Raw genomic sequence first — 70,497 nt, forward strand, 5'->3', positions numbered from 1 at the left:
GCGTGCAATGCTCTGACGTTTTGTAAATAAAATGTATTCTTTGAATTATTTTTAAAAGTATCGACAAAATTGATACTAAAATGTATTCCTGTAGTTTTTTTGCTCACTCTATGCAATCGTGTTTCTGGTATTTTATGTAAACCATATCATATGTTGTGTTAAATTACCAAGATAGTGCAATTTCAGCAGTTTCGAGTACTTATACCAGTGTGCTCTCATATCATTTTATTTGGTTTAAATTTTCAGTACATGTCAGTTGAATATTGTTTATGTTTTATGTTTTTGTCGTATACTATTATCTCATCACTTTTAAATGATTGTAAGCTTCACCACTAGAACTGTTACAATTTGCACTTGTGTTTTCTCGATATATTGTGACCACAACCTTAGGAAAATTTGTTTAGGTCAACAAACGTCTCCAATGTTCTGCATTTTACAGTGGTTGTTATGGAAGATTATAATTTGTAACTTTTCGCTAATTTTGCAACCTTACTTCACTAAAGAGTATCCACGCACACACTAGAAAGCTAATTGCGTCTAGTTTGACATCACGTATGATGCAGTAAATGAATGTTTTGGTATCAAGTTTAACTTATAATTCACTGACCTGATTCTGTATATTGAGATCAATGCCACCATCGATCAGCAACTTGGCGATTTCTGTGTATCTGTGATTTACAGCAAAGTGAAGTGCAGTGTTACCAAACTGGAAAGAAAAACAAAATACAGAAAGCTAACTTTGTCTAGCTTAACATCACATATGATGCAAGTTTATTTATTGTAGATAATTCAATATGATTGTAAGTTTAACTTATAATCCATTGACCTCTCCCTGTATATTGACATTAATACCACCATCATTCAACAACTTGATGATATCTGTGTTTGTGTACATTACAGCAAACATGAGTGCAGTGTCACCACTCTGGATAAAAAAACATAATTATAATTTTAACATGATATGAAATAAAACAGTAAACAACTTATAACATCAAAGGAAGTAAAGCAACATAGACTCGCACTTAGCGTAAAGTCAAACTGGTACCTGATATATTACATTATTGTCGTTATCTTGAAGTGCAGTATTAAAAAAGAGATTTGGTTAGATTGTTATTTGTAATCAATCGTACGACCTTCAGCGTCACTGATGAGTCTTTTGTAGACGAAACGCACGTCTGGCGTACTAAATTATAATCCTGGTACCTTTGATAACTATTTACACCACTAGGTCAATGCCAGGTCGACGTTTCATTCCAGAGGGTATCACCAGTCCAGTAGTCTTGTTTACAAAACTTTTTCGAAAAAGTAAGGATTTTCTTATCCCAGGCATAGATTACCTTAGTCGTATTTGGCACAACTTTTTGGAATTTTTTATCCTCAATACTGTTCAACTTTGTACTTTTTCGGCTTTATAAATATTTTGATAAGAGCGTCACTGATGAGTCTTATGTAGACGAAATGCGCGTCTGGCGTACTCAGTTCTAGTACCCTGGATAACTACTTTAACAATGAGAACAAACCATAAAGAATGTGGTTGGGCTAATCATTTTAGTAAGCGCTCAACCAGGGTCAGTGGATTGTAACTTCAATTGTTACTACTTCACTTATGAGTATCCAAACATACAGCAGCAAGCGTAATTTGTTTACTTTGACATGCACATACGATGCAGTATATTTGGTTTTTGTTATTGCAGATGAAGCACTGGAAACATTTATAAGCAACCGTACGGTTACAAAAAAGAGAACAAAGAATAAAAAATGTGGCATGGTTAAATATGTTTAAACTGCGCTCAACCCTCCCTTAACCTGGGACAGTGGTGTAATCCTATAATCGTAATTACACTACATAGGGTTATCCATTGTTTTTTTTTTTTTTCAAAACCATTAGGTTGGTTTATATATTGAAAAGCATTCTTTATTTGTTTGATGCATATGCTTTAATGAGTATAAAGATACTGTCATACATATAAGACGATGTGGTATGAGTGCCAATAAGACAACTCTACATCCAACCCTTGGACAAAAACATCATTATTATCAAGAATAATAATCAGATTTGCAAACAATAAATTTCATAAAATGACTATACAATAGATATACATGATTAAACTGAAATGATGACTAGATTTAGATAAACTCATCATATATTGCTCTGTGTTGAAGGCCGTACATTGACCTATAATGGTTTACTTAAAAAAAAAAGATGTTATTTGGATGGAGATTTGTCTCATTGGCACTCATATCACATCTTCCTCGACGACAAATATAACTATTTCTTATAGAACAACATCGCTTGACAACGGCAACAGCCCCGCTGAAATTATGATAAGGCGAACACTTAACACATAGGTCCCAATCTGACAACGATAAAGTTAGTAAGAAGTTGTGACACTTTTCAATTCTCAATGAAAAGCCTGATACAAAATTGTTAAACATAAATTTAAAACAATTCCTAATGAATTACAATAGTAAACTGAAAGATAACACAGCAGATAAATCTGATAAATCTAAGTGAGGGAGAACATCAAAACCTCCAGACAGCATGGTTAAATGTATAAACACAGATAAACTGCCCGATTCATGGTAACATTTATCAGTTCTTATATCAGTAATTTCACACAACCTGAAGACGATATTATAAGTCAATGAACTACATCTAACTCTAAAGTCTTAGAAAATACCAGGGTGCATATGTTGACTATCAAGTTGCAATTCGTATTAGATGCTTACGTTACTATATAGTTCTTCTTTATTTGAAAACTGCAAAAAGCTTATTATCATTTAAACGAAGTTAACGATTAACGTGCAGTGAAAATTAACGATGTTAAGGCTGGTGCTATTGTCGCCGTCAACTTGTTCACATTGGCTATGAAAAGATATTCAGTCAACGTTGACTATCGAAACATAACCAACGGCAAGATCAACTACAGGATATATAGTGACCTCAACATTTGGAACATTTAAAGTCAACATTTTCCATGGTTCTCCATTCTGCAGTGCTTGTTATGGAAGATATCAATTTGCAACTTATCACTTATGTTGCAACCTTAAATTATACTTTACTAAAGAGTAACAAACACACTGCATCACGTGTTGTCTAGGTAATCATATATGATGCAGTACATTTAGTTTTTGTCATTGCAGATAATTCAATACGTTTGCAAGTTTAACTTATAATCCACTGACCTCATTCTTTATATTGAGATCAATGCCACCATCAATCAGCAACTTGACAATGGTTCTGTGTTTGTTCGATACTGCAGTGTGAAGTGCAGTGTCACCACTCTGAATAGAAAAACATAATTATAAATAACATTAAAGGAAGTAAAACAACATAGACTCGCACTTAGCGTAAAGTCAAACTAGTACCCTATATATTACATTGTTATCGTTATCTTGAAGTGCAGTATTAAAAAGGAGATTTGGTTAGATTGTTAATTAAAACCAATCGTACGACCTTCAGCGTCACTGATGAGTCTAATGTAGACGAAACGCGCGTCTGGCTTCTAAATTATAATCCTGGTACCTTTGATAGATTTATAAATTTCCTGTTTACAAGACTTTGGATTTTTCGAAAAACTAAGAATTTTCTTATCCCAGGCATAGATTACCGTAGTCGTATTTGGCACAACTTTTTTGAATTTTTGATCTTCAACTTTGTACTTTTTCGGCTTTATAAATATTTTGATATGAGCGTCACTGATGAGTCTTATGTAGACGAAATGCGCGTACTAAGTTCTGGTACCCTGGATAACTACTTTAACAATGAGAACAAACCATAAAGAATGTGGTAGGGCTAATCATTTTAGAAAACGCCAAACCATGGTCAGTGGTTTGTAACTTCAATTGTTACTACTTTACTAATGAGTGTCCATACACACAATAGCAAGCGTAATTGGTTTACTTTGACATGCAAATATGATACAGTATATTTGGTTTTTGTTATTGCAGATGAAGCAATATGATTATAAGTTTTTCTTATAACCCATTGACCTGTCCCTATGTATTAAGAACGAAAACAGCATGGAACTATTGTATGGTGCACGGATGCGTTTTGACTTAATGAAGGTACATAAACAAAATATTGTTTAGGGAACAACTGAAACCTGACTCAAGTGCGGTATCTTTTCGCTGTGTTAAAAACTGATTGGTGACATTGATGTTGTTAGTTTGTAGAACAGTTTTAAAAGGAGATTTGGTTTGATAACAAACGAGACAACTATCAACCTACGTTCATATGAAGTAATTGTTACGAGTTATTTTAGTTGTTATGAATAATCTAAATACATTTTTTTTAAATCGGCAAATATTAATTAATTTGAATTCTAACAAAAAAAAAAAATCAAAACTTAAAACATTCGTGTATTGATTGGCACAATTCGTAAAAATTGTTTATAAAAACCTGATTTACGTGTCAGCCAATTTGTTAATTCCTTGATATGTAAATTTATAAATTTTACACAATTTCTAAAATAATACTGGAAAATCATATAAAAGTTTGTTTATTTTTTTATAAATACTAGGATCTGAAACATGTACACAGCTTTAAGATATTGTAATAAAAAAATAATTGTTTAAAAGTAAGCACGCGTGATCTGGCTGAACAAAATGTTTAACTTGCGAGTGATGATTGACAGGTATGAACATTGTGGAGGCTCCGGAGGGAAATGTCATGTCGAATGGAAAATGAAATTTTAATTAAATTGTTTGTTTATAATCTTAAGAATAGCACAATCAGCTATTGAATATTTTTTTTTTATAAATACTAGGATCCGAAACATGTTCACGGCTTTATAAATATTGTAATAAAAAAAAAGTAATTAATTTAAAAATTGACGGGAAATATGTTTAAATAGTAAGCACGCGTGATCTGACTGACCAAAATGTTTAACTTGCAAGTAATGATTGACAGGTATGAAGATTGATGAATAGATGTGGAGGCTCCGGCGGGTACCGTAATGTCGAATGGAAAATGATAGTTCAATTAATGTGTTTACAAACTTTAGACATACTACATTAAACAATTAAAAAATACGGGATCAAGTTTTATTTGTGATTGATGGCTCAACATTTTTATGAAAACTTCAACTGAAAATCGTCCTTGTTGTTATTATGTTGATTAATATGAAATATTTACGATTAGCAATTACATTGTTAAAAATCGTCTTTTTTCGTTTTTATAACAACTTCACATACATGTAAAAAGTAATCTCTTATTCATTTTCATGAGTTTATTATTTATTCAATCTTTAACATGTATCTATCCTCTATAAATAATAAAATATATGTACAGGTAAAATTTTATTCTTACCAAGCTGGGACATATTAACGACCTTCCACTGATATTGCACAGGTAATATCACAGCAGGTGTTAATTACACAGGGACAACTGTCCGACCAGTCTGACATCTAGACGGATCAACCATCCATAAAAATAAGTCGCTACCCGTACTGTATGTACCATGTCAGGAGTATGTCGGTTGTTTCCATTTGTTTGCTGTGTTTCAGCTTTTGATTTTGCCATTTAGTACTTTTCGTTTTGATTATTTATCGGAAGTCGGTATTTTTGTTATTTTACCTTTTTATATTCCAACAAAAGAAAACTATAATTCTACTGTATTCATATAACTTACCCTTTCTTTGAAGTTTATATTTGCTCCTCTTTTTAGACAATTATGTAACTTGTCTGTATGTCCGTATCGGGCGGCTTCTATTAAACCCTACATAAAATTCAAGAAATTAAAACTGTGAATTGAAATGGGGAATGTGTCAAAGCGACAACAACCCGACCATAGAGCAGACAACAGCCGAATGCCACCAATGGGTATTCAATGTAGCAAGAGACTGTCACACCCGGAGGCGTCCTTCAAGTGAACTTGAAATTAAAGATACTACCGACACAGAAAAATCTGCTCCATATTAAGACCTTTTTCTCGAAATGACTACTGATGGTAGGTTGAACACCAACATTTATGACAAACTCGATGATTTAAATGTTCATATAGTCAACTTTCCATTTCTGTGTAGCAACATCCCAGCAGCACCAGCATATGGAATATATGTGTCTCAATTTATATGTTACTCTAGATCTAGCTCAAAGTACGTTGATTTTGTTGAACGAGGAATTCTGCTTTCTCAAAAGTTGCTAAGACAGGGCTATGAATTAATCAAATTAAGATTATCACCCAAAAAATTTTACGGTCGCCCTCATGAGCTGATTGGCCATTATAACAAAAGTGTGTAAGAAATCATATTTGATATTCTTCCTCAGACATAATAACCTTCCATTATTACCGAACTTAACAAAGAAATAACACGACGGTTTTGATTGTTATTGTCTTCAGCTAGCCCCTCAACAAATATGCATACTAGTTCAGTGATAATGGACGTCATACTAAACTCCGAATTATACACATGAAACTAAAATTAAAAATCATAGCAGACTAACAAAGGTCAGAGGCTCCTGACTTGGGACAGGTGCAAAATTGGGGCGAGATTTTTTAACAGCGGTATACTACTGTTGCCTTTATTTATTAAACATGTTTTTGAGATCTACCCCTTCCCCCTATACATGTACTTTTAGCCAATGTAGACGAACAAACGCACAACGCACAACGCACAGTAAAGTGTGAATCCAGATAATACATTTTCTATGTCGTATGCGAGTATGTCTATTGTAGAATAAAGGATTATGGGATACTGTAATTGTTTACGTTTCTAAAATATAAAAAAAATATTTGAAACTACGTTTTGACATATTTTTATTGTGATATGTCTTTTTAATGTACAATAACAGTAAAATAAAAGCAACATAATAGAAAATAATCAATTACTAATATTCATATCTATGTATGACTTTACATATGTCTATAAAAACTAGCTAGCCACATATATACGTCTTCCAACAGTATTGATACGTTTCTTTCTTTGTGATTTGCTAGACCTTTTGAAGTTGCAAACTCCTGTTTACATAAATCCCACTGATAGTTGTTGTGGTTTTTATTTTTGGCAGATTGGTGCCTCGTGTTTCAAATTATGTTTGTGCAAAAATGACTTTTCGCATTTTCAATATTAATATGGGTTTTTGACATGGCCATCAAAGTTCTGGTTATGTAGAAATGATTTACTACAAAACGGGCAGTTGTGATTAAAAGCTCCCGTTACATTCTTAATATGGTAAGCTATAAAAAAGAAGATGTGGTATGATTGCCAATGAGACAACTATCCACAAGAGACCAAAATGACACAGACATTAACAACTATGAGTCACCGTACGGCCTTCAACAATGAGCAAATCCTATACCGCATAGTCAGCTATAAAAGGCCCAGATAAAACAATGTAAAACAATTCAAACGGCCTTATTTATGTAAAAAAAAATGAACGAAAAACAAATATGTAACACATAAACAAACGACAACCACTGAATATACAGGCTCCTGACTTTGGACAGGCACATACATAATGTGGCGGGATTAAACATGTTAGCGGGACCCCCCCCCCCCCCCCCTAACCTGGGACAGTGGTATAACAGTACAACATGAGAACGAACTATAAAAATCAGTTGAAAAAGGCTTAACTCATCAGATGGAAAAAAATATAAGTGGACGTGGCCGGGTACTTATACATCCCGACACAAAAAGACACAATGAACAGATCTAGGCAAGTTCTGCCTTTAAACTGAATGGAACAATGAGTACAGGTCAGGACCTCTACAATGCTTGCAGCTTTTATGATCATTAAGATGCGCGTTGTTTTGAAATGTTGATTCACAATGGTCGCATTTGTGTAATACACTATACCGACGTCTCACATCAGCGTATAGACCCGATGTACGCCGGCGTGATATAAAATCATGTACGCTGCCAATACACTAGAAACTGTTGATGCATTTAATCTTTTAAGCATATCTGTATCATTTGCACGAGCTTTAAGCGTGAATTGGGCGTACCAAAAGCGTACCTAAGCGTTTATCGGGCGTGGAAGTAACGTATGTTGGCCCTGTTTCTGGCGTTTGTCTAACGTAGATGGAATGCACGCTACGAAGGAAAAACAAATTTGCACGTATTTGATACGCGTCCAGGTCGTATCTGGGACGATAAACCGTGCTTTAGGCCTGTCTGGGACGTCTAATTATTGGGTGTTTGTAACAAACACTCCCGCATACGTTTTAGTTAAAGTCGAACGATCTTAAAGCGTATACAACGTGCCCTAAACGTGTCTGAAATTTATCTGTAGCGTTTTCAACGCGTGTGTAGCGTATGTGTTGCGTGCGTGTAGCGTAATACAGGGTTGACACACGCTTGAGCTCGATGAAAATTTTGAAGATGCATAAAAATGTCCTTGAGTTTTCACGGTCAGATAAAGCATATTAAGCCCCATTTAAATTGCACCAGAAGAAATTTATAAAAAAACATATCACAAAAGTAGCTTTTATCCTTTTTTTGTTTCATCCCTTTCGATCTGAGTCATAGATGTACGTATTTAGTAATGAAGTAACAATTAATTCGATTGATATAACCACACTTAAAGATGTCGACGAAATATAAGAATTTAATGGAATACATTTGAAATAAATCTTATTTCTATTAAATTCATTGGAGTGATAACTCAAACTTTCGTTCACAAAGAAAGCATCATCAAATCCTGATCTTACTTGAACTATCATTTGAGCAAGTCGGCTAAATTAAAACTTTAATAGATGAAAATTTATAAAACTCATACAGTGAAAATGAACTGCATATACAATGCTAATGAATCGCCCTACAGCCAAAAATGAAAGTAAAGTATCATCGTTCGACAGTAAGCATGACTCGTATAAAGAAAGCATCATATGAACTAAAAATTGAAAACAGCACGTTTAATAATTTCTTGCATTCGAGGCGCATTTTTGGATTTACCTTCATCAGGAACTAAAATATATCAAAGCCAAACATTTTGAATCCGAAGATGTATAAGTACCGAAACCGTTGAAGAGCTATATGTCAACAATACCTTAAATAAATATCTAAATTCATCTAAAGCCAACTTTGCCTGAGGGAGTTGAAACCTGAATGATAAAACCTATTCTACGTTATACAACATTTATAATTGTGTTGAAATGAATATTTTTCTGCATCTTCATTGTACCTGCTAGTGTTAAATCACCTGCACGATCTGTTCGTGCAAAGTAGTAAATATTCACCAATGTCGGTATTATAGTTCACACCTGAAGGGCTCTAGGCGCGATAAAAACCCTTCCGCATCTCTAACATGGTCTTGTATTATTTATTTTTTAACATATACATTTGAACAATTTTCTTCATTTTCTTAAAAAATCATTTTCGTCTGTTTATTTATCATTCTACATCAGAAATGTATGGCATACACAGTGAAAATGGAATTCGCACTTTACATACACTGTGTCGAGGAGTTGAAGTTTTTTAGATGGTTCATACGTTTTTCTCCTTTCTCTTTTATTTTTAAATAGATTATACTGTTGGTTTCCCTGTATAAATGTGTTTACACTTGTCATTTTGGGGCCCTTTATAACTGGCTGTTCGGTGTTCAGTGTTGAAGACCGTACTTTTGACCTTTGATGGTTTACTTTTACAAATTGTGACTTCGATGGAGAGTTGTCTCATCAATTATATCACATCTTCTTTTATCTACTAATTCTAAAAACACATCAATATGATGCTTCTTAACACACATGTGTAGCATTTGTCGAAAACCGAAACATGATCTGTTTTGTAACTCATAATCATCACCATAATTCGTATTTCGAACATGTAACAACCATGCCCAACAATATTTGATAAAAATACTTTTTATATCATACGATACTCACGAGATTAGACATAACTAAGACAGTAACATGAGTAAGATACAAAATTAATCTTTCAGTGTTTATCTTAGGATGATATTTTAAGGTATAATTTAGTTATTTGATAACTTCGCAAGCAACTCGTTATATATCCATGCTTTGTCAATGTTAGTGTTAAAGTGTTTCTGAATAAAATAAATACAGACCATTACGTTGAAAACACTAATTGTTAATACTTACAAATAACTTTGATTCAACTTTTTTTTAAGAAAAATAACATGCCCCCACTGTGTCTACTAAACTAATTGCATTTTATAGGTAGTAACATTATATTTATTCAACTATCAATTACATTCTATTACAACAAAACATATATTTATCTTACTTCGTCATGCTCTCTTTGTTTGGTATAGAAGTTCATTGTAAAATCTGTAAAGAAAGATGAAATCAATTTGCATGAACTAATAACTCATCAACAAGTGAACGAGGATGGTCTAACGCATGGAAACATGATGCGTACCTGTATAATCAACGGGTTGTCTATTACATGTATAGCATTTTGCATTATAACTAACAAACGCGGTCGATAAAATAGCAGGACACCTATCATAACACGTTTCAGCGACTGATATAGGTTTTCATTCTCTCTGAATCATTGGTGAGTGTTCTATATTTTACTTGTTGGAGCGCTTGTCACTTAACTTTTGGTTAGCTGCTTGCAACACGTCACAACAGGAAAATTAAGAAGCAAACAAAACATTTTGACGTCATAATCAAATTTCGACTAATCATTTGCCGAGAACAGATATTTCAATAGTGAGGAGAAAGTTTTTCTCAAATTGCTCAGGAAATGTAAAAAAAGCATAGTACTTCTTCATGTTATAATTTCTTGAAAAGTCTTAAAATTTTCAACCCAAATAGCTAAATCAAAAGTAGAGATTTTTTTTTTATTAAAATTGACGAATTCGTCTTATTTCAAAAAAAAAAATTAGTCCACAGAAACATAGAGCGCTGGCTTTGACAAACTAAATTTTCAAATCAGATATCCCAATGTGAGCTCAACAAAGGCACGTAGCTAAGAGAATCACCAAATGTGAAATCAAAAATGGCACGTCGTTTTAATAGAAATGCTAAAAAGCAAAAATTCCGATTCTACAATAAAAAATAACGGAATAAACACAATATGCAACAAAGAACTGCACATGCAAAAAAGCATGTAATTAATCTATCAAAACGCAGATTATCAAATCAAGAATATATCCTATTGGCGAAAGGCTTGAAATTTATACCAACGCCATCAAGCAAAAATGCAAAAAATGTCTATACTAAAAGACTACAATGAATTTGCTATAAAATTACGATGTCGGTATATGAAGAAAAAAACTCGGAGTTCGGTATTTTTGTGTTTTTACTTTTTTCGTAGCAATACGGGATATAAACCTTTCTCTACTTTGGAAAATTATATAGATTTAACCAAGCTTGAGTTGTCTTTTCTACCAATAGATAAAAATGTAAAAAAACAATCTTACTAAGGGCGAAAGAATAGCGCTACGCAATTTGAAAAGAGATGAAACAATAGTAATAAAAATTCAAATTGTGTTATTTTAGACAGGCTAGACTACATAACAGAAGTCACAAGACAACTAAATACTCAACATTACTGCCAATTAGATTCATTTAACATGACAGAACTGAAAATCCAGGTCATTGAGTATATTTCAATCATTATACGACAAAGGCATAATCGACAAAATATCATTTAAATTTTTAACAAATGGTCAAAAATTAAGAGATGCACGATAATGGAGAATTTATATTCTCCCAAAAATTCACCGTCTTGAAACAAAGACGTTTAAACTAGTACAACATGATGGATTAAATGAATTAAATATAATTCCACCTGGCAGACCAATTATATCACAGTGTGGTTTTGTAACTCAACTTATAGGTCATTACGATTATACCAATAGTTCAAACTCAGTCTACATATATAAAAGATACTACATCGTTCATTAATGTCATTGAGAAATTAAAACCTATGGCAAACAGCCTTTTGGTTTCATATGATATAACACATATTGAGTGCGGTTGAACGAGCCTATGACAGTTTTGACAAATCACACTTCAAAGTCAATGCTCCGCCTGTCAATGTATTAATACATTTGTTCAGAATTATTTTAGAAAACATTGTATTTGAATTTGATGGCAAAATTTACAAGCAAGTAATAGGTACGGCAATTGGTGCAGTTCCTTCACCGAACATCTGTGACATACTTATGTTTGAAATAATGAATCAAATTATTTCTGCATTTCAATATAAAGACAACATAATCTATCATGGCAGATATAGAGACGATGGATTCATAATATATGATGGAACATCAGATGAAATTATAGATTGTTTTCGTATAGCAAATGATCATAACCCCTTATTAAAGTTCACCTATGAAATCAAAAACGATAAAATGTCGTTCTTGGATGTTGATGTAATTAAAGGTCAACGATTTACAACATATGGCATCCTTGACCTCGAAATACATTTTAAAGAAACAAATTCTTATCTGTTTCTGCACAGACATAGCTGTCACTCACAGCATGTATTCAGAGGATTTATTAAAGGTGAAGAAATACGGCAAATTAGAAATACAATTGACCATATCAAATTAATAAACAACTTACTAATTTCAAAGTGAAATTATTAGATAGGGGTTATGATAACGTTGAAATAGATGATAGTATTACTGATGCTTTATCAATTGACCGTACTGATTTATTACAAAAACACAAATCTAAAGAGAAGCAAAGTATTCCGTTAGTTTTAATAACTAAATATCATCCATATATACGTAAAATAAACAAACGTATAATGAAACACTGGCATTTATTACAGTTCGACGAAGACTGTGTACAAATACTCAATACAGCACCAATAGTTGCGTATACCAAACATAAAAGTATTGGAGATATGCTTAGCAAATCAAAATTAAAGACATTAAAATAAAATTGACAGTTGGATCACTGATGATGGCAGATCTGTCATAATAACTAGATCAATTGTAGAAGAATTAAAATATAAATATATCAATATAAACATGAATAATTTTCATATTTGATTATATTCAAATAATGCATCCTAAAATGACCATCCCAAGCTTAACTGACGAAACACGAAATTAATTATTTGTGTCGGGTCCTATCTGCAATATGGGATGCGTGGTTGCATGGGTGTTTTATTATAACAAAATGTTACTTTTGAAAATTGGTTAAAATTTGTTTTCTTGTCAACGCATGCACTCTATGTTTCAAGTCAATACAAATGGAGAATTACATGAGTTCTTGAATTATTGTCGAAATATCAATACATGTCCTATTTCTGACGTAATTAAAAAAACGTTTATGCATATGTTTTCAACATTAAATTGTCTATATAGTCTATTAGTACAGTGACAAAGTAAGGAAAATTCACATTTTACCGAGTTAAATTGTCATTCGGACTAAATGGCTATAAATCGAAATACTGGTAGTTAAGGTAGCAGAATACAAATAATGTATACCTCCTATTCCCAGGTTTCAAAATGCTGGAATTTTCTTTATAAGGCTTGGAAATTTATAAAAGTGGTATTTATGGATATCTATTTATCAAAGGTACCAGGATTATAATTTAGTACGCCGGACGCCCGTTTCGTCTACATAAGACTCTTCAGTGACGCTCATATCAAAATATTTAGAAAGCCAAACAAGTACAAAGTTGAAGAGCATTGAGGATCTAAAATTCCAAAAAGTTGTGCCAAATACAGCTAAGGTAATCTATGACTGGGATAAGAAAATCCTTAGTTCTTCGTAAAATTCAAAGTTTTGTAAACAGGAAATTTATAAAAATGACCATATTATTGATATTCATGTCAACACCTAAATGTTGACTACTGGGCTGGTGATACCATCGGAGACGAAACGTCCAACAGCAGTGGCATCGACTTAGTGGTGTAAAAATTTATCAGAGGTACCAGGATTATAATTTAGTACGCCAGACGCGCGTTTCGTCTACATAAGACTCTTCAGTGACGCTCATATCAAAATATTTATAAAGCCAAACAAGTACAAAGTTGAAGAGCATTGAGGATCTAAAATTTCAAAAAGTTGTGCCAAATACGGCTAAGGTAATCTATGCCTCTTTCAAATTAATGCAATGTTAGTATCATACAACAATTATGTAATCAATTAAAATTTTTGCTGTGTCTACAAAATTTTACAAAAAATTCCCCTTTCAATTGAAATTAGCTTCTGCATGGTTACCCCGAGAGGGTTGATTTTATACACACATTCAAGACCTAAGATCAAACAAATAAGTTCAAACAAAGCCATGGCAAGACACCACTGCGAAATATTTAACCCTTCAAAAATATTCACTTTAGAAAAAAACGGTTTTAAAAATACAGGTAAATCTTGAAGTTTATACAAATGTAGTAAGAAGAAGTGAAAATTAGAAGATATTCCAAATAATCAAAGCTGGTATACAGACAAGATCCATATAAATATAAAATAACAAACAAAGCATTATAAACAGTATCAACAGGTCGAATTAACAAGAAAATACGATTTTAGAGTACTCGCAGTTACTGACAGCTAGTTAAAAGCCAAACACAATTAATAATAAAAAAATCATGCATCAGAGACTAAAATCAACTAAAACACATCCCAGGGATTTAGTATTTTAACCTCATGAACAGTCAGAGAAGACATGACTTGTGCAATGCCAAAAATAAATATATCGAGGTAGTAGGATAGTGAGGAGCGACTTCTATAGAGATAAAAATTAACATGTCTGTGTCTCTATACATCCCGCCTCAAAAGAAGATACAATTTAGTTATGTTTTAATTTGCTAATGACAAAATCGATAATAATGCCAATGTAAACTATATTCAGAGATCTAATTACAATATTGGTACCATAACCCTTACTTATAAGTTTGTTTAAAGGTTCGATGAGTTTACACGGATCACATAGTGATTTCCTCGCTTTAAGTACAATATTACAATAAAATTTAGGATGTGAAATACCATTTTTAATAAGTTTTCTACAGGTATAACTAAATTAACTGATCAAATCTTTGTATCTATGAAAGAATTTAGTAAAAGTTTTAAGTAATTTATGGTATCGAAATCCCTGACACAACAATTTCCCAGTGATGCATTGATTACGTTCGTTAAAATCTATGACATCAGAACACACACGGGCAAACCGAACGAGTTGGGATATATAAACACCGTATGATGGAGCCAAAGGCACATCGCCGTCTAAAAAAAAGGAAAATTAACAATAGGAAATGAAAAAACGTCTCTTTTGTCGTAAATTTTAGTATGAAGTTTCCCGTTTGAAATTGAAATGTCTAAATCTAGAAAAGGACAACTGCTGCTGTTTATGTAAGATTTGGTTAAAATAAGTTCTTTTGGGTAAATGTCTGAAGTATATTTAGAAAAATATCATCCAGATAACGGTAGGTATTTTTGAATGTATCAACCAAATATAACAATGATGGGTCTTTACTGAGTTTGGTCATAAACTGAGATTCATAGCAATATAGAAATAAATCTGCTATTAAAGGGGCACAGTTGGTGCCCATAGGAACACCTACTACCTGACGATACACTTTATCGCCGAAACGTATATAAATGTTATCTAGCAGACAATTTAAAGCTTCAATCATATCCTCACATTTCTAGTAAGTGTATCAAGCATACTTTCCTTTTTCGTTACAGAAAAAGGCTTTAAACGAGTTACAGCAAATAAAATCATAATGAGATTTTTCGAAAGACCATTTTATCAAATACAAAAACTTTTTCTTTATAATATTGTGTGAAAGTGTAGTGTACAGAGTAGAAAAATCATAACTGTCAACATAATTGTAAGGACCATTGAAAGCATGTATTGTATCTAAAACCTCTAAAGAATATTTAACACTTCAAAAATAATTAATACCATTATTTTCATAAGCTTTATTACAAAAGTTAATAACCAGTTTTTTGATAGTAGTAAAGGAGGTAGTTAGAAGCACTACTACATAGATTAGTAGTAGAACACTTACTCGAAGCGGAGATGAAACGGAATTTTAATGTTTGTTGTGTAATTTCGGTAACCAGTACATGGGAGGGACTTTCAATTGTTCGGAAAATGCTTTAAGCTGGGTAGTGGCAGTGGTATGCTTGTAAACGATTTGACTCTCTGTGGTGCGCACTGACCTGAATGTAGAGGAATTGATAATTTCGTTTGGAAGAACTTCTGTGTAGTATATGCGTCACAACACCACTACATTATTGGCTGCCTTGTCTGCCGGTACGAACTCAAACCGCTCTGTGAGTACCTTTTGTTTGTTTTTATTTTATTCTAGAAATGGGAATATCATGGTTCCTATTATTATTATTTTCTAAATGAGATATTCAAATATTAATAGTATTTATAATTTTATTCAAAAAACTGTCTAAAGATTTTTTATTAGATTTTTCACGTTTGCACAAATTTTTACAGTAGGCAGACAGAGCGTCTTTAATGACGACACTGTTTCCAACCTTTTGTAGATGGAGGACGGTATTTCGGTCCTTTCTTTAGAAAAGTTATGACCTTACGGTCATCGACGATATTGAGGTCTCCTGTAATAACATGACCATAGGGAACATATTTATAACTAGATGTTTCGCAATCTCAAGTGGAAGGAACATTATTTTCTATATTGACGTCTGTTGTAATTGACGTATAATTAAAATTCAAATTTCTACTCGTTTTTTTATAAGAATACGAAATAATTGGTTGTTCTATATTATCAAAATTTGGAGGTATTAAGCTATAGACACAAGAGTCAAGAAATATGCTAGACAAATTAATAAAATCAATACTTCTTTTTATATTTGAATTTAAAAAAATGTCGTTTATGATTTACAGGTTTATCAATCCTAGGAAATAGCGTGTGATGACAAAAGGCTGTAATAATACGGGTGTATTCATAAAACGGGCTAAAAAAGAAATTTTATCACACCCCAAAAAAATAGCATATAATTTACTTATAGGTATCTGACCCAGTTTGCATAATACTTGATGTCTGCCATTATTTTTTATTATAGATAACAGCTGATCAGCAATGTTTGACATATATTTTTTTTTCTTTACATTTGTTATATTTTAACGGTCAAAGGTACCAGCATTATAACATGTATAATTTAAAATGCCAGACGCTCGTATCGTATACATACATTTGTAAAACTCATCAGTGACGATTAGAAAAGAAAAAGTTACAAACCCAAACAAATACAAATGAGAAGAGAAATGAGGACTCAATTCCAAAAAGGTTGTGCCAAACACGGCTGAGGTAATCAATCCCTAGAATAAGAGAATCCTCAGTTTTTCGCAACATTAAAAGTTTTGTCAACAGGAAGTTTATAGAATTGACATTATAATTGATTTTCATGTCTTCACCATATACTGGATACTGGTCTGGTAATACACTCGGTAGCGAAGTGTCCACCAGCAGTTGCATTTCTATACTATTTACGTTACCGTTAAAAAAAGAACTTGTACTCAAATAGCGATATTTAGAAAAATGGTCAATTCGAGGAAAATTTTGGAGAAATGGTCAATACTTTGTTAGACCGAAAATTAAACGGGAATAGGTTAAATGCAATTTTTTTTAACTCACTTTGGTTTCTCGTATATGGAATAACAGGGTTGTTGCTCTAGTATAACCACGTCGGTAGGGAACCGATGGATATATTCATTTTAGCTTTGAAGGTGGGACGTCAAAAACTTAATTGAGTGATTGAGTGATGTAAGTTTTTGTTAGGAACGACTAGTGTGAAATTCTCAATACTTTAAGTAAACATACACCTCTAGTATATTATTGTTATGTTTAATTATATAGCGCTTAGGCCAAAACATGTCCTTGTCTTGATTTAATAATTGTTTGTATTTTTCACTGCAGATGCATTGTTTAAAAGCGGAGGTTCGACAATGTATTGAAATTCTAAAAAAATTAAGGATAACTTTCATTAGGAGATACCGCAATATTTGTACAGTTATTGTCTTTGTCTATTAAACATGAACTGTTTTTCAATTTTTGTTAATTTTTTTGCTACATGAGCAAATACATTGCTTGGCAAGATCGTTATTTCTGGTCATATCTAGGTTTCTTATACCAGCCATTTATTGAATGTGTTGTGTCCTTGTATTGTCAGGATGTTTTCCGAAGTCCTGGAACGAAATTGTTTACCTATAATTATGAATTTTTTATATTTTCATATTTAGACCCCAGTTAATAGTTATCAAAGGTACCAGGATTATAATTTAATACGCCAGACGCGCGTTTCGTCTACAAAAGACTCATCAGTGACGCTCAGATCAAAATAGTTATAAAGCCAAACAAGAACAAAGTTGAAGAGCATTGAGGACCAAAATTCCAAAAAGTTGTGACAAATACGGCTAAGGAAATCCATTCCTGGGATAAGAATATCCTTAGTTTTTCGAAATAAATTCAAAGTTTGGTAACAGGAAATCTATAAAATTGACCATAATTGATATTCATGTCAACACCGAAGTGCCGACTACTGGGCTGGTTATACCCTCGGGGACGAAACGTCCACCAGCAGTGGCATCGACCAAGTTGTGTTAATAGTTATCAGAGGTACCAAAGGTAACCTTAACGAAGAATAGAAGGTATTTCTCATTTTTAGATGCTGCTTTTCTTGTCAGTGATCGACTCTTGCCCTGTAATTTGCTGAAAATTGTTAGTAACAGTGAATCTTTTTTGGAAGCGTTCAAGGAGAAGCAATGAAATTTGGCAGTGTATTGTATAACCGTTTTTACGATATTGTGTCCTACTTAATTAATTATTTGTTGTAAGGGTTATAGTACATATATCCGTATGTTCATAGTATACAGAAACGCAAAAATAATAGAATTTCACAGAAAAAGAATAACGGACTTTGGAAAAAAAGTGAGAGGGCTTCAAATAAATGTCCTGTCTCCATGTACCTATGAAATTTGATACCTTTTCTGAAATTTTCCAGACATAAAATATTTTACAAAGTTTCCTATCATCAGTCTACTTACTTTCAACCGAGCTGTAAATGCCCGCGATATCGCGGGTGTGTTCTAGTATTGTTTAATTAAGAATAAAAAGAAATATTATAAAATTTTAAACACATCATGGTGTTTGACTTATGTTCTTATTAAATCTGCAATACATAAAGGCAACAGTAGTATACCACTGTTCAAAACCCATAAACCCATGACAAAAAATAAATCGGGTTAACAAACTAAAACTGAGAGAAACGCATTAAATATAAGAGGAGAACAACGACACAACAAACTAAAACTGAGGGTAATGCATTAAATATAAGAGGAGAACAACGACACAACATTAACTGTTTTCCTCTTAGTTTTGGGTTTATAAGGACGTTAATGTCTCGCTCATCTGCACGTTTTGAGTTTAACACCCTCTTTGTGCCATGTGAATATTGACTTTCCGATTTGGTTTTCCTCTGAATTCAGAATTTTTTTATTTTATTTTTGATTGATATGTTGAAGTGAAACAACCTATTAATAGTCATTTGTATAACACCTTTTCAAAGGCTTATCATTCATGCAATGCAATTAATATATTCAAGGTTCAATTCAATCTTGTAACAAATTTAACAAATTGGTAGTTACTGCTGCTGCTAGACATATGGTTTACGATGGTAGCATTAGCTCAGTAGTTAATCATTCGGCACTGCCTACCTACGGGTGACGAAAACGGAGCAGGAAATGCTTACCCTTTCGGAGCACCTGATTTCACTCCCGGTTTTTAGTGGAGTTCGTGTTTTTTTCTTATTTATTATTTATAACTGTTGATATAAATGTCTTTTGGATTGATGAGTCTTTGTTTACTCCTTGGGTTTGATTGTTTTTATCTTCATGACTAACCTTTCTAAAATGTCCGTTTATACATTGATAAATCATAAGCAAAGAGATTGATCAAACCCTTCGGACGCATGGACTTTGTAAGATTTGTTATATTTTTTTACAGTACTCTGTCGATACCGTTGCTTATGAACTTTCCGTACTCGTGGTACCATCTGCTATATTAAACAAGAAAAAGTGACGTATAACAACTACCGTTTAACAGTCTACGTTTCTGTTGGATCTCATGAACATTGGATTTTTGGAATTGATTTGGTAAAATTTCGGAGTTGTCCATATGTTTTCCTACCGAAGGCTGTTTTGTTTTTTCTGGTTTTATCTAGTTTTCTGCACCAATTGAAACTGAACGCCTTGAAATAGTAGTATTGTGTTGAAAGTGGCGTTAAACACCAATCAGTCCATAAATTTATTATGTATTGGCATTTCATTTCAAAAGTCAGGTATATATATGATTAAAACATTCATAACGTTAACCATTTCGTGCTATAAAACAAAAGGTGTATATTGCCATGATTGCATGAATATTTAACAGGTAAACCTCTTGTTAAAGGTACATGCAAGGTCAACCAAAAAGATTTAAATATGATTATTGAGAAACTGATATTTATCAGTATTCAATAACGTTTAAATTCTGCGGACGTAGTTAAATATAGTGAACATTACACAAAATAACTAAATATATATTAAAGGTTTCAGCATCGAATATTTGGGATTTTGTTTTTATTGAATATAATTTTTCAATAGTCTAGACTTGAAAAAAAAATAAAATAAAATGCACAACCTTTTATTTTCCATTATTATTAACCTATTCCGTTATTGGACGCATTTGTGATGAAAACTGCTTATGCGATACAAAAACTCGGACAAAAACAGAAAAACTCGGTCAATATTTTTTTCCCGTATTTTCCGAATAAAAAAGATTTCTGAATGTTTCTAATTTTTAGATTGAAAGTCATGATAAACACGAACTTAATGTTAACTGTCGTTTCGGAATATCCTAAAATGATTTACCTATCATAAACATGCCGACACGTTCAATTCGGCAAAATATTTCAGGCTGGAGACGAGTGTGTTCAGTTTTGTAGGCAGACAGTTAAATTGTGTTAGGCTTGGTTAACAAATCTGTTTTACAGTTTACTTTTTGTTTACTTCGTAATACATTTAATCAATTTGATGATTTGATTTTAATTTACTGTTTACTTCTAATTAAACGAAAGTACTTACCTCAGTCAGAAATCATACCAAGAGTAATGAAATACATGTCTTCTGCTTTGTTTGTCACATAGGATCAGTCACCTTATTCGTTTATTCATTTAAGACATAGTCATGTCCATGTACGTCAACTACATCTGTAAAGATGTTTCAAAATAAGTTGATACAACAATATTAAAGGAATATGCATTGTGTTATTACATGTCAAAAACGTACAAAGGAGATAAGTTATTGGTTAGCGTGTCGGAACATTTGTCAACTATTCAATTTGAACAAATTAAATCTATCCATGATTAATCTGATAAATTTTTCAACAAATGTTAATTAAATCACTATAAAACAAATCTTTAATAAAATAAACGTATATGACTAATTGAATCAGGATAACAATGTTTGACATGAACCATGATAATTAGAATTGGAACACAAATACGCGGGTTGTCCGTAAAGTTTGAGAACAATCTCATGATCAATAACATATTATTTACCCGTTCGAAATAAATAAAACAAATTTCATGGTTTACTGATTAAGTATACAAATTTGTATGTCAGTACCTGCTAGAATAATCTTATTTTCGTATGTTGTTGTTAAGAAGCGAATTATAGTCTTAACTTTTAAATAACAACTATAAGTTTAGTGTTCAATGATTGTGTCATCGACTGGTTTGTTATGACATTAATTTCTATTTTCCACCATTTTTTAAAAGTTATGATAAGTATGGCTAATTAATCTTTGACCAAAATCATAAATAGAAGTTGGACGTAACCTTAGTCAACTTAATCAACTAACATTACAATAAGGGAAAGAAATACGCAAATCGGGTAATACCGATAAAGCATTGGCAGCTCAGTAGTTAGTACGTACAAACATACAGTGAAATAACGAACTTTGTTTTTTAAATTGTCCGTTGATCAATTTAGAAATACTGACGAACCTATTGTTTACTCCCTCAAGCAAAGTTTACCTTATATTTAATTTGCCTTTATTTTGACGTCGATTATGGTCATGAAGTTATGATTCCTATACATCCCTGGTTTCCAATAACGGCTATGAGCTTGCCTGATGAAAGTTCATCCATAAAGTCGCTTTGGACGTTTTAAATTTATTAAGTATCGCTTCATTTTTAGAGCACCGAATCGATACCGCTGCTGTAGGACTATCAGTGCTTTCATCAACAATTACAAAAAAAAAGCCACTGGTTTTATTTCTTAGTTTTAGTTTGCTTTTGCGAACTTAGAATGTATTGTCACGTACGTTTTGTCAATAAACGGCAATTGTTTTACTATGTGTGTAATGTTTTTATTAGCAGCACATCATAAGGTCAGAGATATATGTTATTAAAATATTCATATAGTTAAACATATCGTTCTATCAATACAAAACATGGATGCTATATGGGTATTTAAATGGGTGACCTCTTGTAAAACGTCCATAAAATGTCAACCTCAAAGATTAAAATAAAGTTATTGGGAAACTGATAATAATAACGTTGAAATTCGTCCGACGTAGTTAAATACCATTTAAAATTACACAAAATGAATAAGAAGACACTATTTGGTGTTTTTGTATAACTGCACATTGTTTGCAGTTAAAGAAGAATATTGGACTTAAAATGGTGAAAACTGCCTACGCAATAAAAAAGATGTAAACTCGGCAAATTCAGAATAAATCAGCCAATATTGTGGGTTTTTTTTTGTATTGACCGAGTTCATATACTGGCCAATAAATTTTTTTAAATCGTCTCTAAATTTTGTCTGATTGGCAATTTTATTTGATTCTCGTTTTTTTATATAGATTAGACCGTTGGTTTTCCCGTTTGAATGGTTTTACACTAGTAAATTCGGGGCCCTTCATACTTTGAACCACACCATTATTTTATTTATTATTTTTACTGTAAGTCTGTTTTTTGTTATATCTACTTTACGTGAGTCTGCATTTATGTATGCCGTCATACGACAAAATTATTTTTATGTCTACCTGTTCGAATTTCAAACGCGCAATTTTACACCAGTAATGAAAACCTTCTTTCATTTATGGGAAGACTTTACATAGATAAATTCAGCCGTATAAGAAAAGCAAAATGAGAATGTTAAATTTGATGTATGCCTTTTTGTGCTACTTTGTTACATTTGTTGTTTATGTAGTGATATTAAGATAATAACACAATATTGACTGTTGTACCCCTATTTTTGACATTTTTACTCTTTGAGTATGTTTGTTTTGTTCATGCATCGTTGACAATGTAATGGAATTTGATGCGACTGTCATACAAGTGAGAGGTTTAGCTAGCTATAAAACCAGGTTCAATCCACCATTTTCTACATTAGAAAATGCCTGTACCAAGTCAGGAATATGACAGTTGTTATCCATTCGTTTGATGTGTTTGGACTTTTGATTTTGCCTTTTGATTTTTGCTTTTCCTTTTTGAATTTTCCTCGGAGTTCAGTATTTTTGTGTTTTTACTTTTTATAGCTTATTGTTCGGTTTGAGCCAAGGCTCCGTGTTGAAGGCCGTACATTGACCTATAATGGTTTTACTTTTTTAAATTGTTATTTGAATGGAGAGTTGTCTCATTGGCACTCACACCACATCTTCCTGTATCTACCATCATATAGTAGATGTAATTGAATTAAAAAGAATCAGATAAAGACCGATTCACATGATTCATATGCAAATCTGTTCGGTTTTCTTTAAGCCTCTACCCCTTGAGATGCAAAATCTGACACCCCGAGCGACACTTTATATTTTGATGAAAAACGAGTTTTAAAACTAATTAATTTTAAGTAAAAACTTGGTATTTGGTTATATTCCATGATAGGAATCCAATTCTATAGAATGATGCGGAAGGAAGTCGACTAAAGTAGTTTTTTATCCAGAAATTTGCATATGAAGCTTCAAAAGCTGCAAAACTAGGAAGAGGTGTTTGAGAAAACAGTGCACTGTACACGACTGATTTTACTTGCAGGAAATAGAGTGTGCTTCCTTTCCTTCCATGCAGTACATTATATGATACTAAGAATTCTAAAAAAAGAAATGTTGATACTTGAACCTACTTTCATATTTTTTTTTCGCTTCGAAATTGCCATCCCGTGTCAAACATAGCCGAAACCCCGCATGTGGCGTTCTACACGGTGTTACTGAAACTTATTATCTGACATAGATCTCAAAAGTCTAAAAAAAAGTAGACGAATTCCTTATAATATTTACTGCCCTTAATAACATCAATTTTGAGCATCTTTCTAAATGTTTCCTTCATAAATTGAAATCTTTAAAAGGTAAATATAATACAGATTTTGTGTTATTTGACTTTTTTGCCAAGTGATACTAGAAATATACATAACAATTGTGATAGAATGAATCTCATGCCTAAACAATTCTTAACAAGGCTTACTGTCTGTCTATTTGGCCTTTACACCTAAGGCTCTGAAATGGCTGTACACATTACAGTTAAAATTTTATTATACAATTGAGTATGCCTGTACTGCATAAAAAGGGCAAGAAACAGGTTTTTGTTTGCTTCAGTGCAGATGTGGACTAATAGAGCTGGTGGTTCTCGTCCTTATGTTAAAGGCCAAGGTCACAGCTGCACATGCAAAGAAGGCTCTAATGTAATTATAAAATCTCTAGGGTTGCATTAGAATTGGCCTAGTAGTGTCCTCATTACGGTTTGATTTTGTTTAACTTCAAAACCATGAATGTCGAATATAGATTTATTGCAAATGTTACGGCCAGAAATCGCCTTTAAATTGTAGCCAACAAAAGACACAAATCAATAGTAAAATTTAACAATATTTATTATACAAAAGTTTACAAGAAGTATTACACACATATTAGTGTTAACTTAACTGTCAAAATATGAGTCCAATCTTTTATCTTTATCTGTATCCGGATATCTTTCGGAATCCAATCTGAATATTACGTTCACTACTACGGTCACAATCCAGTATGATGTTGTTTGTAGAATAAAAGTGTCAATCCAAATGCTATGAATATTAATGTCTATCGATGTCTAAGTCCAAGTGTAAGTCCAAGAGTAAGTTTAACTTTAGTGTCTGTATATATATATATTTGTCATGAAAGATTTTAGAACAGTCTATAATGGAACATCCTAGAAAGTTACAACAGAAGTTTCTAGTAAAATGTAGAAGTTTATATAATACATCTTTTATTAGGATCATTCTGGAAAGTTCCAAGAATTCTGTAATTGTTCCAGAGATTTCTAAACTGTACAATTCTAAAATTATTCTGTAAACAACTATCAGGCCACACAATACAAATCAGGCCAACATAAATAAATACAATAATTACAATATCATAACACCTCCCCCCTTAAAAGAAGTTTTAGTGTAACAAAAACTTATCATGAATAAAATAAACAAAAATACATAGTATATACAAAGTGTTTTAATAAGCTCTAGATAAAGCATCTCCTATTACATTATTTTTACCCTTAATATGTTTTACAATTACATCATATTCCTGTAACAATAAACTCCACCTAGTCAACCTCTGATTCTTGTTTCTCATTTTATGTATGAAGGTAAGAGGATTATGATCAGTACAAACAAGAATAGGATATACAGTGGGATTCAAATATACATCAAAATGTTGAAGTGCTGACAACATTGCAAAACACTCTTTTTCAATAGTTGAATAATTTTTCTGATATTTATCTAATTTCTTAGAAAAATATGATATAGGTTTCTCAACATTATCATCTGTCTCTTGATATAAAACAGCTCCAATTCCTACATCGCTTGCATCAACGGCAAGTTTAAATTGTTTTTCAAAGTCTGGAGTAATCAGAACTGGACTACTAATTAAAAGTGATTTGCTATTTTCAAAAGCGTTTTGACAATTTTCACTCCAGATAAATTTAGAATCTTTTCGTAAAAGATGAGTCAATGGTTGAACCACAGTAGCAAAATTTGAACAAAATTTTCTGTAAAATCCAATCATGCCTAAATATTTCATAAGTTGTTTTCTATTTGTAGGAGGAGGAAATTTGGAAATGGCTTCCACTTTAGCCATAATAGGTTTCACTTGACCTTGGCCAACTGTATGCCCTAAATAATCAACAGTGGCCTGACAAAATTCACTTTTACCAAGATTAATAGTCAAATTTGATTGTGACAATCTATCAAAAGTATCATATAAATGTGTTAAATACTGTTCCCAGCTATCACTACATACAATTACATCATCAATATAAGCATAACAACAGTTTAAATCTTTTATAACATTATTGATCATTCTTTGAAATGTAGCTGGTGCACTTGTCATGCCAAATGGCATTACAGTATATTGAAATAAGCCATCTGGTGTAACAAAAGCTGATATTTCAAGAGCTCTCTGTGTCAATGGAACTTGCCAATGACCTTTCAACAAATCAAATTTGCTCACAAATTTTGCTTGACCAATGTTGTCAATACAATCGTCTATCCTTGGAATCGGATAGGAATCAGATTTTGAGACTTAATTTACTTTTCTGAAATCAGTCACGAAACGAAAGGTTTTATCTGGTTTTGGCACAAGGAGACAAGGAGAGCTCCATTCACTGTTACTCGGCTCAATAATATCATTGTCAAGCATATATTTAATTTCTTTTCTGATAGCTTCAAGTTTGAGTGGATTGAGCCGGTTAGGATGTTGTTTAATGGGAGAAACATCTCCTACATCAACATCATGACAAACAGCAGTGTTTTTTTTTGGCACATCTGGAAAAAGATTTTTAAAAGAAAATACCAAAGTTTTTATTTCTTCTCTACGATCAAAAGACAGATGTGCAAGTTTTGAGTCTAAATTTGACAAAATTTCTGAATTTTTCAATCTAACTGTCTCTTCCAAAGTTTTAGAACTAAAAGGTGGTTCAATTACATCTGGTTTGTCATGATTGTTCTCAAATGTAACCATGCCTAAAGTGGCAACTGGTTTACTCTCACATTCATTAGTACCCTCAAAATATGGTTTTAACATATTAATATGATACACTCTGTTTTGTTTACGCCGACCTGGAGTTTTTACAATATAATTCAAATCATTGATTTTACTCTCTATTGTATAAGGACCACAATATTTAGCCTGTAAAGGATGTCCAGGGACTGGCAAAAATACAAGTACCCTATCACCAGGCTCAAAAACTCTGTCCCTGGCATCTTTATCATACCATATTTTCATCTTGTTCTGTACATTTTTAAAGTTTTTCTGAGCAATTTAACAAGCAGTGTACAATTTTTCTTTAAATCTAGATACATAGTCTAAAAGATTCAAGTCAGTATGTTCAGTAAGCCACTTTTCCTTAATCAATTTTAACGGCCCCCTTACAGTATGGCCAAATACCAACTCAAAGGGACTAAATCCAAGCGATTCTTGAACAGCCTCTCGGACTGCAAAAAGTAGAAAGTGAACTCCATCATCCCAGTCTCTGGCAAATTGAAGACAAGAAGTTCTAATCATGTTCTTCAATGTTTGATGAAAACGTTCTAAGGCACCTTGAGATTCTGGATGGTACGCACTTGATCTATACTGAGCAATCCCTAACTGGTACACGACTTGCTGAAATAAACCTGACATGAAATTTGATCCCTGGTCGGACTGTATAGACTTAGGAAGTCCTACTAACGTGAAAAAGAAATAAACCTGACATGAAATTTGATCCCTGGTCGGACTGTATAGACTTAGGAAGTCCTACTAACGTGAAAAATTTGATAAGAGCTTTGACAATAGTAGGTGTCTTGATATTTCTAAGCGGAATAGCCTCAGGAAAGCGAGTAGATGTACACATGATTGTCAATAAATACGCATTTCCAGTTTTGGTTTTTGGCAAAGGTCCAACGCAGTCAATTAGAACACTGCTGAAAGGTTCGTCAAAGGCTGGAATAGGCAGAAGTGGTGCTGGTGGTATTTTCTGGTTAGGCTTACCAACAACCTGGCATATATGGCATGATTTGCAGTATTCTGCGACATCATTTCGAAGTCTGGGCCAGTAGAAATGCTGCAATATCTTGAGACAAGTCTTCCTTATGCCTAAGTGTCCAGCCAAGGGTGTGTCATGGGCAAGACCAATAATGTCTTGCCTATAAACTTTAGGCACCACCACTTGGTATACCACTCTCCATTCCTCCTCTGGGGTAGCATCAGGAGGCCTCCACTTCCTCATTAAAATGCCGTCCTGATGGAAATAGCATTCAGCCACTTTGTCTGCTTCCTCCTGTGGTTGAGCCCTCTTGCAGAGCTGAAGAAACTCCGGGTCTTTATTTTGTTCTTCCAAAAGGTTCTTTCTGTTTAATGAATGGCTGTTTACGTCTGGCCATGGCATAATTACATTCTTGTTAACATTAGATGGTCTTATTATGGCCTTTTCGGAGCTACCAGGACCTTCAATGTCAGCTAGGAAAGTGTCAGAAAGGTCCATATAATCAAACTGGTTTTCTTGCAAATCCTCATCTTGTTGTTTTCTAGCCATCGCCCTAGTTACAACACAAGCTGGATACAATTCAGCATCATCTTCAGGTAATTTAACATCCACCACCGGTTCACTGGAAACAATTGGTTCAGCAACCACTTTGTTCCTAGCTAGATCATTTCCTAGCAATAACGTAACACCCTCAACAGGGAGATTAGGACGAACACCAACTATAACTGGTCCAGTTATCAAATCTGACTTCAGATATATACGATCGAGAGGAACATCTATACAACCTAACTCTACACCTTGTAACAAAACGGAGGCACCAACAGAAGTCTTCTCGGACAAAGGCAACACACCTTCTAACAACAAAGACTGAGAAGCTCCAGTGTCCCGTAAAATCTTAATAGGCTGAAGAGTGGTATCATCAACAATAGAAATAAACCCATCAGACATAAAGGGTTTATATTCCTCCATGTAATCACAAAAACTGGACTTAAAAGCCTGACTCACAGGACATTCCAACGTACTGGTAATATAAGGTGTCGTACAAGCACTGGACTTCGGCTTATTATCTCGTTCATTCTTCTTCTAGAGTCTAAAACAATCAGCCATCAGGTGACCATTTTTCTTACAATAAGCACAAATCAGTGACTTCTTCTCAAAAGTATCAAATTTTGAACTAGACATATTATAACTGGACTGACTCTTATTCTGTGCAACAGACTTACTATCAGTACGCTCAGTGCTTTGATTTTTGTAATTTCCACTTGAAGTATTAACATTTTGACCCTTGAAACTTATTTTATGTGAAAGGGTATAATTATCTGAAATTACAGCTGCATAATGTATTGTCCCAACAGTTTTGTCGTCTAAATGTGTTTTTAAGTCTAAATGAACACATTGTTTGAACTCTTCTAATAACATCAATTGTCTTAGGTTATCAAAATTGTTATCTGTTTTCTTTGAAGTAAGCCATTTATCAAATAGATCTTCTTTTTCCCGAGCAAATTCCACATAGGTTTGTGAATCAAACTTTTTATAAGATCTAAATTTCTGTCTATATGCTTCTGGTACTAGCTCATAAGCTTTCAAAACTTCCTGTTTCACCGTGTCATAATCGGAACTTTTTTCTGATGGAAGTGCGGAGTATATTTCAGTGGCCTTACCCTCAAAAACACTTTGTAGCATTGTAGTCCAATATGGCTTTGGCCAATTCAAATTATGAGCAATTTTCTCAAACTGTGGAAAATATTTATCGACTGTTTTTTCACAAAATCTGGGAACCAAACTTATATATTTTGCTGCATCAAAATATTCTGATTTCGACTGGACTTTAGTGTTGCTTTCTTCTTTGACCATTTCAATTTTCAGTTTTTCCATCTCTAGCCTTTCTCTCATTTCAAGTTCTTTTATAATCTCCTTCTCCTTCATTTCCAGTTCTTTTAATTTAAATTCATCTTCTTTTTCTTTTTTTCTCTATTTCCAACCTTTCCTTCATTTCCAGTTCTGCTTGTTTTAATTCAAATTCATGTTCTTTTAATTTGAGTTCATGTTCTAATTCAAGCTGTTTTAATTTAAAGGCGTCAATATTGTCTACCTTAAGTTCAAGAGCCTCTTCACCTAAAATTTCTTTGTCAACTAATTTGTCTATAACCAAATTTTTTTATAATTTGTTTTCTCATAGATACTTTAAAATCTAATTCCAGATGTTTAGCGAGCAACACTAATTCCTCTTTCTTTAAACTATCAAACCCCTCCAGGTCTGGCATTTTCAAAAATTTACCGGCATCAAATGCCATTTTGTAGAATTTTGTTGGCTAGTTATAATAAAAATACTGAATAAATTTTGAATAAGATATTTTCGTGATCCCGGACGAGCCCCCAAATTCTGTTACGGCCAGAAATCGCCTTTAAATTGTAGCCAACAAAAGACACAAATCAATAGTAAAATTTAACAATATTTATTATACAAAAGTTTACAAGAAGTATTACACAAATATTACTGTTAACTTAACTGTCAAAATATGAGTCCAATCTTTTATCGTTATCTGTATCCGGATATCTTTCGGAATCCAATCTGAATATTACGTTCACTACTACGGTCACAATCCAGTATGATGTTGTTTGTAGAATAAAAGTGTCAATCCAAATGCTATGAATATTAATGTCTATCGATGTCTAAGTCCAATTGTAAGTCCAAGAGTGAGTTTAACTTTAGTGTCTGTATATATATATATTTGTCATGGAAGATTCTAGAACAGTCTATAATGGAACATCCTAGAAAGTTACAACAGAAGTTTCTAGTAAAATGTAGAAGTTTATATAATGCATCTTTTATTAGGATCATTCTGGAAAGTTCCAAGAATTCTGTAATTGTTCCAGAGATTTCTAAACTGCACAATTCTAAAATTATTCTGTAAACAACTATCAGGCCACACAATACAAATCAGGCCAACATAAATAAATACAATAATTACAATATCATAACACAAATCTGTCCATTTTGTCTGGGTTAATTTTTTAGTTTATATTAAGTCCGTACGTAAGTAAGTCAGAAAGAAGACTGTCTTCTATTATCAATAAATAAATGTATCAATATTTTTTTTAATGTTAATAACTAAAAAAAAACATTATTTTGTCATTCCATATGTTGATTAAATATATTCCAACCAATAATCCATAAAATGTAAAAAATCTTATTATGGAATGATTCTCCATTAACTTCCAATACCAGATTTTTTTTCGACTATTACATTTTTTGGGGTCATATGAATGATTTCTACATAATGTATCTATAGTGGGGAAAACAACATATTTTTTTCTTACATAATGTATATTTCTTTAACAATTTGCTGCATAACTAAATGTTGTTTTGATGCATTTTATCTGAAAAAAAGCAGGTATAATAGAGTTATTTCCACTTTTGAGGATGGGAAATTTACGATGGGAAAAATACAGGTATTTTGTACAAAACCAACATGTCTGATACATAAAGGCAACAGTAGTAAACCGCTGTTCAAAACTCATAAATCCATGAACAAAAAACAAAATCGGGGTAACAAACTAAAACCGAGGGAAACGCATTACATATAAGAGGAGATCAACGACATAACACTAAAATGCAACGCACACATAAACGGACCGAGCATCAGACAAAATCCCACGAAAATAACAAATATAACATCAAAACCAAATACATGGATTTGGAATAGACAAGTACCGTGACACGTCTTATCGCAATGTGAATTTACACTAAAAAATAAGAGAAAACAAACGACGCAACGTTAATATGTAACACACACAGAAACGAACTATAATATAACAATGGCCATATTCCTAACTTGGTACAGGACATTTTTAAAGGAAAAAATGGTTGGTTGAACCTAATGAACCTGGTTTTATGGCATGTCAAACCTAGCTTTTATGGCCATGTGAAATATAACATCAAAATGACAACACAACACCACATGACTACAATATAAATAAATTGGAGAACACAATGGACAAAGAATCACACGAACAACAGCCAACAAAAGGCAACAAGTTCAAAGTTTTAATACTCCAGGGGCCGGTTGTTCAACTTGTCGTTAACTTAACGGTAGCGTTAGCCTTAACGTGTCGTTAAAAAGTTTAACGTGGCGTTACTTAACGGAAGGTTAAAAAGCTGTTGTTCAAGTTGATTTAACGGTAGCGTTAGCTAACGTGACCGTTAACAAATCTTAACCGGTCGTTAAATTTTAACTATGGTTTAGAGGCTATTTTAGTTACCCATAATTCAGATTTTCTGAACTTCCCCCATAAACAAATATGGCCGACTTGCCTTCTGCTAGTGCATGCAATCAGTCTAATGTTAAGAAAACAAGGGAAAGAAAGCCAAATTTTTCGGAGGCAGAGATAAATCTTCTCCAAGATGAGGTAGAAAAGAATTATGCAGTCATTAATGACAAATTTGGAAGTTCTTTGACAAATAAAAGAAAAACAGCAGTCTGGGGAAGAATTTTAATGATGGTGTCTTCTCTTGGTGTTGCCCATAGGTCAGCCAAGGAGTGTAAAGATAAATGGGGCAACACCAAGAAAGAGGCAAAGAAGATCTTTTCTGTCAACAAGAGAGACCAGGGGAAAACAGGTGGTGGACCACAGGCTAAGCCAGTGAGTGTGGCAGTGAACAGAACCATAGATCTGTGCAAGGACTCTGCTTCCTTCAAGGGCATAGGAGGTGTAGAAAGCTGCATCATTGGTATGTAATATTTTGTCTTATCAATTTAAAGTTTCTGTAGATCTTTCTCTGGAAATTTCTAAACAGTTGTGCTTTTAATATGCCCTAGTTGAAGGAACAACATCGATGTAGAGGCAAAAATTGATGTCCGCCGATATCACTATGGACCCAAATTATCGTTGAAAACTGTTGAAATAAAGTTTTTCCTTGTTCATGTGCTAAATTGTCACCCAAATACTTTCTATACAAGGATATGTTCATAGTTATTCATATTTTTGAAAGGTATTTAACCAATATTTATTTCTTAAATGATCAAATCGTCTGCATCGCCTTCGATGTTTATGCACTTAAATGTACTAAATAATGACCTTGCCCTCACAATCAGTGACAATGTAAACATTACAAATTCCGCATGTTATGAAATATAATTATACCTTTATGAAACGTTATTCAATTTTATTTGCGTTTTCCCTGTCAATATGCGAATAAAGAAAAGGTTTTAACCCTATCATTTCTTGTGAATCTACATCACTGTCCCATGCTGATATGCGAGAATTCTGAACAGGTGCTCTCCTCAATTTGTTAATGGCGCTCAATTAAAATATGTTATCTCGGCCCGAATGAATATCGTACCATAGAAATGTTCGTCCCTATATCCTGTCTTTGCTAGAATTTTACAACTTTAAAAAAACCAACTACAATACGAAGTTTATCCTGATTAACACGTTCTTACAAGATGTTTTAAAGGGAATAAACCTGAATGTTTACCTCTATGTATTATGAGGGTTATCAAAAGTTAAAAAAAATAATAATACTAATATACAACCTGTCGCCCTCTGGCATGGCGTGACAATATCTCAACTACATTTCACTTCATATGTGATGTCCCCTCATATAACTATTGTTCAAACCAATTGATAAAATATCAAATGTATATAATAAATAGAAAAAGTAGTTTAAAAAAATGAAAATATGTAAGAATAATATTTGCGACACCAACAAAAAAGGGGGGTCTACTCAAAAACGTATGATGATCTATGATCTGATTTTTAAAAGGTTTATCCCCCTATCGATTTTTTGAAACTGAAACTTTTGCGTATTAATTGGCTTACAACATTAAATTTAAGAGCTATTTTGTCTTTGTTTTAGCTGGTGCAACTGAGGCTAGATTGTCTGAAGATGATTCTGAAATGGCCTGTACAGGGTCCCAGGATTTATTTCAGTCTGCTATGGAATGCCAATCTGAGTCCTCACTACAACCTCTAACACCTCCTTCACCTCAGTCGCCATCAGTTCTCTCAGGGTTTATTGGTAACCGGGCAGTACCAATTGTGGTAAACCTACCTGTGAACAATGAATCCCGTGCCGTCCCTACAGCTGCTACAGTGACAAAGAAGAGAAAAGCCACAGCAGGAGATGTTCATGAGCTTCAGGTGAATATATAACAGTGAACCATATCCGGTAGTATAATGTGTCCTTTGTACTTTGTTGGCAATACATGTATAGCTCTTTTTTGAATATATGTACTGGTAGTAATATTAAACATTGATTGTTAAATTATACTTTCATTAACATCAAGGGACAAATGTTTCATTCATATTCAGGACAATTTTCCAATTTATATACTGTCTACACATATACAATTTAGTGCACTCCCACAGAGTGTCACACTGGGATCGAAGACTTACATTCACCCTGTTTGTCCGCTCCTCCCAATTAACCGAACAAATTCAGATTTGGTCAGCAGATGAGTTATGACATGTGAGCACTTTCATATTAGTCAGATGTTGCTTGATGCTGATACATGAACGCTGAGTATCCTTTTAAATAAGTCTTTTTAACTGACACAGACAAAGTAATGTTCTCTAAAATGGCGTCCAAGCAAACAATCAAAAAGAAGATTACCAATGGATACCTTTATTGCAAAATACGACCTTTCTATACATATTTTTGGAGTATTTGGCCCTTTCCTCTAAATGAAGTTTCGAAATTTTTTGTCACATGGTTACAATATCCCACATCTATTTATATCATTTTTCTATGTTAATCGGTTTTCTTGAAATACATTGTAGTCATTCAGCTGTACAGGAGCTTGTAATCTTCTTACAAATTAGTCATGTACAATTGTTGATTAATTCATATCATTAACATTTCTGTTTTTTTCAACAGGTTGTGTATTTTAGGGTTGAAATTGAAAAACAGAAGAAGGAGATGAAAAAGCTGGACTTGCAAATAGAACTGCTGAAGAGAATCAAGGCAAAGGAATACCAGCCAATGTCGCTGTCACAGTGTCTAGAGGCTCTTGGTACTACCAACTAATATTAATTGTTATCTTCTCATGTTATATTGATTAAATGTTATTTTCAAAAGAGAAAAAAAAATGATTATATATTTCCCATTATTATACATGTTGTATATTTGAATGAATTAGAATCCCGCTAACATGTTTAACCCTGCCACATTATTTATGTATGTGCCTGTCCCAAGTCAGGAGCCTGTAATTCAGTGGTTGTCATTTGTTTATGTGTTACATATTTGTTTTTCGTTCATTTTTTACATAAATGAGGCCGTTAGTTTTCTCGTTTGAATTGTTTTCCATTGTCTTATTGGGGCCTTTTATAGCTGACTATGCGGTATGGGCTTTGCTCATTGTTGAAGGCCGTACGGTGATCTATAGTTGTTAATGTTTGTGTCATTTTGGTTTTATGTGGATAGTTGTCTCATTGGCAATCATACCACATCTTCTTTTTTATATAAAGGAGGTCTTAACTATTAACCTCAACGATCTACATGTATATAACAGTTATCAATAAAACTTCCCGAAATTATTGAACAACACAGAACAGAATCAAGCACCTGTTTTTATATCATGTTGAACTTGGTAGGGAAAATGTTCGCCAATTTCTTTTCTGAATATCGAATACGTTTGTAATTGAAGTGATGTGTAAAATGGGAACCAAATAGTTCTGACAAAAAAAATAGAAACTGTAATTGATCTGAGACATGAAAAGCATCTTAAGTCTGCCTGTGTCACTTGTGTAAAGAGTTTGACTTCATGAGCAATAATTGAATCTTTTACTTTAAAACGTAAACACTTATCGAATAAAGTTTAAATGTTATTAAATATGGTAACAAGAAAATGCTTAAATCAAACTATTTTGCACTTTGGTGAATAGTTGTTTCACTGACAGACACCCCATGTCTCCTTATTTTGAACATCATCAAAATAAAACATTGTTACCATTAAGACCATGGTGTAATAAAACTGGTCTTCAATAAATTAGGATCATGTGTCTATGAAAAAGTAAGAAAGCATATTAAAGTGTTAATAATATGTATTTTAGTGGTTAAAAAATAATCTGGCAACATGTTCTCTCGTGTTTCTTCCATCTTGCACTCCTAGAAAGGCTGGAACTTGAACGGGCTGATCAAGTCGAACACCAGCACCGTCGTCATTCACCAACGGTTCATTTCTGGACAAGGCGATGTTATGCAACACTGCACATGCACCAAAAATTCTGCATACTTTTTCTGGTTTCATTCGGACCTTAAATATGAAAAAGTATATGCTCATTTCAGTTTCAAGTTATTAGAGCAACTAGTAGTAAATGAAAAGGTGTCATGCATGCAGAAATAGTTATCCTTTTTTATATGTCTTGACATATAGATAATATGCAAAAGTCATTTAAAATACCTTTATTCAATGTTTTGACATTATAGTTCATTCTTTGCACTTAGATAACTGTTCTAGAAAATTGATGGCGGTGATACCAAAAGCATGTTCAAAATTCTAAATTGAAGACAAATTTACAACACTTGACAAAGATCCTTAAGGACAGCCTTTTGTTGATCAAGGCGGGCCTTTTTTCCAAATTTATATATTCGGGTTGCTGTCTCACTGACGTTTAACAAACATCTCTCAGTTATTTTTGTGTAACCATTTCATGGATTTTGTTCTTTATTTATGTATGAACTGCAATGTCAAATCTGTATTTAATATAAATATACCTCAGAATGAAGGACATGAAACCGTCTTTTCAAAATACCAAAAGTCCTCTCTATAACGGATCTAGTACTGGCATGGCATCCGTTGAACCTTTGCTGGTGTCTCTCTGTTGGATTGTCATATGGAGTAAGCAGGTAAGGGCGACAAGCATATCCACTGTCCCCAAGAATAACACCATCTATCAATCCCCTGTGATTTGTCTGGAGGTGATTAGACAAAGTTGATGTGTTGAATATGTGGGAGTCGTGAGTGGAGCCTGGCCAGTTTGCAAATATATTGGTAAACCTGCCTGTAAATATAAATTCAGTGTTTAAAAAAAAAGAAAAAAGACAATTTAAAAAATATAGCAGATTGTTTAATTATGCAAGTACATTAGGAACTTATCATTATTTATCTGGGAGGGGGCTTGTCAAAATACAGGGGGGGGTAATTTTTTTCCTGTATGTGGAATAGGGGGGTTCAAATTTTATTGTAAATTCAAACAAAGGTAAATAATGATAAGTCCCCAATATTTTTTGCACAAAGAAATAAGTAGTTTGAACATCATTTAGCATGGTACCGGTTTTAGTTATTTTAAGATCCCTTTCAGTTAATTTATAACTCTCATTCCCTCAAAATCTGTATTTTTTAGTCTAAAAAAACAAATATTTGGCATGTTAATATTTTGACATGTTTAATAGAAGGGGGGGGGGGTCACATTTTTTTAAATGTTTTTTTTTCGGGGGGGGGATCAAATAAAAATAGTGAAATATTATGGGGGGGATCATAAAAATTTTATATGTTTGAATTCAAAATTACCAGCCCCCTCCCAGGTAAATAATGATAATTAAGTCCCTAATAACGCACCTGCTAAAAAAGAAGTCACACAAAGTACCACACAGTTATTCCTCAACAAACTTCATTACTGACATTTTTTTAAAACAAGAAAATTCGGATATAAACAAAGATAAAGCTATTACTATATGATTAAAAAAAGAGAATTTGAAATCACAAAGAGTGAAAGAAATCAGTGCAAATCACACGATATCATAGACAAGTCATATTAATTTAACTAGAGTTATGCCGCTTTGTACCGTGATTTGAAGTTCTTTGTCATATACTGTAAATAAAAAATACAATGTTGCACAGCTAAAAGGTCCCACAAATTGAAGAGTAGTTCATGTTTTACCTTTCTGTGTTGACAAGATGAATAAAATGGAAACCTTAAATCTTTTTCAAGTGTTATAAAGACCAGACTAAATGTAATCGAGCCTCCGAAATTTGGGTCGAAACAGAAGGACCCAGTTGTCTCTATTGATAATGTCAAGGTAATTTTAAAGGGAGAGAACAATTTAAAAAGATGAACAACGACGAAACAGGGAATGACAAAATACAGATTAAAATACCTTCAAAATCACAGACAGCTTGCACATTTATGCTGTGGTACCCCTTTCTGTTTACATAGGATGGTTCATCATCTGATGGTGCCTGTATTCTCACATGTGTGCAGTCAATGCACCCCAAAACATTCGGAAAGTTGCTTTGCCTGTAAAACCCACATTTTATCCTGTTGATCGAATCCACATCTGTAGGCCAACTCACAAAATCGTCCTTAATGTCAATCAAGGCATCTGTCACATCATTTACAACACGAGAAACTGTTCCTTTGTCATACCCCAATGTATCTCCAATAACTTGCAAGAATGAGCCGGATGCATAGAAACGCAGTGCAATACATACTTGCTGTTCAACGGTCAGTGCTGTTGCTTTATTAGTTGGCCTCCTGAGTCTGTCTTGTAGAAGATTACAAAGGTAAGCAATTGAGTCCTTGCCAAATCTATACCTCCTTCTAAGTTCATCATCATTTAAATTTGTTAAATGTGAAATAGTTCCTCTAAAAACTCTGTCCTTTCTGGGTCTCAGTGGTGGCATTAACAAAGCAGCCATTTTCTAATTATACCTTGGTTAAATGGTTTAACGCTGCTACCTACCATCGTTAAATTTCACCCAAGTTAAGAACATTATAACGGAGCGTTAAAACTAACTATGAGATGAACAACAGGATTAACGAGACGTTAAATTTTAACGATACGTTAGCAAAATTTAACGGAGCGTTAGTGCTAACGACAAGTTGAACAACTGGCCCCTGGACGTTTGTATTAAATAACGGCCAATTAAGAAGTCAAATCAAGCTCTGCTGTGATGAATTTCCGCTCTAGACAAGAAGTGGCAAACAAATTGTGTTAGAACATTTTTTTGGAACCTGCATTAGAAGGGGGTCAGTTAATCTGCCACTGCTGGTATATACATATGCATGGGTTAGAAAATAAACATAAGGATAACGTGATTACTTGTTTGGATGAAAATCTTTATACGGTGGTACTTTATTTATAGTTTTAACACTATCTCTACACAGACTGAATGCAGTATCATGATCAGCTTCATGTACGTTGGCGACCTTGGTGGTGTTTAGACGCACCTTTGTGTAAAATAAATAATTGTTTAATGATATGTTGTACATTCTGAGGTTGTACAGTACAAAGCTATGGTAATAGAAGCGTTTCCGATTTTAACAGAATAACTAGGACGAAAATAATAATAAAAAAACCCAGCTCCAACGGTAATAGTAAAGTAGGACATATATATCAACAGAATACGAATTAAAACAAAAATACGCATGTGTTATTTTTTGCTTTGGCTTCATTTCAATTGATTGTCTCGTTGACAAATATACAACATCGCCTTTTTTAGGTTATGTTTAAGATATTTCCGTTTCTAATTTTCAAATACGAAAATATGTTTACAAAGGGTTCATGTGTATATAATTACCATACGTCCTTGCACTTTATAGCTAATATACATACATAAACTAATATTTATTAGAAAATAAGCAACATATATAGAGAATAATTTATTAGTTACCCAACAAACAACAACAGAAATAAAGAATCAACAGAGGATTTAATCTTTAATTACTTTTTTTTTATTATTATTTATTCGAGAGATATACATGATATAATACTTTAACTTCAAATAAATATATAATTAATCTAAAATGCACTAATCAAGCAGAAGGGGCGTAACTCGTGGTATCATACCGGCATACTGAACGGATCTAAACATGGTCTGACACTTTTGAAAATTGATTTTGAGTTTTGATCTGTTTCGGTCTGACACGGTCTTAACGGATCTAAACAGCTCGCTAGAAGATACAGTCTTAAATATCTTGACATGCCTTAACGGACTAATTTACCTAATGAGACTATCGATCCGAATGGAGACTTAACGATCTGACAAGTCTTGACGTTTTCCTCTAGCGGTAAATCCAGTCAATTAAGATACGATCAGACCAAAATGACCGTTTCAGACTGAAATTGTGCTACTAGTGTTTGCTGCTCATAGATTTCGAAAAGGCATTTGATTCGATTTCTTGGGAATTTTTAACCAGTGTCTTGAAGTTGTTCAATTTTGGAGAATCAATAATTAATTGGGTTAAAGTTTTTTATAACAATATCAAATCAGCTGTAAACCAGGGAGGACATCTATCAGAATTTTTTTCCATAGAACGAGGCTGTAGACAAGGTGATCCCTTGTCGCCTTATATTTTTATTCTCTGTGCTGAGATATTAGCATTAAAAATACGAAATAATGATAAGATAAATGGTATTACAATTACGCAAGTTGAGCACAAACTTTCACAATTTGCTGATGACACATCTCTTATTTTAGATGGTAAAGAAGAATCTTTGAATGAAGCATTAAATGAATTAGATTGGTTTGGAAATATATCTGGTTTAAATATTAATTTTTCTGACTTCTGTTTAGACTCTTAACTAAACAATGGTTTGCCATGCAGCGCTCAAATATTCAGCATTATCTTTTGGTATCGGGTTTAGAAATATTTGATATTGTATAAAGATCTTTAAACTAAACTAAGCTATAATAGATTCAGATTCATTATTTTATTGAATATAAAACATTTATATAGCATATATTAAACCTGACGGTCAAACATCAACAGCTTCAATACTATTAGCACATACTTACAACTTCTCGTCCAATCAAATTACTTGAATTTGCCTTCTAATTTTCATAGTACATACTTTTTCCGTGTACTAAGTAACTACGCATGAATGACCACAAGGGTAAGATTTCATTGTATTGTAATCAAGATATTAGAACAAAAATTGCTACTGGCTATTTTGAAATAAATGATGTGTTCCAAATTTAACTAAATAGTTTGTAATTAGTTTTCAAACAGATTTTTAACATCCTACTAATCAATCTTTTGATCTAAATTTTGTTTTGACAATTAAAAAAGTTTCTTTCATTTAAATAAAGAGTAATAATAATGGTGCTTTATACCTTGATTAAAGTACAACTCAATCTAAAAAAGCCCCTCGCTCTAATTTTCATAGTATATACCTTTCTATACAATAACCGAGACATAGTTTACGTTTACACAAATTAATCAATTCTTTTACTTTTAGCCCTACGGCACCTTTTTATTGTATATTGTAAAATAGTCATTTACTTCTTGCGTTATGGATCATTGATTTTGTTACCTGTTGACCCGGTTGATTACTAGCACGTGCCGTTGAACTCAAGCATTTTAACTAAAACAGAAATTTTTAATTTACGCAATATATATCAGGGGCGGATCCAGATTTTTTTAGATGAATGCATGCAAGTACGAGTGAATTTTTTTTAGCGGAGGTGAGCTCAGATAATAATTTCTATATTTCTATATCTAAATCTTTTATTTTTTTTACCATTTATCTTTATACTGAATATTTGCCTGCCCTAAATGCATCAAATATGTGCCTTTGGATGTTAAACAACGAAACAATCAATCAATATGTTCTTTATATTTCATCATCTATATATTCTTTCTATCTTTATAAATGGTGACCTATTCTTATCCTCATACATGTACTATATAGATATACATATACATGGTAATTGAGACAAGAAAATACACAAATTTTAAAACTGTATGCTTTTAGAGAAAGTCCGAGATTCTGCTCCAAAGTAGATCTTGTGAACAAAAATAGCATTTGATTAATGTCAAATTGAATTAATTTTCCTTGGATCGGAGGGAATAAGAGGGGAAGGAAATACGACATTCCGTTTAAAAAACAAATATTGTACATGTATGGTATTAAAAAAAAATTAGCCAGTTTAATTTGTTGCTCAATAAATTCACAAATACATGAAATAGACGTTTTCGAAATAAATAAGAAAAAAACATCCACAAAGTACCAATTCTTTAAAACAAAGACCAGAAGTTTCACCTGTAAATCGATTTTAATCTGTATTGTATTATAAACCAATATAAAATCGTACTATTCAAATCAACATGCATGTAAATGTATTTTACATCAAAACTTTTGCAGAGACATTACACACAGGTGTGAATATTTACACACCCACCGATAAGTTGTCATTAATCACGTATATATAAACTACACATATATCTGGACGTTTGTATCAAATAACGGCCAATTAAGAAGTCAAATCAAGCTCTGCTGTGATGAATTTCCGCTCTAGACAAGAAGTGGCAAACAAATTATGTTAGAACATTTTTGTGGAACCTGCATTGGAAGGGGGGTCAGTTAATCTGCCACTGCTGCTCTATACATATGCATGGGTTAGAAAATAAACATAAGGATAACGTGATTACTTGTTTGGATGAAAACCTTTATACGGTGGTACTTTATTTATAGTTTTAACACTATCTCTACACAGACTGAATGCAGTATCATGATCAGCTTCATGTACGTTGGCGACCTTGGTGGTGTTTAGACGCACCTTTGTGTAAAATAAATAATTGTTTAATGATATGTTGTACATTCTGAGGTTGTACAGTATAAAGCTATGGTAATAAAAACGTTTCCGATTTTAACAGAATAACTAGGACGAAAATAATAATAAAAAAAACCAGCTCCAACGGTAATAGTAAAGTAGGACATATATATCAACAGAATACGAATTAAAACAAAAATACGCATGTGTTATTTTTTGCTTTGGCTTCATTTCAATTGATTGTCTCGTTGGCAAATATACAACATCGCCTTTTTTAGGTTATGTTTAAGATATTTCCGTTTCTAATTTTCAAATACGAAAAATATGTTTACAAAGGGTTCATGTGTATATAATTACCATACGTCCTTGCACTTTATAGCTAATATAAATACATAAACTAATATTTATTAGAAAATAAGTAACATATATAGAGAATAATTTATTAGTTACCCAACAAACAACAACAGAAATAAAGAATCAACAGAGGATTTAATCTTTAATTACTTTTTTTTTTATTATTATTTATTCGAGAGATATACATGATATAATACTTTAACTTCAAATAAATATATAATTAATCTAAAATGCACTAATCAAGCAGAAGGGGCGTAATTCGTGGTATCATACCGGCATACTGAACGGATCTAAACATGGTCTGACACTTTTGAAAATTGATTTTGAGTTTTGATCTGTTTCGGTCTGACACGGTCTTAACGGATCTAAACAGCTCGCTAGAAGATACAGTCTTAAATATCTTGACATGCCTTAACGGACTAATTTACCTAATGAGACTATCGATCCGAATGGAGACTTAACGATCTGACAAGTCTTGACGTTTTCCTCTAGCGGTAAATCCAGTCAATTAAGATATGATCAGACCAAAATGACCGTTTCAGACTGAAATCGTGCTACTAGTGTTTGCTGCTCATAGATTTCGAAAAGGCATTTGATTCGATTTCTTGGGAATTTTTAACCAGTGTCTTGAAGTTGTTCAATTTTGGAGAATCAATAATTAATTGGGTTAAAGTTTTTTATAACAATATCAAAAAAGCTGTAAACCAGGGAGGACATCTATCAGATTTTTTTTCTATAGAACGAGGCTGTAGACAAGGTGATACCTTTTGTCGCCTTATATTTTTATTCTCTGTGCTGAGATACTAGCATTAAAAATACGAAATAATGATAAGATAAATGGTATTACAATTACGCAAGTTAAGCACAAACTTTCACAATTTGCTGATGACACATCTCTTATTTTAGATGGTAAAGAAGAATCTTTGAATGAAGCATTAAATGAATTAGATTGGTTTGGAAATATATCTGGTTTAAATATTAATTTTTCTGAAACACAAGTTATTTGGATAGGAAATAGTAATGAGGTATTATGCCAAAATAGAAACCTTACATGGGGAGAAACATGTATTAAGGTATTAGGTATAAGCTTTGATGTTAATCTTGATAGAATTGTAAAAATTAATTATGATGAAAAAATTGTACAAATTAAATGTGTAATAAGACAATGGTCAAAACGAAATCTTACTGTTATTGGTAGAATTACTGTAGTAAAGACATTGATATTGCCTATTTTAAATCATTTGTTTATATCCTTACCAAATCCAAGTGATGATATTTAAAAAAAATGTTAGTCAACTTATGTACAATTTTATATGGAGTTCACCAATTGATAGAATTAAGAGAGATGTTTTACAAAATGATATTGAAGATGGTGGACTCAAAATGATAAATCTTAGTGCATTTATTTTAGCACTGAAGTGTACATGGATAAGGATATTATTTAAAACAGACAACAAATGGCAGAATGTTTTTTTGTCAAATGTTCATGAAGAACTTGAAAAATTTTATGGTTATGGAAGTGTTTATATCCAAAAATTACAGCAACATATCAAAAATAAATTTTGGCAAGATGTTCTGAAAGCATGGCAACTTCTTAGAGAAAAAGATGAATATGACAGTTGGGAATGCTTTCTTGCTAGTCCAACTGGCTTAACAATAATATAAAGGTAGCAAATAAACCTATTTTTTATAAAGATTGGTTTGAAAATGGTATAAAATTTATAAATGATATTGTAAATGAAGATGGGACCTTTTTCTCTCATCAAAAGATAGAAGAAATGTATCATATAAATGTGAATTTCATGAGATATAATAGTATTATATCTGCTATACATCAAGCATCAAAATCATTTGTGGGAAATAATCACAAATTAGAACTACCTTTAATTCCATCTGCTATTAAAAGACTTGTTAAAAGTTCAAAAGGATCTAAAGATATGTATATTGTTTTGAATAAAAATGGAAGTGTTCCCACTAGTCAGTTAAGATAGACTGAAATTTTTGGCTTTGATCAAAATCATTGGAAATTTTTTTTATAAACTGCCATTTGTTGTCACAAATAATACTAAGTTACAGTGGCTACAGTATAGATTCAATCATCGAATCTTAGCTACAAACAAATTTCTTCATAAAATTAAGATTAATAATAATCCAAATTGTACATTTTGTAATAGAGAAATTGAAACATTAAAACATTTATTTTGGGAATGTGAACATACACAATTATTATTAGAACAGATTGAAAATTGGTTTCTAACCAATGGAATTAGTGTAATTTTTACAAAAGAAGTTTTTTTGTTTGGTAACACTGCAAAAATATCAAAAGGCAATGCAGAAAATACTCTTTTTCTTACCATAAAGCAATATATTTATAATTCCAGATGTTTTAAAAAAAAACCTGACAATAAACTCAATAAAAGAAAAGATAAAATATGTGTATGCAATGGACAAAAATATTGCTATGAAAAACAAATGTGAACATCAGTTTCTCAGAGAATGAAATGCTTTTGATATATTAATTAGCATGCTTAGTTAAGTACAAAAATGTATATGCATGTTATAAATGAAAATGCTGTATTTACTGTACTAAAATAGAATTCAATTTCTAGATGAATTATATTGAAAACTCACCTAACTATTCTCTCTCACTCTCTTTCTCTTTCTATCTCTCTCTCTCCGGTGTTCAAACTGCTTTACTCTTTATCTTATATTTGTATATTTAAAAAAAAATGCTTCCTAATAGAAAGATGTATTGATAAGTTAATATCTATAGATTTATATATTATATATTGCTATTATATTTGTGTATATTATGTTGTAAATTGGAAGTTATAAATAATAAAAATTAAAAATAAAAAAAAAAAAAAAAAAAAAATTCTTTATACACGACTTTAAACAACACATGGTTTGTTGAACACTCAAAGTTGATGTTAACCAGATCAGATTTATTTAGAAATAAAGCACAAAGAATAAAATACCAAAAACATTTATAAGATCCCTCATAAACAATAAACAACAAATATGTAAATATTAGAAATACAAGTATATGAAATTATGGCTTAATAAATAAATAATGGATAACTCTGTAGATCTTCCAATGTGGAAACTTAAAATACATTAATGATTTTAAGAAATTCTTAAATTGTTTCTCAATATGTTTAAACCCTATTCTGTATCCTAGGAAGACTGACACTTTTGAATGAGAATTAAAGTCATGACCTTCCAATGGTCAATATTTGAGTACATACATAACTTCTCTAATTATATATAATTATGACTTAAATTTACTGTTGTGAACTTACGTGTCTCAATAATGTGTGTATCAAAAATATCTGTTTGGTCAAATTGTGAAATTCAAATTTAAGAATGCATTTTTTTTCACTCATTAAAAAATAGTCACATAATTCCAGTATGGTTCATGCATTGTACTTTTCCACAATGATCTGGTGTCATACAACTTAAAGTCAAATTTGTATTATCTCCCTTTCTACTTTAAAATCACAATTCATATCTCTATTATAAGATGATCTGATATATCACTATTATAAGATAATTTGGTTTTTGTAACTTCCACTTAGAGATTTGTCTAGTAAAACAATGGAATTTAAGATCACTACTTCTGAAGGTATTTGTACATTGGAACCTGAAATAGAAAGATATATATGTTATTAATCAATGATATTTGAATATGAATTGTGGTACTTAAGAAAATAATTCAATGTAAAATATGTTAAAAGTAGACTAACCAGGCAAACAGGACAAAAAACAGATATAACAATACCAATGGTGTACTGTCCTGCTCATTTGGCTTCGCGGATTATTCAATGTGAAGAGTCAAAAATCACTTTTATGGTTCAATAAATTCAAAATAAATAACAGCCATTCATTAAATAAAAAGATGTGTAATGGTTGTCAATAGGACTACTAGTTCACCAGAGGGCAAAGGTAGAGGATTCTTATACAGAGATGTAAATTGTAAGTTTTTAGATGACAAACACTCTTAATATCTATTTGTTATCAACACTTTTTTTTCAAATCACAAAATAGTTTGAAGATAAGTTGTCAACGTAGTTGTAAGTGCAATATAGTTTTACCCTTGTCCGTCATTCTTTTTTCAGTCATTCTGTCATTCAATCAATCTGTCATTGCATAACAAACCATTATACAAATTTATTTTCTAAACCCTTCCAGATATTGGGCAGACTTTTTGTATGTAAGTTAATCATGATGAGTTACAGATCAAGTTTAAGTTTTGTTCTTGTCAGCTAATTTTTGCTGTATTTCAGGCTTTCGACTTTGATAAATTTTAGAAAATCACAGTTATACTGATCTTTTTTCTAAATGCTTTTAGATATTGGGCTGATTTTTAATATGAGAGCTAAGCATGATGAGTTACAGATCAAGTTTAAGTTTTGTTCAGCTCCGCTCATTTTTGACAAAACTAAGGGTTTACAACTTCGAAAATTGTTGAAAATCACAGTTACACATACACTTTTTCTATACGCCTCCAGAATTTGAGCTGATTTTGATATTTGAGACTAACATCATGTTTGTGTCCCCATGAGTTATTGAAATTGCAGATTTTTTAACTTTTTGAGATTGGGCAATTCATGATGCTTTGACACATCTAGTTTATATGAAATTTTCTGAAGATCGCAAAAATTCAAATTGCATTTAATCTAAAATAAAAAAAATTGCAATAATAAATGCACAAAATTATTTCTGAAATTACAGTATACAATATACTTTATTGTAAAACACTCAAACAAATATTTACATGCATGTGTAACAAGAGGCAACAAACATAATCATATTTAGGGTTTCTACCAAACAATGTTAACATACTCATTATTCAAATAATGTAGAGTATAATTACAATATGTATTATATTATTTCTTAATAAACAGTGAAAAGTTCTTTATTTATAACTTTGATATTGCAAAATGAAAGCAGTCCTCCTAAACACATGGATAAATACAGGAATATTCTGAAATGTTTAACCCTGTCACGTGTCTGTGTCTGTCCCAAGTCAAGAGCCTCTGGCCTTTGTTAGTCTTTTATAATCTTTAATTTTAGGTTATGTTTTGGAGTTTAGTGTGAAGTCCGTTTTCACTGACCTAGTACACAATTTTATTTAGGGTCAAGCTGAGGACCATCTATTTGCGGAATTTTTTCTCTGCGTTGAAGACCTGTTGGTGGCTCAAGGCTGTTGTGTGCTCTTTAGTTGGATTGTTTATACTTTGACATAACCCCCATTTTCATTCTCAATCTTATGAAATATGTATATTATTTATATTTTTACAATATACCCAAGTTAAAAGAGGAAACTTCATGACACACACAATTATTCATTAATTAAATCTGTACTGGCTTTGAAATTCTACAATATTCTGAATCAGATTTAGACTTACCTATCACTGTAATTGAAGGATTTAATTTTCCATCATTTGTAAATGTAGATGTCACCTCTATTTTGGCAAATGGTTTGTTTGGATTTGGGTCATTAGGTGTACCTTCTACTCTTGTACAACTACCAACAACTGCATTCCAACCAATGATATTATACAATACACAAGAATGATCCTGTTTGAAAAAAGAAAACAAAATATTTCAAAATTTATTATTTCTACATAGATATAGGAAGATGTGGTAATATACAGTGGTATGAGTGCCAATGAGACAACTCTCCATCCAAATAACAAATTATAAAAGCAAACCATATAGGTCAATGTACGGCCTTCAACACGGAGCATTGGCTTGCACCGAACAACAAGCTATAAAGGGCCCCAACATTACTAGTGTACAACCATTCAAACGGGAAAACCAACAAACAACAAACATGTATACATTTTTTAAACTAATAAAAATAAAATCAAAAGTCTCTTAACATGGCCGACATTTCTATTACCAAATATAACTTCCAAGTAATGTGGATTTGTTTAAAGTTATTAATACTCAATTTTGTGCATTTCAGGGGTACTGCAGGCCATATTGGTTTCTACTTTTTCTCCCCTAAAGGCAAATCCGTACATGTTCCTGAACATATCCTTGATGCGAAAACCCAAACAATAACAACCAATTGTTTAATGATGTTGTTTACGCTAATTGACATAAGGTCAACCTGTGTAACTCATTCATGAAAAATAATTAGAGATGTTTTTAATTTTTCATGCATTCATTTGAACAAAATCATCTTCCTACATTTTTATTCCATGATCTACACTCATGTATTTTGTATCCTGCAAAAGTCAGGAAAAACATAAATTCCTTAATGATGCGTTTAAATCGAACCAGAAAAAGCATTCAACAAAAAACAAAGGAATTAAGTGTGTAGTAAGGCCTCTAAAATTACTTTTAATGAGGAAGTACAATAAAAGATTGATTAATCAATGAATATCTAATAAAACAGAACCAAAAATACGCTTATATATTTTATCTCTTTAAAATTTGTCTGTAATACCATATTTTATCCTATTTCTAAACTTAAATTTGGGTGCAGGATTTTCTGTCTGTGTTGAAGACTCATTGGTGGCTTTTTGCTGTTTTTTGTCCATTGGTTGGGTTGTTGTCGTCTTGACAATTCCCCATTTCCACTTTCAATTTGATCAAGCTTATTAATAAAAGTACTACCTGTAAAGGGGCTCATTCTAACACAATTGATTCTTTAACTCTTACACCTTCAGCTACCTGTAAAGTGGCTCCCTCTAAAACAATTGATTCTTGAAATCTTACACCTTTAGCTACCTATAAAGTGGCTCTCTCTAACACAATTGATTCTCTAACTCTTACACCTTCACCAATGTTAGCGTACTTTCCAATGGATACATTTGGTCCATGCTATAAACAAAAAAAAGAATTCTTTGGGCAAAGATGACTCTTAATGAATTTGTCATATTGCTCTTCATGCAATTTGTTCTTATGTATCCCTGGCTTTTCACTGGGTTGAGTGTTTTAAATGCAGGTACATCCAGAAAAGCGCTTCTGACACAAGACATATTTGTTCAAACATTACAATCATACAAACAATAAAAAAAAACCAGTATAAATGCCCCCTAGTTTGTTTAGAAAGGAGCTTAATTTATACACTCAAGTTAAAAAATTATTTTTTAAATAAAAGACAGGTGTAAGAAACAAAGCAAAACAAACTTCACAAAAAACGTGTGGGTTTTTTTCAAATGCTCAAGAAGGGGAGCAGATTATGCTCCACATGTGACACCTCACGCTAAAGTAAGTACAAACTCAGTATTTGTAATAAGTATTATTATATGTTGTCACACTCAAGGAAAGTACAGGACTTTAATATGTTCAGGTAAACATTGTAAATATTTAGCTTTTTCTTATGTCTTTGTGTGGTAAACTGTATTTTATAGGTTTTACAGTAATTGTGTATATTTTTATATTTTTATATTCAGTTTATTGTGCTGTATTTTGTATATCATATGACTTATATTGATTAATTAAAGGTATAGTATATTAATTACATATTGTAATTAGTTGATTAGTTTATATATATGTTTTGTTCATTTTATTTACGTATTTGACAATTGGACTTATTGACATATGACGTTTTCTACTAGTTTGGGTAACTTTGGTTTGACTGTAGTTTACGTCAAAGGTTTTCTTTTTATGCTTTAGTTGACCACAAACTTTCTTTATTTCTATTGGTCATAATATTTTGGCGTTATATTTATTTTGTGCTTTTATGCTGGTCATCACTTTCTATATACTGGTGGACATATTGATATGTGCTTGATGTAATTCTAAGTTCGAACTTGTATTTTTTCTTAGTTTTCTATATTCTGTATTCAGGTCAGTTATATTTCTCTATTACTAATTGTACGTTAATAGTCCAGATATTTATTATTTTACCTAGAATGACTGATTAGAATGAAAGGGCCGATGTGTAAATATTGAATGCGAGATGAATGCTTTAAAACGATATAAAATAGATAAAGTACAGTAAAGTATTATCTGTTTGTTTAAATTGTTTAAGAGACGTTATTTTCATATTTTAATAAATAAAGAACTTTTAACTAATTTGGTAAATTATTAATTTGTATCAGAATTCGAGTGTTCCGGAATGAATGTGTTAAATACTTTTAAAGGTAAAGATATAAACATAATAACAGTTACGTGTATTGATTGATTATTTTAGCTAAGAGTACAAATCGTAAACTGGTGGTTTATTACAGTAAAACATGGACTACAATTTGTGTATTTGTTATTTAGGTATGGTTTAAGTAATCCTGGGAAGATGTGAATATTTCCAATAGATAAGTCAGGAGGCTTTTGCACCTTATGCGAGGTAAGCTAAGAGTGATTTTTGTAATGTTCGTATTTTTGTTTGTTGCTATTTTATGCTGACGGCATTCATACAGCATGCAGCTATTGCTTTTAGTCTTGTTAATTTGCTTATGTTAAAGTTCGTGTTAACCGCATTAGTTATTTTCGTATATTAGACTTTTTTTTAATACGAGTCGTTAAGTGCATATGTACTAGACTTTGTGAGTTACGTTCAACAATATAAGCACATTGTTGTAAATACATGCAGAACAGTTTTATTTATATTTCTAATAGTAAAAAAATTGTTAATCATAATACATGGATAGAAACCTCTGTACCAGATTATTTATTTGATAAACGGTCAGAGACTTACTATTGTATTTATTTTGTAGGGTATTTATATATATATTTGTTATTATCCTGAAGTTAGTCCAGAAATAAAAGGAACCACCTCTAACAAAAGTATTGTGTTTTACTACATTTGTATACCATCTGTTTTTATGATTAATTTTGATATGGGTGGAAACGGAGTGATAATAATTTACACTAGTTCCTTTACATTTTGTCCTTCAGTAGTGTTTTATAAAGAACTTATCTCAAATTAACTTAAGAACAAAATAATTGTCAGTAAAATACATAAACTCATTTTCTTACGGTAGGGTCTTCTAATCGTAGAGAAATCTTAGTCCGCCATATTGGTTCTATGAACGCAAAACATCATGGTCACAACTGGGTTTGAATAAAGCCAGTGTATAGTACGGGTAAAAACCTTTAAAGACTCGGACTAACAGGTGCCCTAAGAGCTCCACCAGCTGTTCACTGGGGCCAAGTTCGGATGGAACTCGAGTTCTGACTAGAGTTCCATATGAACGGTACATAATTTTGAAGAGTAAGGTATCTGAATTACTGGAAGTACAAGTCCCTTAATCTGAATATGTTTTCATTCAAATTTGATTGGATTGAAGTCATGACATCCGGGATATCGAGTCGATTTCTATGACCCCTGCCGCAACCCAGGGCTCCTCGAGTGATAATGGCGGGAAAGCTATATCCAATCATAACAGGCGTTATATATGACCATGTCAATCCCATCTACTCTAGATATCCATCCGAACTTGGCCTTGCATACTGACCCTCATATTTTCAAAATGCATGTATGTTTCGTATAGTTCTCATAATTTATAGAACTAATGTCTTCGTACTCTTAGTTGTTGACTCTTGTTAATGAGTTAACTCCCTGAAATCTAAAATATACGTCATTCAGAATTTGGAGCGAGACACCTTTCACTTTCGCACCCTACACGTTCGCCCTCAACACTTTTGCACGTGAACGTTCGCCCCATTGGTCCTTCGCCCCCTATATTAATCCAAATTCCATTTATATTTAAAGATATTTTTATGTGTATATGAATAGATATGTATTCCTAAATAAAAAAATGGTGATAAAAATCAGTAGTATATGATCTATTTTTATTAATTTAATGATTATAGTTATTAAACATGTTAAATGTTAATTATGTATGATTTCACTGTTAATTGGTATGTGTTTGAAAATCATGATTGTTGTTAAAACTAGCTTCAATGTTTTGTTAAACTGCATGTAGTTCGCTTGGTGTGAGTAAACATGTTAAAAACAGTAAAGACTTTAAATGAAAAATATGAAAAATGTATTGATTCACACAAAAAACGTTTTCAGAATGCGAACAAACTCGTTTTTTTGGCAAACATACCTCGAGTCAGTTTCACAAAAAAAAAGTCATGGATGATTAAGTGATATTTACTTTCAATCTTAATCACAAGCTTTTTTGGGGGAATCGACTCCTGCATTCCTAGACAAATCACCTAAAGAAAACCGTCAGCCCGTCTTAAACACGTTAGACAAGTGTTTAAAGACAATTTATACCATCTAACTGATATTCAGCGGTTGTCGTTTGGTAATGTGGTTCATAAGTGTTTATTATTTTTTTTATAAATTATAGCCTTGGTTTTGCGGTTTGAATGGTTTTAAGCTAGTCATTTTCTGGGTTCCGTATAGCTTGCTGTTGCGTGTGAGCCAAGGCTCCGTGTTGGAAGCCTTACCTTGACCTATTATGGTTAACTTTTACAAATTATCTTTGATGGAGTGTTGTCTCATTTGCATTCATACCACATCTTCTCATATCTAATTAATCATTTAATAAACGAATTGTACTTCTCATTTAAGACTGGAAAAAGACAAATAACTTCCAATGAGAACCCAAAAGTACATATTCTGAGTTTTGAACAAATGTTTTATCACAGATAGACATTCTTTTAATTAGCTTGTACTGTGAAGTGATCAGCGATCATTAGCCAAGTTTTCCCTAGGCATCATATTGTTATTAGCAGGGCCCTCAGGATTGTTCTAAATAACAATTTTTATATGACAGCAAAACATTTATATAGTATAATATGCTATCATGTCGCCTGCGTCGTCGTAGTTGTCTGCGTCGTCATTCGAAGATACATTTAGTGTCCAGACAATTACTTTAGTTCTAGTGAATGGATCTCTATAATTTTTTACCAAAAGGTTTAATACCACTTAATCTTATTAAAATATGTTCTCATCTATTTTAATAAGATTGAATACCACTTAAGGAAGGTTGGGATTGATTTTGGGGGTTATGGTTCTAGGGGCCAAAAAGGGGGTCCAAAATAAGCATTTTTGTAGTTTTCAAACAATAGCTTGTGTTTAAGTGTATGAATCTCTCTGAAACTATACCACAATTTTCCATACCATGGAGGGATGGTTAGTATTGACTTTGGGAGGTTATGGCTCAACATGTTTTGGAATTAGGGGCAAAAATAGGGGAAAAACTAGTTTTTCTGGTCAATAGACAATTGAGACTATTTGATAGTAGTGTAAGGAAGGTAGTTCAAAAACATTTAACATACAATGTAAGGCATGTTCGGATTTACCTCCCTTACACTACTTGTAAATCATGTATAAAGAAATGTCAGGTTTTGGACTAATTTCCAAATATTTGAAAAGTTTAAAGAAGAAATCTTTAATTGCACTTTGCGCAATAGATTTGTAAGATCTTGACATTTGTTGTGTGTCAGAAACTCATATTATGTAATTTTTTTTTAGAGCTGTATCAAGCTTGAATGTTGTGTCCTTACTTGCCAAAACTGTTCAGGGTTCGACCTCTGCAGTCGTAAAAAACTGCGCCCTGCAGAGCACCTGGTTTAGTTTAGAACAAACAGCTTTCAGTTTATGACTTCACTTGCAAATATGACTGTTTTAAGATCCTTGCCTTGGTATGTGTTTACCATGTTTACAACCAAATACTTTATTTGCCTATCAAGTCAGAAATGAATTTGACTTTATTTTACTTGATCCACCATGGGAGAATAAGTCTGTTAAAAGAAAGAAACAATATTGGACTTTGGATAACGAAGAATTGTTTAAAATCCCAGTTCCTGAGTTATCTGCCTCTGGTTGTGTTATTGGTGTGGGTTACAAACAAAATGAAACATAAGGATTTTGTTAAACAAGAGTTATTCCCCTTTTGGAATGTAGATTTTATAACAACATGGTATTGGTTTAAAGTCACAAAGACAGGCAGTACAGTATTAGATATAATGTCCGGACATAAAAAAAACATATGAAATTCTAATATTAGAAAAATGTTAACACACAGAAATGAAGGATGTATCCTATGAAAAGATAGACTCTAACACAGAAGAACATACGAAAAATTACATTTTAAAAAATATGAAATGCAAAGAAAACTTAAGTGAAAAGATAAGTTCTAAATCTTTAGATGGCATTTGTAATGAGAGAAATATCTTACCTGCTTCGTGAAACAATGACACCCTACCGTTAGAGATGACACTGATGAGCGTGCCTAGTAGTATTCATTCTATGAAAATTCCATTACAAGATATCATGAAACCTTATCCTCCAGAAACTCCCAATTGTTTGGAAATATTTGCCAGGAACTAGACGCCAGGTTGGTGTTGCTATGGTAATGAGGTGTTTAAACATCAGCATATGGATTATTTTGAAGTTTTTACCAAAGATACTTAGAATTCCATTAGACTGTGATGTGAAATAAATAAATAACGCATTCTATTTGAAAAAGAGAATTTCTATTTTATTCTCTTTTTTTGGTGGTTTCAAATTCGGTTGACGATGTGAATTGAAATAAACACTTTTTGTCAACAAATCTATAAGTTAATGGAAATGCGCTTACATGATTTTATCAAATTTGAGGAAATCTCCCCACTCAATGAAGAAAACTAGTATTCTTGAATTGAAAAACGTACCAGTGGGGAAAATCCCCACATACACTACAAATATAAAACCAATAACATTAGAATGGGGAAATATCCCCACATTCACATCTACAACCAAAAACATCAGAATGCCGAAATTCCCACGATAAGATTATTAATTGGAAAATACAAGCTTTAATATTGCTGACCATCAAATAGGGAAATTTCCCCATAATCTCATTATGTTCAAATCATAGAAAATATTGTTGACTATCAATTGGGGAAATTTCCCCATAATCTCATCATGTTCATATTAGATATTGTTGACTACAAATTGGGGTAATTTCCCCATAATCTCATCATGTTCATATTAGATATTGTCGACTACAAATTGGGGAAATTTCCCCATAATCTCATCATGTTCATATTAGATATTGTTGACTACAAATTGGGGTAATTTCCCCATAATCTCATCATGTTCATATTAGATATTGTTGACTTCAAATTGGGGAAATTTCTCCATAATCTCATACGATTCAAATTTACGGCAAATCAAATAATTGTATGTACTAAAACTGTCATCCCAAGTTGTGAAATTTAGACAGTGTTAAGACAGTTGACTACTTATGAAACAAATGTGTACCAATGAGACAACTCTCCATCCAGGTCCCAATTTGTAAAAAAAAACCAACTTTATAGGTATAAAAAGGTCATCAACACGGAGCCTTGGCTCCTACCGAACAGCAAGCTATAAAAGGCCCACAATGACTAGCGTAAAACCATTAAAACGGGAAAACATAAGGTCTAATCTATATCAAAAACGAGAAACGAGAAACACTTATGAACCACATCAACAAACGACATCTACTGAACATCAGATTCCTGACAAAATGTTTGAATATTTTGTGGTTATCCGTATAAAGAAGGCAGAATGTTTTGAATACAGATTGCTTTTAAACACGAGGAGCTTACTTTAAATCGTCATCATTAGGAACAGACCTCCTTAAAAGAGAGGCAAATGATACCAGAAGAAAATTCAAACTCATAAGTCGAAAATAATCGGACAACGCCATGGTTTAAAAAGAAGACCAACAGACAAACAATAGTAAAAACACAACATAGAAAACCAAAGACAAAGCAACAAGAAACCACAAAAACCACAAAACGCACACAAACAAGGAATTTAAATCTATGGTTGTTTAAAATGTAATAAGCAGACACTACCGACCGCACTACTAAAAATCAATTCCAATCAATTTGTTATACCAAATATCGATATTTTCAAATTTCAAATAGTTTTCCTGAAGCTGTTGATGTTCAGAAAATATCTATCCTGTATGTAAACGGTGGTTACATGTATGTTTTAGTGAATTTATAAAAGTTATTCTGTTAATGATGAAACTCAATAACTTGCACAAGTACATCATCATAAATTTTAATATGCTAGGATTGTGTTTACTAATTACTATAAAAAGTGCGCTATGACACATTGTTACATATTTTAATATTGCAACTATATTGAACAGCTTTATGTGCATAATGTTGTAACACACTTGGCGATTCTACGCACATCTATCTGTTGTTGATGATTTTTGCATACTTTTTCATCTATTTATTTTCGTCGTTGATGTTGTCTCATTGATGGTGTGATAATTACTTCTTATTCTACATACAGTTTGTCATATCAAATTACAAGCACATTCAGACCAAACAAGCTAATTATGTGAATGTTTGTTTTTTTGTCATTAAGATACCATGATAATGTCCCAATATAAATTAAATAACATATATAACCTTGTTCATTCTTGTATACATGTATAAATATATAGGATCATTTGACTGATGTTAAATGTCTGTTGTTCAAGGACAAGGAAATACAGCTTCCTTTTGTTGTTGATATTGTTTATTATATCCTGTTTTGAGAACATTATCAGATGACTTGTGAGTTTCTTGTAAGTTCATATATATACGAAAGTGTTTTGTTAAACAAAACACCTTCAGCTGAATTCATCTCGATGTCTTTTGTCGTAGATTCTGTAGACCTAACACTCTTACTAAGTTGTCGTCTGCAAATACGACTTTGTAACCTGTAAAATAGAGACTATCCAATCAAAGGGACAGAAAACCAAACACAAATTATGCATATACAATTAGATCAAACATATATACATCTTTCCTTTCATATGATGTTTCCCTAGACTTTATCGAAATGTTGACTCCTTAGTGAGTCTTTTACTTCGAATGATATGTGCATTGTTTCTGTTGATTGGACATGTGATGCTCTGTGTTCTCTCCAGATACGCCAATTTTCTCAGCCAATAAATGCAAACGGTCATTTTTATATAAATTAGACCGCTCTTCGTTTTCCTGTTTGAATTGTTTTACACTAGTAATTTTTGGGGGCCCGTTATAAAAGGTGTCAGACCACCAATTAAAAGTCCCTATCTGTTCAACCACATTTTGCAATTTTCATAGATTTCTAAATTTTTTTATCTTAAGTTTAACCTCTTACAAACCAGGTATGTCCTGAATCGTACAGGTATCACCTTTCTTCATTCCAATATACCTTTAAAGCCATATAAGAAAGAAGAGACCTTCCGAATGGATGTACCACTAAAAATAACCCCTGGTTTTTTTGAAATCTTAAATTAGTATACTATGGAGCGCATTAATCCTCAATTTTTAATTTCAACTCATAGACAAGTAAATTTGGGCTCAAAATGGTCTTAATATATTTCTCTTTCACCAAAAGTTTCATTTCTGCAAATGTGTTGTGTAGTTTAAGTAAACAATGACATCAAATGCACTATTTTTTGTCCCGAGTAGGCCTACCTTTACGTTCTATATTTGAGGGAGTAATAGGTGGTCTGACACCTTATAGCTTGCTGCTCGGTATGAGCCAAAGCTCCGTGTTGAAGGCCATACCTTGACTTATAATTGTTTACTTTTATAAAAATAATTCATGGATGGAGACTTGTCTCATTGGCACACATACAACATCTTCCTATATCTATGATATAGCCTAGAGTGCACAATGTGGCCTTACAAAAAAAAAACAAAAAAAACTACCTGACAATCAATCAACTCATTACTCATCGTTCTTTTGTAATCTCTCTTTAATGTATATCATGGTTTACCTGATTTAGTTTTTTCTAGGACTGTTGCATTATACCATTTCTTCTCCAGTTTCCAGAAGCCCATTACTTTTTCGTTCATTGCGAAATCCTGAGAAAAAAATTTAAACAATGTAATCTTCTTTAGAATTTCACCTCTGTTTGAATGCTGCTTTTAATTTTATTAAAATGATATGTTTTAAACTAAATAGGAATACAAAGATGTGGTATGATTTCTAGTGACAATATCACATAGACATAAATTGATTTGGATGTAAGCAGCTATATTTTACTGTACAATATTCAACAATAAGCAATCATATGCCGTAGTGTAAGCTTAAAAAATACGATTTAACATAATGTCAAACAAGAATGTGTCCATAGTACACGGATGCCCCACTCGCACTATCATTTTCTATGTTCAGTGGACCGTGAAATTGTGGTCTAAACTTAAAATGAAGCGAACGAACGCACGGAAGAACGAGCCTGTAATTCAGTGGTTGTCGTTTTTTTTATGGGTTACATATTTGTTTTTATGAATTATGACATGTAAGAAGCAAAATGTATGTTTAACACGCATATTCATTAGAATATTTTTTGTATGGAGCGCGAGAGGGTCAAAAAGCGGAATTGAGTATTGTGTTATTCAAAATCAATTTCTCGACCATGCTTTCAGGGCATCACTTAAGTATTGGCAGGCACACCAACAGCTGCCCTTAGTCAATGCACTACTGTTGTGGCCACAAAAAAACTTGTCCCGTGTTGACGTAAAGCGAATGTAGCGCTCCTCCCTTGACGATGGTTGTTTTTGGTCTACGACATATTGACCTATCCAGTGCTGTTGCAATTTGTTGATAACTGTTTTTTAGTCTATAAACTGTTGAATTATGCACATTAAATCGATCCCCTACGTCAGTAACACTCATGCAAGCATCAACCATTCCAAGAGCCATCTGACGGTCATTTTTGGGGAGACCTGGTTGACGCCCCATGCAAGTTTTTCAAACGTTTATGTGTTTTTCTTACCAATGGTGTGTTTCTGAACGTTAGTGCAAAAACAAATTAAATTTCGTCTTAAAATTACAGGTACAGAAGGTAAAACATCAATTACACGCGCAAAGCTAAAATGGCGCAAAATCAATCACATGGAAAAAAGTACGACTGCTTAAAAATACAGGTAATACTAAGGATTATATCAATAATGTTTATTAAAAAAAAATCCAGAAACAACCAAAAAAAATTAAAAAAAAAAGTGTTGCTAAACTTTTTTGGCTCAGTATAGGTTAATTTAATTATTTAGGAATTGTTTAATCATGTCATTGTTTTAATGTCATTTACAATGATTATTTTATTTGACGACACATTTGTTCTGCTATTTTACACACGATTATCTCTGCCTTTGCCTTTACTTGTATTGATTTATTTGAAATAGAAAAGCATGTATTTCATAATCATAAATGATAAATTTATAGAAACCACCATTGCAGAGTGCTGGAATGTGACAAGAGATCAATGCCACCAAAAATTACAATTATAGATCTCCACACAGCCTTCAACAATGAGTAAAATCAATGTCCATAATAAGCTATAAATATTACAAAACAACAATGCAAATATAGAACAATTCAAACTAGAAAATTTCAAATAGCCCTCAGTAGAAATGATCCGAAATAGTGCGATACACAGATTATCAGTTTTGTGCATACATATATTGACTGAAAAGATTCACATTATGACTGACTAAATTAATATGCTATTACTAGATAGTAATATCTATTAAACCGATTATCTTTACTTTTCCACTTTAAGGATGAACTACATATTAAGTTCATGGTTAATCATGAGGAGACATAAAAAAAGAAATATCATTTTTATTTGTTATCTGTTAGAAGTCAAGCCTACTAAAATGGTACAGCCTCGGTGGTTTAGTATTCTTATAGAATATTTTGCATTATAATTGAATATAAAATCTATGAAAAAATTATATGTGTTTACATGCATACGTATGTGTTTAAGTCGACTTCTGCGGGTGTCTGGGACATTCTTAATACAATGTATCTTGATATACAAAAAGCAACATGGATTTCAACCAATATTTTGTCTTTTCATAATTAATATCGAAGTTTAATTCGGTTATGTTACAAATATAGCATATACCATACCACATCAAGAAGGGGGAAAACATTACAACTACGATGACAAAACAACTAAAAGCAACACGGTAGGGAGGAATAACACATATTGGTGTGTATGTTCATTGGACATACTGTACTTGCTAAGGCAGTATTATATACTTGCAATTATTTTAGTCAGCTACAGCTATTTAGTGGACAACAAACTCCTGTTTTGACACATCAAGTAATGAATGAGCAAGATAAATAAAATAACATGTTTAAGGCTTGAATTATAATTTTTGCAGGGTGGAACGTTGCCTCCAGTATTGTATATTCAAGCGGACAACTGCTGGCGGGAAAACAAAAATAAATATGTTTTATCGTTTTGCGAGTTACTGGTGCACATGAAAGTATTTCAAGAGGTAGACATTTGATATCTTATAGCCCACAGTAATCATACTACTGTTAGATAATAGAATTCCTATCTAAAAAAATTCAGGGAATACAATCATGACAATGGACACACGTATTTTTTATGCCCCACCTACGATAGTAGAGGGGCATTATGTTTTCTGGTCTGTGTGTCCGTTCGTCCGTTCGTCTGTTCGTCCGTCCGTTCGTCCGTCCGTCCGTTCGTCCGTCTGTCCCGCTTCAGGTTAAAGTTTTTGGTCAAGGTAGTTTTTGATGAAGTTGAAGTCCAATCAACTTCAAACTTAGTACACATGTTCCCTATGATATAATCTTTCTAATTTTAATGCCAAATTAGAGTTTTTATCCCAATGTCACGGTCCACTGAACATAGAAAATGAAAGTGCGAGTGGGGCATTCGTGTACTGAGGACACATTCTTGTTCCTACTGAATTGATCGGTGATTCCTCCTACCATTTTTATAAGGGTCGTATCATTATGTATTAACATGAATAACTGTATCCAAATGAACATGATGAATAAGATATAATAAAGCGAGAAAATATACCGACGGAGAATCATAATGAAAAGTCGATTAAAATAAATCATCTCAATATTCAACAGTAAAACAACTAAGACAAACCATTACATAAAAATATAAAGTAACTCCAATACCACCGGAAAACTCGGTTAACAGCTCCTCGAGGGACACCCGTCGTATTTTTAGACTAACTGAATTCATGATATGGAACACCGTCCCTGAAATAATGTATCAAGTGTAATATATAAATACTCCACATACATCCACTATCATGACTGTCGCAATATTGCTTCAGAGAAATGTCAAAACAATTAGCAAAATAATGCACATACAAGAATCGTAATGCGGACAGTTTTAAAATATAAATCAATATAAAATTTGATAGAATTTTTTATGAAAATATTTTATTTTGCAGGTTCACCTTTCTTTTCTGTATGTTGGACACACACATGAGGATATTGACGCCGGTTTTCAGCAAAATAGTAGATTCCCTCCGTCGAAATGACACAGAAAAAATCCCTGAGCTTTTGGATCTCTTACCAAATCCAAGCAACTTAATTTGGCAATACGATATTAGGAACTGGCTTCAACCATTTATTGCTGATGTACGGAAACACATCAAGCCATTACATTATAGATTTACAATGGATGAAGTATCTAATAAGATTAAACTGTGTTACAAATCCAATCATGCGGGGCCTTGGAAGATTTCAACAAGTGGAATGTTCATGTTTAACGATAAAGGTGAAGTAGAATTGCCAAAGGGTGTACCAAAAGTATCCACGCCAGTTTTTGACAAAATATTTATCGAAAAAATTGAAAGTGGAATTAATGACTGGAAATGTCTCTTCACGGATCAAATGTCAAACGCGTTGTCTTTGCTTGCTAATATCAATGAGAAAATTAAATATTTATCTTCTTTTCAAATTAAATATTTTTCATTTGAGCAAAACATCTGGACGTTTTATTAGCAAACTCAACTCGAAATCGGTAATTGACTACTTTATAATATTTATTTGTTTTTCTTTAATCATCAACTAACAACATTTAAGGTCGAAATGAATCGTTGTTTTTTTATGTATTTTCAGGAAATACGAAGAACATGACAACTAGACGCACCATATATAGCTCATATGTATATGGCTATATATGTCAAAAGAAACAGATATTGTATTCTATAATACAGGAACTAATAGAACTCATTTTCTTTTTTGATTTGATTTGTTATATACATGAGGTATCATATTTGTTGTGGCTATTTTACCTAGCAGTTGAACAACATATGGTTTCAACAGCAACAGTACAATTATGTTTTATTCAAAATAATGTGCATGCTTTAATATGTAATTTTCAAGAGTTTAAATTTTCTACTTGTGCTGTACTGACATTAAACAGTTTGTAATTATGTTTTCTCTTGAAAAAACATTGATTTCTATCTCGTTTACTTTCCTTTAATTTGATGGATACACGAATACGTGGTAGCGTGATCACCCCGAGTGCGAGAGGTCGTAGTTTGGAACCCGGCTGGATGAAAACGGAGACTTTAAAATTTGTATTTGTTGCTTCTCCGCTTAGCACGCAGCATGAAGGAGTTTGATCAAAGGATTGATTGGCTCGAAGTGATAATGCTATGTCCGTTTCGGTGGACTGTTATCTTATGAACAACGTGACGGTTGTCACATGTGAAGCAGTATTTTCTTCCCTTTCGGAGTTGCCGAGATCACCCAAGCTTTTGGTGGGATGCGTGTTGCTTGTAGGTTTTAATTTCTTTGACGTTTCTTCCTCACTATTGTTTGTCTTTTCTTTTGTAGCCATGGCGTTAGTTTACTTTCGATTTATGAGTTTGAATATCCCTCTGGTATCTTTTACTCCTCCTTTATGAATTAGCTTGTTGAAACTCCGACTCTGCGTGTGGTTCAAGTGAAAAGTAAAGTTATTTTTCATGTTACATTAACTTGTTCTTGTCCTGAATATGCATATTTCTTTCCCGCTGGACAGTGCGAATCACCAAGATTCATCTTTTATTTCGTATTTGAATGTTTCAAAGTCATTTAAAGTCTTGCACATGTACATTAGTTAGTGTAAATTATGACCTTCAAATCTAAGGCCCGCTATCTAACTTTGCAAAAAGAATTTAAAGCAGTATTTTCATTAGCTTGACTTGTTTGCAATATAAAAAAAAATCAGTCGAAAAGTGCATTGAGAATCACACTGCTTTTCCAAGCTTCACCTGATAAATGTTCGTCATTTTTATATTCAAGATTGACATTTTTAGACGGAAAGTAAATCTTTGCAAAATGCTGTAGAAATGGATAAATACACATAATGGGGACATTTCCCCATTCCATGTATATTTTTTATTTCTTCGACATAGAAAATGACCAATTACACAGCTTGTTTTAAAGATTATTTTCATGTGGGGAAATTTCCCCAATATTGTTAAGTGTTCACGTATGTGTTGTCTTCCTGTATGGATGTTTTCCCACTACTTGTAATTTAATGGGGAAATTTCCCCATTTCGTATTCTTTTATCACCATATTGAAAGTCATATTTAATTTGGGGATATTTCCCCACTTTATTCATGATGTTAATTACAGTTACTTACACATACTTCTCAAACTTATAATTATATTTGAAGAAAAGTGGGGATATTTCCCCAGTGTGAAGGTCTTTTTTCTGGGGATATTTCCCCAGTCTAAAGGTCATTTTATTCCGGGGATATTTCCCCATTTTCATTTATTTTTAAATTCATTATGATAATAGATGAGGAAAAATTTCAATGAGTTTCATCATTCTTTGTTGCTGCATGAATATAAAGTTAACATCAGGTGTAATTCTGGATAATTTTTCACTAATTTTTAGCAACTGAATCGCCTCGCTTCTTCAAATAAAGATGTTTTTTACAATAAACGTTGACAATATTTTTGTTTACCAAATTTGAAACCACACTAAAAAGAGAATAAAATAGATCTTCTCTTTTTCAAATAGAACGCGTTAAATGTTAAGCATGCACCAGACTCGTTTAAATATTTTATGTGCATTGTTCATGCGTTTGTGCACACATTTTAGTACCAATTCCAAAAATATTTTTACACATTATGTAACCATCATTGTTGTTATATTATATTACTACTACTAGATAATATTTGTCTGTCATTGAAACCAGTTGAAACTGTGATATATGATGTTCAGTAGTTTTTCAGGAATCTAATGTTTAGTAGTTGTCGTTTGTTGATGTAGTTTTTCAGGAATCTAATGTTTAGTAGTTGTCGTTTGTTGATGCAGTTTTTCAGGAATCTAATGTTTAGTAGTTGTCGTTTGTTGATGTAGTTTTTCAGGAATCTTAATGTTTAGTAGTTGTCGTTTGGTGATGTGGTTCAAAAGTGTTTCTCGTTTCTTGTTATTATATATATATATATAGATTTTTTTTTCATTTGAATTGTTTAACAACAGTCATTTTTAGCTCACCTTTCCAAAAGGAAATGTGAGCTTTTGCCATCACTTGGCGTCCGTCGTCGTCCGTCCGTTGTAGTCGTCCGTCCGTAGTCGTCTGTCCGTCCGTCGTAAATTATTTCAAAGATCTTCTCCTCTGAAACTACTGAACCAATTCAAACCAAACTTCATCTGATTGATTCCTAGGGTATCTAGAATAATGTTTGTGTTTTAATTCCCATTTCATCAAAAAACATGGCCGCCATGGCTAAAAATAGAACATAGGGGTACAATGCAGTTTTTAGCTTATAACTCAAAAACCAAAGCATTTAGAGCAAATCTGACATGGGGTAAATTTGTTTATCAGGTCAAGATCTATCTGCCCTGAAATTTTCAGATGAACCTGTTGTTAGGTTGCTGCCCTTGAATTGGTAATTTTAAGGAAATTTTGCTGTTTTTGGTTATTATCATGAATATTATTATAGATAGAGATGAACTGTAAACAGCAAAAATGTTCAGCAAAGTAAGATTTACAAATAAGTCAACATGACCGAAATGGTCAGTTGACCCCTTTTAGGAGTTATGGCCCTTTATAGTCAATTTTTAACCATTTTCCGTAAATCTTAGTTATCTTTTACAAAAATCTTCTCCTCTGAAACTACTGGGCAAAATTTAACCAAACATGGCCAAAATCATTATTAGGGTATTTAGTTTAAAAATTATAGTCTGGTGACCCGGCTAACCAACCAAGATGGCCGCCATGGCTAAAAATAGAACATAGGGGTAAAATGCAGTTTTTAGCTTATAACTCAAAAACCAAAGCATTTAGAGAAAATCTGACAGGGGTAAAATTGTTTATCAGGTCAAGATCTATCTGCCCTGAAATTTTCAGATGAATCGGACAACCCGTTGTTGGGTTGCCGCCCCTGAATTGGTAATTCTAATGCAACAATGTTTGTAACGTTCATTTTGATTGGATAACGTCACTTTCTTACATGGCATCAATTGACAATACAAATTGTGACTTGGATCGAGTGTTGTCTCATTCGCACTCATATCATATCTTCTTATATCTATAAATTGTGAGTTCAGTTGTATTTTATGTATATATATAGAGATGAGTAAAAGAATACTTCGTGTATTGTATCAGAGATCCTTGTAAAAAAGTTGTTTAATTCCTACGGCAAGGTAACACCTCCTGAAACGAAAGCTTATTTTTATAAGCTTTAGTTAGAGGAGGGGATAAGGTCTCTGCGCAATGCTAGGCGGTGTTGTCGTAGAAGTTAGAAATAAAAAGTACAGGTTCCAGCCCCGGCGCCAGGGAGGAAGTTACGAATCAAATCTACTCTTACATCGTTAGGTTGATTTTCTAGGCACTTTATATATATATATATATATATATATATATATATATATATATATATATATGAATTCATTTTCTCTTGTTCTACAGACAATTTATAGCATGAATAGTGCATTTACATATGTTAGAAACTGTAAGCTTTGTAATATTTGTGCTGTTTGTTCTTTGTGAGGGCCTCAAGGTAGATCAGTGAAAGCTAATTGAGTCACCCTCTTTTAATAAAGTCATTACTGACTTACTTACTTACCTATAGGTACATTTTGTCCTGATGCTTTTTAAACCCCTACTTGACAGAAGAAATATAAAGGAATAACTTTATTGTAAATAATATTCTATATCATATGTGAAGTGATAAGAGGCTGTTAAATGACAGAAATTGATTTTTTTGTTCGAACTCTTTGAACAGTTGAGCAAAGATGGACACAACATTTTAGCCTAAAACAGCTCTTGCTCTAAATTTGATTTGTTATTGAATATTTGATACAGCATAGATTTGTGACCCAAAATGAATGTGGTCAAAGGACAGAAAACATTGAAATTTTACATTTACCTATTATGGTCTAATGTCCAAAATCTTTTTAAGTACATTGTTAGAATCAGCATGTCAAAGAACCCCAATTTGTTTTTTGTCGAGCCTGCAACTTTTGTTGCAGAAAAAGCTCGACATAGGGATAGTGATCCGGCGGCGGCTACGGCGGCGGCGACGGTGTTAGCTCACTTCTTAAAAGCTATATATTTTAGAAGGTGGAAGACCTGGATGCTTCATATTTTGTATATAGATGCCTCATGTTACGAAGTTTCTGTCAGTCACATGTCCAATGTCCTTGACCTCATTTTCATGGTTCAGTGACCACTTGAAAAAAAAGTTCAGAATTTTTGTAACGTTGAATTCTCTCTTATTATAAGTAATAGGATAACTATATTTGGTATGTGCGTACCTTGCAAGGTCCTCATGCCCGTCAGACAGTTTTCACTTGACCTTGACCTCATTTCATGGATCAGTGAACAAGGTTAAGTTTTGGTGGTCAAGTCCATATCTCAGATACTATAAGCAATAGGGCTAGTATATTTGGTGTATGGAAGGACTGGAAGGTGTACATGTCCAACTGGCAGGTGTCATCTGACCTTGACCTCATTGTCATGGTTCAGTGGTTATAGTTAAGTTTTTGTGTTTTGGTCTGTTTTTCTCATACTTTATGCAATAGGTCTCCTATATTTGTTGTATGGAATGATTGTAAGGTGTACATGTCTAGCGGGCAGATGTCATCTGACCTTGACCTCATTTTCATGGTTCAGTGGTCAAAGTTAAGTTTTTAAGTTTTGATCTTTTTATCTAATATTATATGCCAAAGGTCAACTATATTTGGTGTATGGTAATATATTATGATCTATATGTCAGTCCCGCAGGTTTTATTTGACCATGACCTCAATTGCACGGTTCATTGGACAGTGTTAAGTTTTTGTGTTTTGGTCTATTTTTCTTAAACTATAAGTAATAGGTCAACTATATTTGTTGTATGGAAGCACTGTTAGCTGTACATGTCTGCCTGGCATGGTTCATCTGACCTTGACCTCATTTTCATGGTTCATTGGTCTTTGTTTAACTATCTTGTTTAATGTTAAGTTTATGTGACAGTTGTAATAACGCTTTATACTTAGGACTATCAACATAATATCAATGATTAGTAAAGAAGGCGAGACATTTAAGTGTGTTTTAATTGACTATTTCTGTTCAAAGGGAAATAACTCAAACTTATTTACCAGTTATGATGAAACCACTTCTCTAAAAATTAGATAATTATGATATTTACAAATTATAATCAAATAAAATTAACAGTTCACAATATTTTTCTTTCAATTATCACAAACTAATTTAGATCTGCAACTTATCTATCAATGTCAACAACTTGATCTACACAATGGACTGTTATGAAATATATATCCTTTAATAAAAATAGAAAAATAGATTATTATCTTATGAAAATGATATTTGCAAATCTGAACCCACAAACAGGATCAAGTAAAAACGAATGTCAACACACACAATATAAATACATTACAAAATAACAACTATGACACCATCTTCAAAACACATATGACGATTTAGTTTCTTGGCTGCAGTTAAAAAATGGAAACATATTTTTTAATTTTTTTTCTCTGTATTTTAGACCGACGGACAGTGTGCACTAGACCTTAATTTACACTTTTACACTAACAACGAGTTGTCGCAGCGAGACACAGGACTTCGCGGAACTCAAATATTTTTGTTAAAGAGTAAATTTATTGATTTTAACACAACATTGAACCTACTAACACATGCAGCCTCAAAATTCACTCTCAAAAATATGTCGCAACTTAAAAACAAAATATCGGAAGAGAGATAAAAACTTAAAATAGGATGTGAAGCTAAGTATATAAGATATTTTATAAATATCGGAAACATCAATCATTGTGTTAACATCCTTGTTTTGTAGGATTAAATATTTTAAATCATTTTACAACTGACTGCGCTCAAGTAACTTTACAAACTAATAGTTAAAATCAATACATAGATATCTTCTATTCAATAACATTAAATATCGAGATAATTCATACGTAACAAACCAATAGTGACGTACTAAAGAAGGTAAGTAAGATTTATTTTGTTTGGATTTGACAATAGATCGAGTTTCGTGTCTAGACATGGCCGTCATTCTCAGGTCGTACTTTTACAATGACTTTCCCTCTACAATAAAACGAGTGTCGCGTATAGGCATGGCCACCATTTTCAAGTCGTACTTTTACAGAGTATATTTTAAGACATATTCGTCAGTCTTTTTAGACCGTACTTAGCATAATCTGGTCAATACTCTTAGACCGTACTTATACGCTGTCTGTAGGGACGGATCAAGCCATTCTTAGGCAGCAACCATTTGATTTTCTGGGGGGGGGGGGGGGGGGGGGGGGGGGGTATGGTTTTTTTTTGGAAAAAAAGTTTGTTTCCAGTTTTTGGAGTAAAAAATAATTTTGTTTTTTGATTCTGAGAAAAAAAAATTGTTTGTTTCACCCTCAGCTGCCACTATATGTAATGCTAAAATTGAAAGAAAAAAATAGTTTCAACTTGTCGCGAAAAAAATAGATTGTATAAATAATAAAAAAAAAAAATTTGTCCAGAAAAAAAAACATAGGCCCCCCCCCCCCCCCCCCCCCCCCGAAAATCAAATGGTTGCTGCCTTACTCTTAGGTATCGGGTCGTTCCGACCCCAAACCGATCCGGCCCCAAGTCGTTCCGGCCCAAGTCGATCCGGCCCAATAATAAAATATGAATAGACTATATTCACTATATGGAGGAATTTGTGACAAATTTGAACTGTATAAACGGAATTTGCAAAAAGTGTCGATGATGGATCACAACAGCCTGGTAAGCGAAGTATTGACGTACCAGTTAAAGAACTATTTTAAATCGATACAAAACTTAGTGTTAGTTTAGTCTTAGATGCATGATTTTTTTATTAGTTGTTAGTGGCTATTGTGTCTATTTGTACAGCAGCTCCAATGATATTTTAAAATGTGAAGATATTTTCAAAGTTGACTTTGAATGTCATGGCGATTTTTATTTTATTTGACTTCTCACACCGAGTAGCTAAATAAATATTTACAGTCCAATGGAACCGTAAAAATTTAACTCATCATTAATGTCTTGTTTAGCCAAATCATTAGTCTATAATTGGTTTATTTATTCAATAACTGTCTGATGATTGTGAACTAAGGTAATGCCAATCGTAATCACTTAATTCAATCAAATCCTGATTAATTAAAGTTACGTTATCAACAAGGTCTTTGTAGTTTGATCTTTTGTTTGGTGTTTGGTGTTTATATAATAATAATTAATTGTATTTTTTTCAGGTAACATCAGAGGCTATTATAACACATGTTACACTTGTTTTTCTTTTGTAATATCGAATACAGTCAATTTATTTTTCTTAAAATTGACAATACTTTGAATAGTTGTGTGTAGATAAAAAAACCCAAGTAATATGAGTATTATTCTTTATTGCAAGAAAATAACAAACCAATGACACTAAATGCACATGTTGGTCCCATAACACACAAGGAAAAGCCATTGTGATATAAAAACAAACGCATTCTGTCTTCTATTTTATAGAAAGGACTAGGCAAATCAAACAACATTTCTCAATTTGAGAATTTTAAGAACTTAAAAGAAAAACAAAATTTGTATGTATCAGCTTGGGGCTCGGCCTGTACCGTTGTATATGTAGCTATTTGTTAC

General features: G+C 32.5%; 3 protein-coding genes and 2 long non-coding RNA genes across 6 annotated transcripts in view; 3 read left to right on the forward strand and 2 right to left on the reverse strand.

Moving 5' to 3' along the window:
- Nucleotides 1-31,935: 31,935 nt before the first annotated feature.
- On the forward strand, nucleotides 31,936-34,970 carry LOC139502655 (uncharacterized). 2 transcript variants are annotated; one of them, XM_071292182.1, is made up of 2 exons: nucleotides 31,936-34,022; nucleotides 34,759-34,970. In XM_071292182.1, exons 1-2 carry the CDS (start codon nucleotides 33,780-33,782, stop codon nucleotides 34,906-34,908), a joined length of 393 nt encoding a protein of 130 aa, XP_071148283.1. In that variant the 5' UTR covers nucleotides 31,936-33,779; the 3' UTR covers nucleotides 34,909-34,970. Both variants share the same exon structure in this region; 1 of them encodes a protein (XP_071148283.1).
- Nucleotides 34,971-35,575: 605 nt separating this feature from the next.
- Nucleotides 35,576-38,722, reverse strand: LOC139502654 (putative nuclease HARBI1). Its single transcript, XM_071292181.1, has 3 exons — nucleotides 37,981-38,722; nucleotides 36,598-36,884; nucleotides 35,576-36,136 (listed from the first exon to the last, which is right to left on the reverse strand). The coding sequence occupies exons 1-3, from the start codon at nucleotides 38,519-38,521 to the stop codon at nucleotides 35,930-35,932; spliced, it is 1,035 nt and encodes a 344-aa protein (XP_071148282.1). The 5' UTR covers nucleotides 38,522-38,722; the 3' UTR covers nucleotides 35,576-35,929.
- Nucleotides 38,723-56,742: 18,020 nt separating this feature from the next.
- Nucleotides 56,743-58,606, reverse strand: LOC139503041 (uncharacterized). The gene is made up of 2 exons (XR_011659012.1): nucleotides 58,393-58,606; nucleotides 56,743-57,342 (listed from the first exon to the last, which is right to left on the reverse strand). It is a non-coding gene; the product is annotated as an uncharacterized lncRNA (long non-coding RNA).
- Nucleotides 58,607-61,846: 3,240 nt separating this feature from the next.
- LOC139503564 (uncharacterized) lies at nucleotides 61,847-62,838 on the forward strand. Its single transcript, XR_011659129.1, has 2 exons — nucleotides 61,847-62,175; nucleotides 62,520-62,838. It is a non-coding gene; the product is annotated as an uncharacterized lncRNA (long non-coding RNA).
- A 5,855-nt stretch (nucleotides 62,839-68,693) lies between these two features.
- LOC139503538 (uncharacterized) overlaps nucleotides 68,694-70,497 on the forward strand; it is a 15,228-nt gene continuing 13,424 nt past the window's right edge. Inside the window, exon 1 of the mRNA XM_071293338.1 lies at nucleotides 68,694-68,853. The gene's annotated coding sequence lies outside the window, so the exon portion shown is untranslated. The remainder of the gene's footprint in view (nucleotides 68,854-70,497) is intronic.

This window comes from Mytilus edulis, chromosome 14 (genome assembly GCF_963676685.1).
Source record: "Mytilus edulis chromosome 14, xbMytEdul2.2, whole genome shotgun sequence".
Lineage (NCBI taxonomy): Eukaryota > Metazoa > Mollusca > Bivalvia > Mytilida > Mytilidae > Mytilus > Mytilus edulis.

Coding starts and splice junctions, on each gene's coding strand:
- LOC139502654 (XM_071292181.1), bottom strand. CDS start 38,521: ATGGCTGCTTTGTTAATGCCACCACTGAGACCCAGAAAGGACAGAGTT. Junction 36,885..37,980: donor AGCTGTCTGTGATTTTGAAG/GTATTTTAATCT, acceptor TTATATTTACAG/GCAGGTTTACCAATATATTT. Junction 36,137..36,597: donor TTCATGTCCTTCATTCTGAG/GTATATTTATAT, acceptor TTCATATTTAAG/GTCCGAATGAAACCAGAAAA.
- LOC139502655 (XM_071292182.1), top strand. CDS start 33,780: ATGGCCTGTACAGGGTCCCAGGATTTATTTCAGTCTGCTATGGAATGC. Junction 34,023..34,758: donor GAGATGTTCATGAGCTTCAG/GTGAATATATAA, acceptor TTTTTTCAACAG/GTTGTGTATTTTAGGGTTGA.